General features: G+C 37.4%; 7 protein-coding genes across 8 annotated transcripts; 4 read left to right on the forward strand and 3 right to left on the reverse strand.

Annotated features, from left to right (window-relative positions):
• Window positions 1–8,846: 8,846 nt before the first annotated feature.
• Window positions 8,847–11,823, forward strand: LOC117631729 (E3 ubiquitin-protein ligase WAVH1-like). Its single transcript, XM_034365018.1, has 2 exons — window positions 8,847–9,709; window positions 9,884–11,823. Exons 1-2 carry the CDS (start codon window positions 9,254–9,256, stop codon window positions 11,672–11,674), a joined length of 2,247 nt encoding a protein of 748 aa, XP_034220909.1. The 5' UTR covers window positions 8,847–9,253; the 3' UTR covers window positions 11,675–11,823.
• A 3,909-nt stretch (window positions 11,824–15,732) lies between these two features.
• Window positions 15,733–19,747, reverse strand: LOC117630056 (protein RMD5 homolog). The gene is made up of 2 exons (XM_034362782.1): window positions 19,577–19,747; window positions 15,733–17,502 (listed from the first exon to the last, which is right to left on the reverse strand). The coding sequence occupies exon 2, from the start codon at window positions 17,442–17,444 to the stop codon at window positions 16,284–16,286; it is 1,161 nt and encodes a 386-aa protein (XP_034218673.1). The 5' UTR covers window positions 17,445–17,502; window positions 19,577–19,747; the 3' UTR covers window positions 15,733–16,283.
• A 608-nt stretch (window positions 19,748–20,355) lies between these two features.
• Window positions 20,356–24,153, reverse strand: LOC117630055 (RNA polymerase I termination factor-like). The gene is made up of 2 exons (XM_034362781.1): window positions 24,040–24,153; window positions 20,356–22,578 (listed from the first exon to the last, which is right to left on the reverse strand). The coding sequence occupies exon 2, from the start codon at window positions 22,560–22,562 to the stop codon at window positions 20,727–20,729; it is 1,836 nt and encodes a 611-aa protein (XP_034218672.1). The 5' UTR covers window positions 22,563–22,578; window positions 24,040–24,153; the 3' UTR covers window positions 20,356–20,726.
• Window positions 24,154–41,396: 17,243 nt separating this feature from the next.
• LOC117630836 (phosphoenolpyruvate carboxykinase (ATP)-like) lies at window positions 41,397–46,944 on the forward strand. 2 transcript variants are annotated; one of them, XM_034363642.1, is made up of 13 exons: window positions 41,397–41,537; window positions 41,751–42,057; window positions 42,691–42,875; window positions 43,220–43,373; window positions 43,667–43,751; window positions 44,519–44,619; window positions 44,852–45,150; window positions 45,318–45,491; window positions 45,596–45,661; window positions 45,761–45,939; window positions 46,100–46,269; window positions 46,358–46,526; window positions 46,616–46,944. In XM_034363642.1, exons 2-13 carry the CDS (start codon window positions 41,759–41,761, stop codon window positions 46,757–46,759), a joined length of 2,025 nt encoding a protein of 674 aa, XP_034219533.1. In that variant the 5' UTR covers window positions 41,397–41,537; window positions 41,751–41,758; the 3' UTR covers window positions 46,760–46,944. The 2 variants fall into 2 exon arrangements, with proteins under 2 accessions (XP_034219533.1, XP_034219532.1); XM_034363641.1 differs by having other exon boundaries at window positions 41,404–42,057.
• A 7,080-nt stretch (window positions 46,945–54,024) lies between these two features.
• LOC117630837 (phosphoenolpyruvate carboxykinase (ATP)-like) lies at window positions 54,025–57,318 on the forward strand. Its single transcript, XM_034363643.1, has 12 exons — window positions 54,025–54,206; window positions 54,285–54,408; window positions 54,617–54,770; window positions 54,874–54,958; window positions 55,048–55,148; window positions 55,247–55,545; window positions 55,648–55,821; window positions 55,926–55,991; window positions 56,096–56,274; window positions 56,482–56,651; window positions 56,766–56,934; window positions 57,036–57,318. Exons 1-12 carry the CDS (start codon window positions 54,159–54,161, stop codon window positions 57,177–57,179), a joined length of 1,713 nt encoding a protein of 570 aa, XP_034219534.1. The 5' UTR covers window positions 54,025–54,158; the 3' UTR covers window positions 57,180–57,318.
• Window positions 57,319–57,391: 73 nt separating this feature from the next.
• On the reverse strand, window positions 57,392–60,382 carry LOC117630838. The gene is made up of 7 exons (XM_034363644.1): window positions 60,211–60,382; window positions 60,008–60,075; window positions 59,791–59,931; window positions 59,286–59,327; window positions 58,919–59,046; window positions 57,750–57,851; window positions 57,392–57,664 (listed from the first exon to the last, which is right to left on the reverse strand). The coding sequence occupies exons 1-7, from the start codon at window positions 60,372–60,374 to the stop codon at window positions 57,533–57,535; spliced, it is 777 nt and encodes a 258-aa protein (XP_034219535.1). The 5' UTR covers window positions 60,375–60,382; the 3' UTR covers window positions 57,392–57,532.
• Window positions 60,383–61,329: 947 nt separating this feature from the next.
• On the forward strand, window positions 61,330–65,467 carry LOC117632921 (protein SPT2 homolog). Its single transcript, XM_034366559.1, has 10 exons — window positions 61,330–61,646; window positions 61,904–61,961; window positions 62,094–62,341; window positions 63,069–63,186; window positions 63,330–63,407; window positions 63,502–63,625; window positions 63,729–64,315; window positions 64,407–64,552; window positions 64,856–64,942; window positions 65,122–65,467. The coding sequence occupies exons 2-10, from the start codon at window positions 61,941–61,943 to the stop codon at window positions 65,240–65,242; spliced, it is 1,530 nt and encodes a 509-aa protein (XP_034222450.1). The 5' UTR covers window positions 61,330–61,646; window positions 61,904–61,940; the 3' UTR covers window positions 65,243–65,467.
• The last annotated feature ends 4,852 nt before the right edge of the window (window positions 65,468–70,319 follow it).

Below are 70,319 nucleotides of genomic sequence, written 5' to 3' on the forward strand. Positions count from 1 at the left end.
TTAAGTATGTTTGCATTTAAGTTCCAGCAGCTTCCAAAACATTGCTGCTGGTTCTGCGGAATGAAATCTGGGAACGTGCATGGCTAATATTTTCATTACATGTAGAGAGAGAGAGAGAGAGATTGATAAGGATGGTTTAATTAGGAGTATTTATGGCATGTTTTACACTCATATCGAATTTACTCTAAATTAATCTAATTTAGGAGAGGGAAATTCAAATTTAGGTGCAAAGGGAGGGGCGAGCTCACTGCCCTAGCCTAATCCACGTATGCCCATCTAGAATATTCTTGATTTCTCTTTCTGTTCTTCCTTTTGACTAAAAACAAATAGAAACTTAATAAGATCTGAGATTGGAAGGTGAGAGTCAAAATCAGGCCTTAAATGCCTCTTCTGAAAACGTATGCTTTTTTCAGCTTAAGGCCTAAATTTATAAATAGGATCATTGTAGAGGTAACAAAATCTCCACGTTATACCTCATAACTTAGGGGTGGCACCCTTTATCCCCTCGCATAGGCATGAGATGAGTTTCTCTAGGGAGAAGCATGTTTAAGTGATTTTATGCGATTTTCGGGAGAAGCACATGGGAGGTGAATCTCTATATATTCACTTAAAACATTATAAAAGGGATTATTGGTCTATCTAGAATCACTTCGAAACGAGCCCTTAAATAACTAAATATATAATTTTTTTTGCCTTGCTCACAAACCTCTTATATTGGATTGCCTAATGCCCAAATGTTAGGAGACCAATATGAACGAATTGGACGCATCTTCTGATCTTGTTGCAGGAAGACTCTAATATATAATTAACATTTTCTTTTTCGATGCAATTATTATGATGGGTTGACAGAGATAGTAGCAGTTTATATTCATGGCATGTGCCCCAATAATGAGAGCCTATCGCAACTACCAACAACCAGAGTGGAAAATCTTACAAATTTCATAACATTGTATGATTATTAATCCTATTTATTATTAATTATTTGCTTGGAAACTGATTATATTATATGCTTAACCATGTGACTTTACCTCCCCAAGTTATAATGGCACTAGAATGTGTATGAGAGTAAATCATGTACTAATTCATTTACCATGTTGTTTACTTGAAGAAAATGATCAAAAGGTGAACATAATTAATTACCTTTCATCATAGCTCAATTGTATATTTCTGTCACACCTTGGAATTTTCTATCTTCGTTAAATTAGGGTATATATTTTATATTTTATGCTGAATTAATTTAGACATATATATATGTTTGGATGCATGCATATATATATATATATATATATAGATATGTATGTAAAAACAAACTTTGATTTAAAAAAATAAAAGATAGTTATAATTATGTCAGTGAATGCATTCCTTGGTTGTGGACATGTAGGGCGAGTAATTTAGTTAGCCCATCATTGGTTTCTGTCCTTTGGGATGAACTTCATACTTTCTGCAAGCATCCACACCCGATATGGTGGAAGGGATGATTTATTTTAACCTTTTTCTTTAACATCATCAAACGCTTAGGAGCCCCCCAGCTGTTTAAGAACCTGACAAATGCTTTAAAAAGTTGTCATTGATTATTGCTGTTTATGATCGTTGATTATTGCTATCCTAGTTCTTTTCCAACATTAATCCTTATCCACCCTACAACCTTAATTATGCAAAAGTTGCTTTCTGAAAATATAATGTTTAACCTAAGATTTATATACAATCGGTTATACTTGAGATATTTTCGTGTGATGGTAGAAAAACTTTCCTATATCATCTGTTTATAATGTCTATTTCTCTCGTCATGTAGAGATAAACATATGATTACATACAACTAATGACTTTTAAAATTTTCTCGTGAGAATGGTATTCATAAAAAAGGAGAAGGATCCAATAAGAGATGTTGATGGGTGCCTCAATCTCTCCATAATGTAACTTTGTAGGATTAAAGCCTCAACCAAGATCTGAGGTAGATATGATTATGTTGCCCTAAACTTTGTTAAAGTTTGGTTTCACAAGATCTTATTTAAAGTGTTTCTGGATGGATCTATCATGTGGGGGGTGTCCAAATTTCATGTGCAAGGTGATATATATATTAAAACTTTTAAAGAGGGGCAATAATATGGGTGCCCAATAACATTAAATGTCCAAAATACCCTCCTCAAGCTCCTTTGATACATAGACTTTTGTATGGTAAAAAACACAACCATCCCTTGAGGATATGAAGGACAACTCACATGCCCTTTGCCTTAGCTCAAGTCAGGTGCATTGGGAATCTCTTGCAAGATTTATCATAATATTATGAGAAAAAAAAAAAGATTTTATTATATTAATTTATTTAATTTATAAAGTCAAAAGAGAAATATGGGGTAGCTTTGAAAATCCTTATTATTATTAATAAAAATTAATCTCACCAAAGGCATGATAATTTTAATGTGCAAATCTTTACTTAAATCCGTTGATGGAGTGTGGTCAAAGGCAGATGTCCCCTTTAAATTAATTAATGTACTAGTTTATGAGTAAAGGGTTCTCTCATATATCTTATTGGCAGCATTTGGCTTGGCAGATATGGTGCTCAACCAACGGCCTCTTACCATGTGGATTTTCTGTGTATGGGCGTGGGGGCACACTATAATAAAATCATTTGAACAGTGGATAAAAATTATTGAAGGGAAAATGATTAGGCTGGGGCCACTGCCAAAGCAACTTGTGTTGTGTGGCCAATCCTCTCATCCCATGTCCTCACAAAATGCCCAAAGCACTAGAGCTTGATATTTGCCATATGCATCATAAGGTCAAATTTAGGGTTAATATTGAAACTTCAAAAACAAAAACAAAAATCTAAAGTTTGATGGGGATCAATATGTTTGAGTGAGATTTTTCTGCGCATGTATTAAACATATCGTAACATTTATGTGACCGTAATTTTTTGAATCTACATATGAAATCGAAATGAGAATGAATCACGTAACATGTGAAATAAACTTACAATTATGTTAGTCAAAGAACGAATTGGCCGCATCTTCTGATCTTATTCCACCGACAATTTTAACTACATGACCAAAAATGGTATATATGAAACCTTACAAACGTGCTAGTGGCTATCAAAGATTTAATATTTGAGAAATAGCAAAGATACTATATTGATTGATATTTAATAGCATGCAGGTCTAATTCCATCTCACCTCAACCAAATGATCATCTACATACCTACTAACATAGAGAGAGATTAGATTCCATCGGAGTTGGAGTCAACTTTTATTTTGGGTCACATTTCAAATTAACATCAAAATAATTTGTGTTGTGTTTGATTAGCTTCTTCTAAGTTCTACCTTGAGAATTGAGACGAGAATTGTGAGTCACCCTGACAGCCACACCAAGGCCTAGGCTTGTTCCTAGGAGGTATCACGTGCCACATGGGACATAAATGGCTTCTTGCCCCCCAAAAATATCCAAATTATAACTTACTCAACCAAAGCAGACGGTGGCCGGTTTAAAAAAAAACAGTGTGAACCGTGAGGAGAAAGTGACTTTTGGGTTTGGATCCAATTAACGAGGAGGTTAAGCCTTAATTATTAGACGCTAATTACATCATCCAGCAAGGCACACATTTTTTACCGTGACGTTAATGATGACTCTGCAGGCGGACCCAGTTCCGAGGTAAATAAACAAATAAAGACCAAATGTGGGATTCGTGACTTGTCATGGGGAGTTGACTAACGCCGTCCCACTGGCCTCAGTTTCCCAAACAAGAGCTGTTTAGGGCGGACCTAACAGCGTTAGTGCCGAGGAGGGCACGTGAGTGTCAGTCTGTCATGGTTTACGTTCAAACACTGTCAACAGTCAAATCAATGCCTCCCTCCCCACTCTTTTTCAGAAGGTACTTCTCTTGTCCTTTCAGCTGAAAACCGTTTCAACTTTGAATTTTCTTATTGAAATTGAATTTGTAAGTTTTATTTTTTGTGATTATTTTCCGAACAGTCTTCAATAATGGAGTTGGCCAGATGAGTTTCAAAATGCAGGAGGAGAAAAATTGCATGAGCTACGGTTCATAAAAAAATAGTCAGTGTACTATTTTGCTTATGTAAAGGCTTAATTTCTCATTTGCACTATAAACTTGTACTTAGCTTTCGATTCACTCTTATCTCTCTTTTAAAAAGAAAATTAAGGATATGAACTTATTTTTTTCGCCAATTTCTCTACTGCCGTCTAAATCCTCAACATTTCATTCAATTTGCCATTAAATATGAGAGAAAATTAATCATTTTCATGTTATAAAATAAAAATTTTTGAAATTTTGAAATAATAATTATAAAAAATCTCTCTATATCTCTCCAAGCCCTTCTTCCCCGAATCCCAGCCTCCCATGTCCTCCTCACAAATCACACCACAACCCATTCTCTCTCCCTTGACTTCTCTCTTTGCCCTCACTACACCTAAAGATCGAACATATCCCATACAATAACCACCATATATTTGAAAAAAAATAAAAAATAAAATAAAAAACCCCAGATGCGCATGTTTGAACACACACAAAAATCAAATCTATTTGAGCAAAAACCGCACCAGGGGCGGGGGGGTTGTGGCGAGGTGGGTAACTATGTAGGTGTCAAGGCCAGTCCTGGGGTTTGGGGGAACAGAGAGAGAGAGAGATAGAGAGTGATGGTTATGGGATGGTGGCTGTGGGAGGGTGGGGTAGTGAAAGGGGAGGCAGTGATGGTGGGGATGGGGAATGGGTTGCAAATCAGTCTTGGGGTAAGTTGCAGGTGGGGATGGGGGTGATCAGGTTGGGGGAGAAAAAAAGATAGGGGAGGGGATAGGTTTCTTTTTTTTCTTTAATTTATTCCACAAAATAAATTTATTTTTAATAATTTAATAGAAAATTGGATGAAATGTTGATGATTTAGACGTCAAAGGGGAAATTGAAGAAAAAAAGAAGTTCATATTCTTAATTTTTTTAATAAAAAAGAATAAAGGGTAAATCGAAAGTTATGTACAAATTCAAGAGATAAATTACTAGTTAAGCCTTACGTAAATATGGGAGCAAATAATTGCATGCCACTAATTAAGCATCACATGTAACCCGAAGCTACCATATGGACCAAATTACCCCTAGTGGAAGGGTACGAAAGCCAGAAGCACATTCATCGCTCATTAATGAAGGGATGAGTGACGTTATTGTCTCGAATTGGCTCAGGACGTTTCCGAAGAACCACGTAGGCTTAAAATAAAGCTTACCTAGGCATGCAGAACACCCCAAAGCAGGGCCGATCCTTGGGCAACACAGCTACAAAATTAATCAACATTGATCCCCGAAGATCTTCCTAATTACTGCTGTAATCTAGGAGATTATGGCCATACATTTTGAGCAAATATCTCATACATTCCACATTAATGTCCCTAACTAACGCAAATACACAACCTCTTGTAACGACAAGCAGTGGCGGATCCAGGATTCTCGAGCCAAGGGGTCACTGCGTAAAAACTTCGAAATTTTTTTAGAAGAAAATAACATTAGAAAAACAGAAAAATAGTTTCCATCCAAATTTCAGTTGTACACGATGAGTTCTTTATTAAAAACTTTGCATTATAGTTTCATAAATCATTTATTTTTTAATAATTTTAGGCACTTTTGTTTATGTCGAACTCTCTGTCAGTGACTTTCTTCCAGTGACTATTTTGCTCCTCTGGTTTGCAACACAAATTCCTTTTGATCTGCTCTACCTTGTCTTTCTTTTTCTTTCTCTCTCTATCCAAAATTAAAACTCACACACCTGGTCCCATCAACCAACCTCTCTCTCTGTCTTTGAGGACTTTCATCGAGCACGTTCAGTGCATCCAAGGGGTCAACAAGCTGCTGGCCAAGAGGTCTGCAACTGTTCTCCTGCGATCTCCACAGCAAACGCCGGCATGCCAAGGGGTCAATTGACCTCTCTTGTCCCTTGTTGCATCCGCCCCTGGCGACAAGTGAGCCACCAATGGGCCATATAAAACCCAACATCTACCGCGATGAGGAGGTAACGTTCCATCAGCCTAAGAAACCCTATTTCTTCTAATCTTGGAATTGACTTTGGCATCGAAGGCTCTTTGGCTCACATCACATTAGTGTGTTCAAAGACTCATGATCCTTCATTCTCTCTTAAATGGCAAGGGCAATGAAGTCTTCTTCAGAAGCAGATGAAACCATTCCCCACAGTAAAAGTATTGAAATTAATTGATCCTTGATTTGTAGGGATTGATACCCTTTTGAAGAAGAGCAAATTCTGACTTCGTGTTAAGTTCAATTATTTTTCAGATTGAATTGAGATAATTTACACTTAACTTCCTAGTACCGTATTTTAATACTATCTGCATTGCACAATTTGAGATGACCGCTAATCACACACCTAGTAATGGAGGATCAGCATGGGCTTAGGCTCATAGCAATTTTTTTCTTCTTCAATTTCACTTAAAGTTAGTTTAGCCCATAGCTCATCCATTTCCAACCTATAATTCATCTCTTTAAATCTGTACACACCAACAATTTGATCTTGTACTTCATATTGAACATTTTGGAGATCATTAATAAATAAAAATTAAGTATGCGACATCGTATTTCCTTAGCCAACTATATAATTTTTAGTTCGATTAAATAAATGTGTTGACCTTTGTATTTTAAGGCCATTCCAAGAATCTATCCATCATATGATAGGTGATTCAAAGAAAGCTGCATATATTTTTATTGCTTTAGAACCTTTATTGCATTAATGGTCTGCCTAAATTTTTAACCAAGTCAGTCCCTAGGTGCTAATGCTAAAGATTTAATAGATTCCGTTAAATTTTTTTATATTTAAAAATTCTATGATTGCATTCATAATTTAGTTAAAAAAGCCACTAGCCACAAAAGGGCCAATATAAACTAGCCACAAAAGGACCATTACAATAACGGAGCGGTCTAATATCAAAATTAAGAAAATCAGGTAGTCTCCACCAACGATCAGGCAAGATCGAAGAAACTCTGGCATAGGCATCCCAACTAAGATTGCAAACTTAAAATAATAAAAGAGATAAACCTTGAAAAAACCAAGTCATAACAATACAAATAAAACTCTCACCAAGGAGAGATGAAAAGCTCTCACAAATGAGAGATGAAAAACTCTCACAAAAGGAGAGGTGAAAACTACATAGAGAACCCAAAAAGTCTCTGCAACTTATTCCAAACATAAAGAAATTGCAAAAAAGATGGTGGTGGAGATCCGACGTCGAAATGCAGGTGAAGATCCGACGATGAGTCGCAGCCGCCAATAATGGTTGGATGAAAATCATCACAAAATTAAGACAAATAGAGAAAACCCTTTGTCTTTGAAAATGGGGGAAGAGGTGAAAGGAGAAAGAGAGGAAGAGAAGAGGGGAGAGGGGGGAAGAACAATGGCTTCTTCCCCCCTCAAAGTGGAAAAGGCTTTAAGAGTGTTTTTTGGGAGAAAGGGGGCTAGGGTTTCCCAAGAAAGGTTCAATGTTGTAGCTGGATTAGGATTCCGTTAAATTTTCCAATTGGTAATTCTTTTGGGCAAAGTAGGCACCTAAGTATGCATGTAATGTCAAATGTGAGTAAGAATTCAATTTTCAAATGCAAACATGCCCTTAACTCAAGTTGGTTAGAGCAGATGTGCTCATCACCCTGCACCCGAGTTTGAATTCTCATCTCCATTGTTTGGATTATATTAAAGTAAAATATCGCTTATATTAAAAGAAAAATATGAATGTCAAATTAGGTTTACATACACATACATGTTCAGTTAAACTAAAGTCTTTATATAATTTTTAATCATTTCCAAAAATTTTGATTTTTAAACAATTTGCAAATTGAGTTTGATTTCATAGTCAACGAAATAGTTCTCCAAGACTTTTTTTTTCTTGGTCTGAAATAGTGCTCCAAGACTTTAGGCAACTTCGTTGTCTCATCTTTGGTCCTAATTAATAGCGAAGGGCAAGTTGAAACCTAGAAGAAACTTGGCACCAAAGAAAAAGAATGACCTAAACAAAATAAATAAATAAATAACATTTAATTCAAGGGGCCGGGGATGCTTGATCCTCCTCTGTAGCATTCTCTGCTCCATCCCAGCGCTGGTTTCTAGATTTCTAGGGATCGATGTAATAATAATAAACAATCACAATCAGTGCCAAAATGACCATTCAACCCTCTTATCAACGAAATGGACCCCACAACTGGGACGGATAGGTCCAGAGGGATCAAAGTTTGGGTCAGCTACTCTGATTCTGAGCTTTCATCCCTGCACTGCACACCAACCCATTTTCAGCACTTGCAATAAATCAATTTCATGCAAATAACTACTCATTTTTTCTATTATAAAAAATACATACAAAAAGGGAAATTTATATTTTGATTTGTGAAGAAAAGGTAAAGATGGCAAAGAGTAAGGCTAAAGTCTGGGTGAAGAATATCCATTCAATTTTTTATTTTTTGTCACAAGCCATGTTGGGGAATGGAGAATTCCTATACGCAACTGCTTCTAATTACTTGAATTACAAATTTCTTATTTGATACATGAACAATTGGGTGATTTTTTGCCTACCAAGGATAAAAAAAAGAAAAAAAGAGAGGTGAGATTTGTGTGCAGCCAGGTCGGTGAGCATAACATGGAAATGGGGCCCGTTGACTTGTTACTGTGGGTAAATAACCTCCACTTGCCAGTCACTAATTAAGAAAATGTTAATCCCTATGGGATCCCTCTCGGTCCTTTTTTTGAATTTAAAAATAAATAATAACATTAATTTAAAGTATAAATTATTGTTGTTAATAATGGAGAGGCATCGGGTAGTAGTCTGTGTAAATTGTATTACTAATATTGCATATATGATATATCTACCATCCTATAGGTAGAGGCCCAGAGAGAGAAGCACAGAGAGAGGGAGAGAGTGTTGAATTTGGCAAGAGCAGCGAGGCCTTTTCAATTGCTGTGTTCTCTTTTTGGGGGGTTTCGAAAGAAAGAGAAAACACTGAAACAGAGCAATTGATGCAAATAAGAAGAAGCAGAAGCAGAGGCAGAGTTTAAATAAGGGAAATGGAAACATGGGAAAGTCCAAGATGAGAAGGGCATCTGCTTCTTCCAAATCCTAATCCACTCTTTTTTGTCTCTTTAAAACAACATCTCTTCTTCTCCATTTCATGCTTTGTTCTGCTGCCATTTCATTTTCATCATCCCCTAAATTACCAAATCCAAATCAAACCCCTTTTTCTCCACTGATTCAAAAAGCTTGAGAGACTAAAAAAATGGTGACTGGGTGGCGAAGGGCCTTCTGCACATCAATCCCAAAAGATAGAGACACCAAAGTGATTATAGAAAAGCAGCAGCAGCAGCAGCAGCAACAACAACAACATTGCAACAACCACAGCAATCAACAGAGCCCCAAAATCAGCTCCAAATTTGGGTTCTTCTCTAACCCATCAACGCCTCGGTTGCAATCTCAATCTCAACCAGTCTCCTCAAGCCCCGGCCTCCGCTGTCGAACCACCGCCCCCTCCACCACCATCTCCACCACAAACACACCTACTTCCTCACTACCCAACAGCCCAAAACTCCAATGCAACATCTCAGCCACCACAAACCCCAAGAAAATCAGCAGCTACAGCCCAAGACTACTTTTCCAGTTCCAACGCTCAAACCCATCATCACCAAAATCACCGTCCAGCTTCTCCCTCCTCAAGTCCACCTTACGCCTCTCCAAAGTAAGCATCTTTTTCCCGTTTTTTTTTTCTTTTGATAATTGATAAATTGATAATACACAACACAACACAATACCATCATCTCACTTTTTGTAAATAAAAGAAAGAAAAAAAACTTGACTTTTAGTTTTAGTACCATGCCTTTTTAGTGACGATTTTTTTTCTTCCTTTTTGCAGAGTAGATGTGGAATCTGCTTACAGAGTGTGAAAAGTGGTCAAGGCACAGCCATTTTCACAGCTGAGTGCTCGCATTCCTTTCATTTTGGCTGCATAGCCACCCATGTCAAGAAGAACCAGCTCCTCCTGTGCCCTGTCTGCAACACCACCTGGAAGGAGCTGCCTCTAATCTCTGTCCATAATAATACCAATAATAAGCAACAAACCCAACAGCAGGTGCCAATATCATCACCCAAGAAGCCCAGAGATGTCAAGACCAAGCCCTTGAGGGTTTACAACGACGACGAGCCCCTCTCGTCCCCAACTTCCGGTTCTCGCTTCAACCCAATCCCTGAAGAAAACGACGACGAAAACGACGCCGTCGAGTTCCAAGGCTTCTTCGTCAACGCGAGTTCCAAACCTCCCTCCACTCGGAGTTCAACTGACCGGAATGTGAAGAACGTGGAGGTCAGTCTGTTGCCGGAATCGGCCGTTGTGGCCGTCGGAAGGAGCTACGAGACGTACGCGGTGGTTCTCAAAATCAAATCTCCGCAACCTATTGCGTCCGAAACGGCGTCGTTGCAGCGCCGAGCTCCCATCGACTTGGTGACTGTGGTGGACGTGAGCGCGGGCGCGAGCAACGCGAAGATTCAGATGATGAAACGCGCTATGCGACTCATCGTTTCGTCGCTCCGCGATACCGACCGTCTCTCCATCGTCGCCTTCTCTTCAACCTCGAAACGGCTGTTGCCGCTCCGGCGAATGACCTCCGCAGGCCGAAGGTCGGCGCGTCGGATCGTAGACGCGCTCTGTGGCGTCGGCAATGGAATGTGCGTAAACGACGCGCTTAAGAAAGCCGCGAAGGTGCTCCAGGATCGCCGCGAGCGAAATGCCGTCGCGAGCATCATGCTCCTATCGGAGGGCTCTCAGGACGCCAATCAGAAGCGCTCGTCTTCCCCCGTCGTGTCCTCCACGCGCTTCCCTCACCTCGACATCCCCGTCCACACTGTCGGCCTCGGCGACGGCGGTGACGACTCGCTGGCGAAATGCTTGGGGGGATTGCTGAGCGTCGTCGTTCAGGATCTCAGTCTCCAACTCGGCGTCGTTTCGGGTTCCGCTCCGGCGGAGATTGCAGCCGTTTATTCTCTCACGGGTCGCCCGGCGGCACTCGGATCCGGGTCGATCCGACTTGGAGACCTCTACGCCGGAGAGGAGAGAGAGTTGTTAGTCGAATTGAAAGCGTCGGCATCAACCAGCACCGCCACTGGTGGGCCCCACTCTCCCCACAACGTGATGTCCGTACGCTCCACACACAGAGACCCGTCGTCCAATGAGCTTGTGTGTTCCAAAGAGCGGGTCCTCCTCGTACCTCGATCTCAGACCGTTCGATCAGCATCATCCAATCCTAACATCGAACGATTGAGGAACCTCCACGTGGCTGCCCGAGCCGTGGCGGAGTCTCGGAGATTTGTGGAGCGGAGCAGCGACTTCTCGGGGGCGTATCACCTGCTGTCGTCGGCGCGGTCCTTGCTCCTCCAGACGAGCTCGGCTTCGGCTGAGGAGTTCTTGCGCGGTTTGGAAGGCGAGATGGCTGAGCTTCAGAGGCGCAGGCAGGTTCAGCTTCAAGCTGAGGTTGAGGCAAAGCAGAGCAAGAGAGGAGGAGCCAATAATGGACAATTGGAGGAGAAGCAGGAGCCGCTTACGCCAACATCAGCTTGGCGAGCCGCTGAAAGATTGGCCAAGGTGGCTACGATCAGAAAGTCCTTGAACAGAGTCAGCGACTTACACGGCTTCGAAAATGCCAGATTTTAGTTTTTTTTCTTCTTTAAAATAGATTTTTTATTTTATAATTTTATATATTTTGTAATTGTAATACAAAAAGGAATATATTAATATTGAATGATGAAAAGAAAATAAATTTGAGTAAAATGGGCCCGGGTCCTGGGCCCAGGCCCATAATAGCGACAAGCAGTAAAGGACGGCTTGGCCCTTTTGGAAATGAGTGGATAGTGAGAGTGGCAGTGAAGAGAAAAAGGGCAAACATTGAACCAAAACCCCACATGAAAAAAAATATGAAGCCTTTTGTTGTTTGCAGTGCTCAGTCAGTGTGGGGTGTGTTTCTCTTTTGATTTTGTCTCTATCAATTAGCATTCCCAGCCAAAAACCCAAAACCCGAATAATGTGTATTTAAATATACCTATATCCTAAGTCGTTTTCGCGTGCTTGGGCGATTTCTGACTATTATTCTAAGTGTGCATAGTTCAAACAGTTATTTCATATTGAACTGACAATATATCAATAGTCAGATATATAGAGCCGACAATGCATTAACGGTTAGATTTCATCCACTCCTTGCTGACTGTGGGTAGCAAAGTTCTTAGATATATCTAAAGAGACCGAAGGGAATGGGTAGTGAATTGCTTAAATAATGATGGCTGTTTTGGTTTGTATATGGTGGTTGGGTCTAATCAATAATGAGCTGCAGGTGATGTATGGGTTTTGGTTTTTTGTAAGTTTGTGTGAGCTGTAATATTGTTTGTTGGCTCCCTCCTCAGTGGTTTTTGGTGGGTTTAAGAGAAATTGACAAAAGCTTTCACTTCCAAATGACTGACTGCATGACAAAGAATCATGCCTTTGAAGATGAAGCAGAAGATGATGCCAACGCCAAAATGGTTTTTTATATATCACTATATTTTGTAAGAATTTTGGAGTGGAGGGTTTTAAATTAGGCTTAACGATTGCCAAATGCTTATGAACAAATTGGATTTTCATGCGCACCAAGTGCTTGATTTAGTAAAAGGGAATTTGGCACTAGATACGGTACAATGTAGAGCTGGGTAGGGGTGGGCACTCAAACCGGCAAATCGAAAATCTAAATCGAACCGCACCGAACCAAACCAGAAAAAAACCAAATTGACCAAAAAGTCAACAACCGGTCAAAAAACAGAACTGGACCGGTTTGGACCGGTTTTGGATCTGGTTCTATGTCTTCAAAGCCAAACCGAACCGGTCAAATTAAAAAATGTATAATTTCAATATATATTTATATTTAATGCTATATTTTTAATTTCACCAAAAAAAAAAAACTAATAATTAACTAAGTTCAATTTCAAAATATCTCTCTTTTCTAACTTTAATATTTATTTTTATATGAAATTGAATAATTTGTTAATTTTCAAGCAAAAATAATAATATTTCAGTTGAGAATTGTATTAAAAATTAATTTTAAAGAATTAATTTTTATAATCCGGTTCAAAACCAAACCGGATAAAAACTGGACCAAAATCGGTTCAAACCGAACTAGATAGTTTTTGAATTTTTTTTTATTAAAATCGAACAGAACCAAACCGGATGAATAGTACCAGATCGGTTCTAATTTGAGGCAAAAATTGATCCAACCCGAACCGTGCCCACCCATAGAGCTAGGCATATGGGACCGAAAATAGGGCAGACCGGTTGAACCAAACCAGTCTGTTCGGTTTTGTGTGGTTTTTTCCTTCTCTTTTTGGTCAACGGTGCATGAACCGGACCGAATCGATGGTCATGGTTCGGCACCCGATTACTAATTTCAAAAATCATCGGTTAACCGAACCAAACCGGGTATGTTAAATTATATGTAATTAAATAATTATAATACACATGAATGGTGAATGATGCATATGATTTACTTTGAAACTTTGGATGGATGTGAATGATGAATGATGCATATGTTTTTGTTTAAAAGGATTGATTGAATGAATGAATTTGAATATGTTGTGATGTGAATGGTGAATGAATTTCAAGCAGGTTTTGAATGAATGTTTGAGTTTGAATGAATTTAGAGTCTAAATGTTTTCAAGCAAGTTTTCACCAAACCAAACCAAACCAAATTGAAGTAACCGGTTAACCGAGATGATCAGTTTCCCACCTCATTGGTAGGCGCACAGTTTGAATTTTCTCCAAACCGGTGTTCATAATTCAGCACATAGTTTAAACTCAAAACCGAACCCAACCAAACCGAGCTCACCTCTATGTATGTGTTCAAATTTGACCACTTTCTTCTCATGTGTGGCGCACTTGTCATATTCATCCACCCTTTAGTGGTACCCAAACAAAGAAAACATTGTTTTTTGGGTGAAACTAAAAAACACATTGTAATTGTCAATTGAGGAATACTACCATCAATTGTCCATGCTTTTGTGGATAACTATGAGCTACTAATACGTTAGACCGATGCTAACATAATTTTTATTAATTATGTGTGAGTGGGAGAGGATACATTGCACATGTCCCATTATCTTTCATCATTCTAGTTGAGGGGGGCCATTTCCAATCAATGGGAATCCCACGACTGTCACAATGAAATGGGGGTGATAATAACTTGGTTGGATAGGATGCATGCACGTTTGTTTAATATAAATATTCCACATAATTTCCATACAGTTTGCTTGAATTGCGCTTGACCAGACTTGTCCAGATTGAGAAACTCCCAAAACATGAAAAGAAAAGAAAAACAGAGCCAACACATTCCGCAGACATACCTATCGAATTAGTTAGGATGTAAGAGGCTTAAGAAAGGATCCTGTAGTTGTATCGACACCACATTTAGGTTTATGAGTTGATGTGGGATCTTTTCTAACATCAATAGCTGAATATACAAGCAGAAATATTAGGGATTCTCAACCGTTGATGCATTGTGATGTCGCAATGCATCAATAATTAGAAGTCAATCACGTGTGCTCGTGGTAACCAGTAAGTTATGACATGCTTAATGTTAGAAGACCTATAATTATGAAATCATCTTCACAGTATCCTCATGGAATTGCTTAAGCTCAGATCTCCAGCCTGTGATAAATACTTTCTTACTCCCGTTGCAGCATCATCCTCTGTCTCTTTAAATTACATGGGGAGAGAGAGAGAGATGGAGGGGGGACAATGTGATGGGTATGGGAAAGTCCCTCTCCCACTTCACCCTCCATACTAGTAACTAATCACATGCTCATATTTATGGACCACTTCATCTCCATCACATTAGCTGAGAGCCCTCTTAATTTTGTACATAATATTACATTAGCATGACTTTAGTTGCACGTTAGTAAAAAGATAAAGGTGAAAACAAAAGGTCTTAAAAACACTTTTACAAACCTAAATCTGCGTGAAAACTGAAAAGAGAAGAAAGGGAGTGACAGTAACTTAAGCTTGAAAAAGGTTTTCGTTTTCTCTGAGACACTCCTTCTATTGTTCTGGCCAGGAGCTCTTTATTGCACTTTTGGGGCTACACTGATGATTTCCTTAAATTGCGCACACTTTTGAAGCCTTTTTAGTGGGTTTGCATGAGTGCCTACCTTTTTTATTGCTGCACTTCTCTTTTCTCAAATGTGCGTCTCAAAGCAGCACCAACTTGTATAAAATTTACATCCCAAAAGGCACATCATCCATAACACTTTTCTATACCTCTGCATAAATATTTCACCACCAAGATATGATTACATGTGTGTTGGGGTAGCCTAGTTCCCATAATGTGTGACAAAATCCAGGATTCTAAAGTCAGTCACTAATAGTGCTTGCTAAATTTATACCGTTCATTATTTCATATATGATTACGAGTCAAAAAAAACAAATTACTTTTTCTTGGTGGGTGTGATCCATTTGGACATAAATCCAATTTTTCAATTTTTAGCAACAAAGAGATAATATGTTTCTCTCACCAGTGCAAATATCACGAGTTACCCAAATGAAAAGATAAAAAAGATGGGAGAAATTCAAGATGATTCAGACTTTTCTTAAATCAAGGAAGAAATATAAAAAGAGGACACAGAGAGTGTGATTCCACTAACTACCCTGAATAACAAACAAGATAAGAATCCAATGGTCATCCAAAATTTGTTTGCTAGGCCAAGAAGTTAAGGAAACAACTTAATTAAATTACTAAAAGTACAAATATTATAATGTCTTGTGTTGGTGAGAAAGATACAGATACTAAAAAGTGAGAACTTATCCGGGGAGGCTCCTCATTCTTCTGAAGGCAGGTCATTAGGGTCTGTTTAGACGAAAAAGACTCTTACCACTGCCTCAAACATGGCTTTGTAGACTGACCTGATTTGAGATCCTGAAAATCAGAATAGATAATTAAGCCCAAAGCCTGAGGAGCCCATTACAATTTACATCACCCAGCAGGAGAAGCAGAACTCATTCGGAAGGATGAGCCAGTATGTCCTTGTTTGCCCAGATCATGCATTCAAATTATTCTCAGGGGAAGTGGACTGCCTGTACTGCTAGCCAGTAAAAAGAATATCTATTTACAACAAACGCAACACACCAGACGAACTGGCTTTGCCACCATAACCACACATCCTATAGCTACATAACACAACATGACTAATTTCTACAAGCTTAATCCAGTTTGGGAGAGTGTGTTGCAACTAGTTCATTTGCAGATTCATCAGAAAATGAGCGGCCTACACTGCGCTGAATTGACATCGGAAGGACAGTATGGACACTTGAACGATTTTGTGCCGTTCTTTGACATCTTCGTAATAGACTGCTTGCAAAGCACATGTCCACATGACATCAACATAGGCGGATTTTCTTCAGTGGATTGTTCCTTAGACACTGGACACACAAATATAGAATGGAATTGAAACTCACGGTCTAACTCCACTGGCACAGGTAACTGCTTCATAGACTGCCATTCCTGTCTCTTTCCTGCCATTACGTTCATAAATTTGAGAAGAGGTGGCAACCCCTGAATCCCTGCAGCTATAGTTACACTCAATGGGCTCTCGTAAGACTGCCCCAGAAGATTGCAGAACTGCCTGGTTAACTCCCCAGTCACTTTGTCCCAATTGGCTGGAGATAATAAGTGAGAGTATGGGGAGCGATCAAGCCTTGCGGTCCACAGAAGACACACCATCAGCTTTTGAATTTCAGCCATATGGTCAGAAGCAAAAGGAGCAAGATAAGTTCTGGCATACTGGAGAGCTCCATCTCTGTTTCCCTTTTGCAGTATTTCCACAAATTGCAGACTGTGAAGTTTCAGTAATAGGTCCGATCCATTTGGTTTGAGTTTATCAGAGTTAGTCACGGCCCAGTTCAGTGCTGGCTCTAGGTTCCGATGTTTCATTGCTTCAACTATCTGAAACATTTCCTGAAACTGAGATTTCACAGCAGCTTCAGATTCTGGTTCCTTAGCCTCAGTTCTAAAACAGTCGCCAATTTCGAATAGGCCTTGCCGATAGAAATGGCTGCCAATTATCTCGTTAACTGTGTGTGTATCAAAGTCAATGTTTCTATAAGCCTTGGATATATCAGGATTGAAGAATTTCTCAAGATGCTTTGGATACTTGCTAAGTGCTCCGTTCAGTTCCTTCTGCGTGCTTTCCAACTGACTGAGTGGAGCAATATCTTTTAGCTTCACTTTAAGTTCAGCAAGGGCAGACTTATAATCAACCTGAGACTCGCAATCATTAGATGATTGGATCTTTTGTAATGTCTTCTGGATTTCTTGGTCAATCTGATCGATCACTTCTCGAGCTTTAGAGCTTGACAGTTTTTGTTTCTTTGCAACACGATCAAATGCATCTTTAATGGTGGTCAGCTCCATTTATATTTTCACTAAAGTGTATCAGTAGCTTGTGATGAGAAATGAAGATGATAGATATCTGCAAAAAGTGAAACAATTCTAATAAGCATAAAAATGTTATAACATACATCTGTATCTTAAGAAAACCTAATCATCGGAAAATCAAAAGGCCCAATTGGCAACTGTCAAGTATGTTCTTATAAACAAACATTTAAAAATAACAAGACCACAAAAACAAGGTTTACAAGGTTAGTTTAGATTTATGCTTCACATGAAATAATTTATTCTCAAAACATGAAAAAGATTTACCCCCAAATTAAAACATGGGAGGATAAAGACTCCGAAAAATCATAAGCAATGGTTTAATTAAACAGGAAAAATTTTAAAAGGAAAAGCTTCAATTAACTCACTCAGCCTTCAGGTGCCACAAATTTATCAGATAAGTAAAAGAGTCCCTTAATTCATCTGAGGAGGTTTGCATGAAGATAACTGTGGGCTGTTAGGTGTTGTTGCAGGAAAAACAAACTCATTGCATGTACATATGTGTGTGCGTGTGTAAAAACACGTGCAGCCTGAGAAATTTTGAAACATCCTTTTAAACCACATAGCATCTGCAAACAATCCCTACTCTCCTAAAGAATAAGGTCCTTACATGAGAAAATATCTTGCTTTAATTTCTTGGACGATTTTGATATTACCTATAATGTTTTTATTTTCCAACCAAACATGTGATTGGTGAGTATCATGTTGAAATTTCATTAGTCTCATGCTTTGGAACTTCTATTGTTTTTGTTAAGTTTGTGAACCAAATAATATTGGAAATCGGATTGATCGTTGTTTTGGATAACATGTGTGTTGCATGTGGCTCTTAGTCTCGCTATGCTTTGTTCACTACCAACGGGGGATATATATTGGAAATTTGAGTCCGGAACAAGTTTGTCATTTGACCCATGCTGCAAGGGTTTTATGTGGCATACGTCATCCCTAAAACTAAAAAGAATATTGCACGTGTATTTCCAGCTTCTTGCCACATGTCTCTCTTGCCCAAAAACACACCCTTGTTTGGTGTATTGAAGAAATAGTGTACCGTAATGAAAGTAAGATGACTACATCTAAATACATTTCTGAATGAAAAACGTATGACCAACAAAGGGCTCGTTTGGGAGTGATTCTGGATAGGCCAGAATCATTCTGGGGAGAACCACCTCCCATGTGCTTCTCCAAATAATCACTTTTAAGTGATTTTGAGTGATTATGGGCAGAAGCACCTCCAAATATGCTTCTCCATAAAATCACTTAAAACTACTTAAAGTGATTATTTGGAGAAGTGATTCTCCATAGAAGTGCTTTTTGGCTTATTCAAAATCACTCCTAAACGAGCCCAAACAGTGATATGCAGCATCAGAAAGTGAAAGAAATACACCTATTGTCCAAAGATAATCAGAGAGAGAGAGAGAATGCCCTAAACCAATCACCTTTGATGTTAGCAAGGGAAAAATGAGAGAGCTTAAAAAGGGTGAAAAATCTAAGTCATTTAAAAGACTAGAGACATTCCCTTACACTTATTTAAGCCTCTTCACTGGTTCTTACAAGGTTTTTGTAAATCTTTACAGGCTCATGGCTAGGGCATAGGCTGACACGATGCGGGCTGAAGTGCCTCACTCAATTAAAGCAGTGAATGACGCTACAAATAACAGGGACCGTTTCTTAATACTCTATGAGCATGTTATTCCGTCTAAATTACTGCACAGTTCAGGGGTCAATCATTTTGAAACCAGCAATATGGCATGGCAAGGGAAAGCCTTGACACATAACAATAAAAGAACCTAAATTTGCCATGTTGGGTCAATCATATTGAGGGTGGTCGGCATAAGACAAAGTGTAAATTACAGTAATTGAATACCCTCAATGCTAAAACAAGAATTCAAATACAAATTTGAAGTTTCTGCTTTTTTGAGATATCAAGTGACCGGTTTTTTATTTTGTTTGAGATTTTCAAGTGATGCAGATGTATTATCTTGATCAACGCAAACTAAATCTCCATTGAAAATTTACAGCAGCTAATATATGAATTTTTTTCTCAATTTCGCTCAATTGAATCTTCATTTATGTCCCGTGTGTGTGCGTGAGGGAGAGAGAGACAGAGAGAGTACCTTGATAGGTTCGATGTTCCAAGAGTAGCGAAGGCTTTCGGCACATCGGCCGGAGAGACGGGAGAAGCGGCAAAAGAGAGTTGCAGATCAGCGATATAGATGGTGGATTTGTGGTTTAGGTTTTGTCGGTTAAAATTTCTTACAGGTCGATTTTGTAAAAACAATGATTAGCAAAGGGTAAAATGGTATGAAAATATTGTCTTTTAGAAATAAATAAGTAAAGTAAATAAAAAGCAATTGGTTTTTAATTTAATGGAAAAATTGTTGGGTTTCTTTAGAGATGGGCAAATTGTGCGGTTTTCTTTCTGAAATTTTCAAAATTTTGTAGTATAATTAAACCAGACCAGTCAAACCTATCGAAGATGGAGAGGTAGAGAAGCAGCGATGAAGAAGAAGATGATGGAGTTTTTTTTTTTACCGGAAGGGTGTCCAAAAGCTCTTAAACCACTCTAGGATATGCCATTTTTTCAATATGAGATTTGAGTCCTAAGACAAGTAGAGAGATGAGAGATGAGCAACGCCTATGATGGAGTTGAGGAGCGATCGATGAAGGAGAAGATGGAGAGGGAGAGAGGGGCAAAAATGTGGTGTAAGGAGGACTATAGTAAGTTTTAATCATCAACCTCATATGAATAGGAGAGAAGTTCTAGTCCCCTTAATCCATCAAGTTAGAAGACAACATCCATATTCTTCTTTGATTGTACATGAAATGTAGTTATTTAGCTAATCTAGGCAAGTCCAGTCTAATCCTCCATAGCAAACGTGTAAAAAGAACTGAGTTTGAAGTAAACGCAAAGCAATCTACAAAGAATACATTCATCAAAATGAAACACGGAATAATAGTCTCTTACGGATAATTTATGGATCTAGTAAGGCAACAACATGCAAATTCAAACATTTTGATTACAGCTGAGGAATGCGGATACTAAAACTAAACATTGATCAAGTTTCATGAGCTGAATACAACTCTGAAAAAGCATATTGCAATCACATGCAAATTCAGTTGGAACCTTTCAAGGCTATCAGCATATGACTAATTTTTGATAACCGGACGATGTCAAATGATCTCCTTTTCAACACAATCTTCGTCTTTGACACAAAACCAACGAAACAAGAAAAGGCAGCCACTTTGATACCAAACAAATTTCAGTCAACTACAGGCAGGCTTACTATCAAAGACTTCTCTTGCTTCAAGCGCATCGGCACAATAACGCTTCGACAAAATTTCAACTTGTTCAGCAAAGGATTTAGTCCCATGCCGACCAATGTGCTTGACCATTTGATTCCATCGATTTCGACATACATCTCCAGACCTATGCTCAAGCAAATCATCCCAATTAACATCTTCCATGCAACAAGCATCCAAGCTATCAAGAGCATAAAGTAGGCGATAATCATCAGTATCAGACCACAGACCTTCGGTTACTAAAGGTGATGTTAATTGGTAATACCACTTCTGGCAGCAAACAGGATTGGTTCTGCTGCCCAAAGTCTCACTAATTGACTCCCACTTAATATTATCTCGCAGCATGCCATGCTTGGATTTTTTTTCTTCCAACACCCTCATCTGCAGATCCTTGTTCACTAAATCAAATAAAGTCTGGTACTCCTCTTGCGACCACTGTCCTTTCTTCATGTTTGGCAGTTTTATTCTACGCCATGCATCCTTGACATGAATTCTGTGTTTGCCAAGTTCATTACCCACCTTTCTCCAATTGGGTTTGGGTTCACCTTTAGCCTTAGCTTCCATAGCGGCAAGTCTTACCATTTCATACTCTTCAGGGGTCCAATTACGTTCCTCAGCTCGTTCAAATAAAATATGGGCTCGATAATATATGCTCTTATAAGGCCTCCAGGGTAAGAATCCCCCAATATCCTTCCAACAATTTCTTATTTCAGGGTTGGACCCACAATTGAGTATCTTGTCAATGCCTTCCTCACCTAAGCCATGTTCCTCTATGTATGTTAAAACAGCCTCTTTTACAAGCTTGTCTTCTTCTTTTGAAAACCGCTTACCTCGTACTAAGCCCTTTTCCTCATCTTTTGGGCCATCAGATGGTGAAAAGACCTCCACATCATCAGCAAAACTTACTCTTTTTGTGGCTTTCTTTGGTGTAGAATTTTCAGAAAGATCAGGACCCCTAACACTTTTTTGGGTTCTTAGGCTTCCTTTATCCGACTTAGCTTTTTTCATATGTTTCTCAGACTTGGCCCTCTTCTTCCCTTTATTACCATCTTCTACATTCACATCATCTATGTTTCTATTGCTTATCTCATCTCCAGTTGCACGTACATTACCGTCATTCTCTAAGAAACTATTTTCTTGAATTCTACTGCTTTCTGTGCCCAGTTTCTCAACCACAGTTTCCTGCATTTCACTTCTTGTATTCTTTGTATGCTTTCTTTTCTCTTTCTTCGTGATTCCATCATTCTCCATGATTTTCCCATCTGAATGCTCACTTTCTACTTCAGTCTCCTTTCCATCAGTTGTGATGTTCTGTACCAATTGACCACCCACCTTTTCTCTCCTCTCTTTCTTCCTTTTTTTCTTTTTATCCACTTCTACTTTGTTCAATTCGGCAACGTCTCTGTCTTTAGAGCAGTTAAACCTCTTAGCTGACTCATCCATTTTGTCATCCTCAAAGAGTTTCTTTCTCTTCTTTTCCTTATCAGCAAAGTCAACTTCTTCCATGACTTTCCCACTGGATTTGTCACAATCTTTTATGAGCACCTGTTCAGTAGTCAGGTTTGACTTTAATTCACTATCAGCCACCTTCATTTCCCTCTTTCTTTTCTTCTTCTTTTTGACCCCTTCTCCACCATTCTTGTCAAATTTCTGCACCTGAACTAACTCGCCCATTTTGTCCTTAGAGACTTCAATCGAAGAGGAATTTCCATCAGCTTCATCCTTCTTCCTTTTTTCCTTCAACTTTTTCTTGTCTTTCCTTGCTTCAAACTCCAAATCTGTTGTCTTCTCCCTTCCCATGTTGGTTTCTTTTGATCTTGAACAGAAATAAATAAATAAATAATCAGGGACCAATAACTTCAGTAGTTTGTGATGATAAATGATGGAAAGAATTATAATAAGCTTAAAATGTAATAGCATAGATAGCATACAACTGTATCTTATGAAAATGCTAATCATGAGAAAATCCAAAGGCCCAATTGGCAACTGCCAAATATGTTCTTCTACATAGACATTAAGAAATAACAATGATCACAGAAACAAGGTTAGTTTAGAGTTATGCTTCACATGAAATAATTCATTCTCAAAACATGAATAGAGAACTACCAGAAAAAGAAAGCATAGGAGGATAAAGGCCTCAAAAATTCATAACCAATGGTTTAATTCAACAGGAAATTCTTAATGGAAAAGCTTCGGCTAAAACAGCCACTCAGGTGCCACAAATTTCTCAAATAAGTGGCTCTTAGTCTCACTATGCTTTGTTTCCTGCCAACATGGGATATATACAGATAGTTTGGTTTTGGACACATGCTGCAGGGTTATTTGTGGCACAAGTCATCTACAAACCTAAAGAAGAACATTGTCTATGTATAACCAACTTCTTGCCACATTTTTCTATTGCCCAAAAAACATATATCCTCTCTTGCTTAGTGTGAAAAATAGTATTGCGCAACGAAAGTAAAATGGATACCTCAAAATAAATTTCGCAGTGAAAAACGTGTGACCAACCAACAAACAATGTAAATGCAGTGTGCAGAAGTGAAAGGACACATATTGTCTAAAAAATAATAAGAGAGGCAATGTCCTAAACTAATCACCTTTGATGTTAGCAAGGGAAAAATGAGGGACCTCAAAAGGGTGAAAATCTAAGTCATTTAAAAGACTAGAGACATTCCCTTACACTTATTTAAGCCTCTTCACTCGTTCTTACAAGGTTTTTGTAAATCTTTACAGGCTCATGGCTAGGGAATAGGATGACAAGATGCGGTAGTGAAGTGCCTCACTCAATTAAAGCAGTGAATGACGCTACTAATAACAGGGACCGTTTCTTAATACTCTATGAGCATGTTATTCCCTCTAAATTACTGCACAGTTCAGGGGTCAATCATTTTGAAATCGGCAATATGGCATGGCAAGGGAAAGCCTTGACACATAACAATAAAATAACCTAAATTTTCCATGTTGGGTCAATCATATTGAGGGTGGTTGGCATAAGCCAAAGTGAAAATTACAGTCATTGAATACCTTCGATGTTAGAACAAGAATTCAAATACAAATTTGAAGTTTTTATTTTTTGAGATATCAAGTTACCGGTTTTTTATTTTGTTTGAGATTTTCAAGTGATGCAGATGAATTATATTGATCAACGCAAACTAAATCTCCATTGAAAAATTACAGCAGCTAATACATGATTTTTTTTCTCAATTTCGCTCAATTGAATCTTCATTTATGTCCCCTGTGTGTGTGAGAGAGAGAAAGAGAGAGACAGATAGAGTACCTTGAGAAGTTCGATGTTCCAAGTGTAACGAAGGCTTTCAGCACATCAGCCGGAGAGACGGGAGAAGCGGCAAAAGAGAGTTGCAGATCAGCGGGAGAGATGGTGGATTTGTGGTTTAGGTTTTGTCGGGTTAAAATTTCTTATAGGTCGATTTTGTCAAACCAATGAATAGCAAAGGGTAAAATGGTACAAAAATATTGTCTTTTAGAAATAAAAAGCAGTTGGTTTTTAATTTAATGGAAAAATTGTTGCGGTTTTCTTTCTGAAATTTTCAAAATTTTGTAGTATAATTAAACACTAGCCTCTAGCGAGAGGCTTTTTTTATAAAGAATTTTAAATTTATTTTAGAATTAAAAGATATAATGAGTGGTTGTGTACCATAAAATATGATCAATTATCTAATTTTGATTTTTTTAAATATAAAAATGTGTGAATTTACTATATTATTCTCATTTAATTAATAATTTTAATTCTTAATGTTTGTATTAACCAAGAACATTTTTTGGTATTTTGAATGTTTTACCATTCTCTCCACCGAGGCTCTTGGTTCGACGTGTGGTTTTGGCTCAATATCAAACCAAACCAAACTGAGCCCACCCTTGTGTAAAATATTGGATCGGAATCACATGGGATGGCACCACAGTTGAAAAGTGGGCCAACTTGAGGGGGTGTGTTTGTGTGTGTGTGTGTGTGTGTGTGTGTGTGTGTGTGTGTGTGGTGGGGGGGGAGGGGGGTAAGGAGTAGGGAGTGTAGGGTAAGGGGAGAGTTTGACCCACTTTTTCACTGTGGTGTCACCATGTGCATAACCATATTATGTTTATGTAAGTGTTGAGGCCCAAATGAATTCCCGGCCCAGCGCAATACCTTACTTGGAGCACATAAAGGTTCGTCATGCACGAGTCACACTCCACGTGCCATGCCAAATAAATAATCTGTCATGCTAGGAATCGAGATTAAGATTATAAAATGCATTAGCTCAGCAAATCCATGCTAATTATGTCGTCAAACATAATAATTAAAAGCATGCCAAGCGATATGCCATGCCAAGCAGAAAATCATTATTACACACCCAACCACGCTACAAGCCTAAGTGGGCCCAAGCCACTCAAATGTCCGGGGCTTACTTGAGTGGGTTGTGGTATGGATGGTAATAGGTTGTCATGAGGCCCATTGATGGGCCAATAAATTGAGGTTCCGGGTCGCTTGGGAGCCTCGGAACCCAAGTCCATTTCTTAGGCCCAAACATGTGGGTGAGCACAAAAGGGAAAATTGTAATAACCCAAAACAAAATATCTAAAAATTAGGATTAATTTATTCTAGCAAAAAGACGATTTTGCCCTGGCATTATTTAATAGGAAAAAAGTTGACTTTTTGACCGAGAAGGATTTTGGCACTTTCACTTACGCCGTTGCGTAGAGCACGGTGAAACGAGTCCGTAGACACGGAGTAGACTCGAATCGGAGTTGTAACGAAGAAAATACGGTCAAAATACCGCGAAGGGCAAAACGGTAATTTAGAAAAAGTCAGATTTTTATCCCTTTTCTCCTCTCTCTCTCTCTCTCTCTCTCTCTCTCTCTCCTCAGTTCTCTCTCCTCTCTCTCTCTCCCGCACGACCAACAGCCCCCTCCCCTTCCTGTCGCCGCATCGGCCACCACAGGCCGTCCCGATCTCCGGCACAAGTACCAACGAAACCACCTCAGCCCCGCCGTCCTTCCCCGACCCGTCGCCGCCCTTGGGCCGCCCGGAGTTCGCCGGAATCTCTAGAAAACCAACCTGTTTTCACCCGAACTTCTCTCCTTTCGTTCTCCCTCAATTCTCAACCAAATCGTTCGAGTAAGGTATGGATTCTCACCTATTTTTCGTGCTCTAACTGATGGCTGGCTGGGTTTTGATCGATTTGAGATGTAGAACACTCGATTTTTGAATTGAAAATCGGCCGAACCGCTGTGATCGGCCATTTTCGGCCACTTTTTGGGGTATGTCCAAAAACAAAAGTGACTCCAAATGGGGTGTTTTACCTAGGATAGAAGTTTGGAGTCTCGGTTTTGAGTTTTTCCGGTGACCCGTTATCGCTTTGGACACCCAAACTGCCGGCGCGTGTGGCAGCACGTGGGTGAGGGTAGTGAAGTGACTCTGTGTAGTTTTGCGATCCTCGTGTTGTCACGAGCGCGTAGGATTTCACGGATCTCGATTTGGAGTCCGTTTGAGCCCCGAACGGATTTTCCATATTGCTCGATCCCTGGGTGCAGTGTCGTCGAGCCGTTGGATCGCACCCAAATTCAGATATGTCGTTCTACATGATTTCAGGATCGTGTAGGATTCGACGGATTGCGAATCGGAGTCCCGGATACTCCGAAATCGCGAACCCTGGGGCTAGGGTTTGGATTTCAAGCGATAACGCGATTTTGGCTAATCCGACTTTCCATTTCAGACCAAACTTGCAGGACATGGGTCTTTCTCTGTGAGGAACCTTTAGAGAATCCCAGATTGGCCATCAATGATCGTGGACCCCACGGGGTTCCGGATCGACCGGTCTGACAGTTTATCGCTTAGTACAGCTTCGGATCTTTTAAGCCATTCTAATTGTCTGAAAAGCTAAAGTGGGCATATGAGCGACTTTAAATTGAGTGCACGCATTTCTAGGAGTCGGGGGGTCAGGGTGTTTAATTTAATGTTTTATTTGAGCAGTTTTATTAATTGATTCTTGGTTAATCAGGCACCAGAGGCCAAACTGAGCCACAGGAGGGACCTTCAAAAGGTCCAGTTAGCTCGGACCAGCTGTGAGTGAACTTTTCTTTTCTAAACAATTTTTATAATTAAATTTCATATTTGATCTTGAATAAGTACTATTACGTGTTTTTCGAGCATGTTTTATACTGTTAAATACTTCGATTTATATATTGCTTAGTTATTGTTGCTCAAGTGATATAAAAGACAGAGTTTCAGAAGTTACCAGAGAAAATAGCAGTTTACTTTCAAATTTACTGAAAGGTAGCTAATTAGCAGGCTTTTCTACGATGTGATATTTTAAAACCACCTTGTACCCGATTTCGGTGATTACCCTCAGTGGGACCGATGTCTACGGACATCCAGTCTATTTACAGTTCTGTCAGTGCACTTGACATTGCCTCACGAGTTTCGAGGACGCTCGGACTATGAGTGCCAGGATTTGCAGCTCGGCAGACTTGGTGTCCCGAGATCTGCCAGGATTTGCGGCTCGGCTGACTTCGTGTCCCCGAGACCTGCCAGGATTGCGGATTAGGCTGACTACGGTCCCCTGAATCCTGCCAGAGCAGCTCGAGTCGACTTGGTGTCATCGAGACCTGCCAGCAGATCAGGCTGACTATAGTCCCCTGAATCCTGCCAGTTTGCGGCTCGGATAGACTGTGTGTCGCCGAGACCTGCCAGGGAATTTGACGGACTTTATAGGGGTACATATAGGTGGCACTTTTAAAGAAATTTCAGTGCTTTTATAAAATTATTGTTTTCAGTCATCTTATACCAGTTTTCTTGATATTCGTGCATGTACTATATCTGTATCGATACGTAGACATATCTATGTTATATATAAAGGCCTTGTTTTTTATTACCGTCGAATTATGGATTTACTTACCTATTTATTCGTTAATGGGGGTTACTATGTTATAAATTGTTTTTAAGGACATTATTTTTGTCCACTCACACTTTCAAACTTGTTTTTCGCCCACAGGCCGTAGAAGTGCGAAGGAATCCACCACGGGCCACTCCTAGCTTCTGCATCACCCACCAAACGTAGGATTTTGTTGTAAAGTTCTTGAAGTTTTGTAAATATTTAGTTTTTGCTCTGATATCTTGTTGGAACTGAGAACCAGAGTTGAGAAACGTTTATTTGAGTTATTCTGGCAGTTTGTGTGGAATTATTTGCTTGTTTAACAGGTAAAAAGTTTTGGGTTTGGACAAATTACAGGGGAGACTCTGCCGAATTTTCGGCAGGAGTCTAAGGAAAGTTTTAATTGTAATTGTAACGAGAAGGGTAAAAAGGTCATTTGTGCCCGACATTCACCAGGTGTCGGACACGCACAGGACTTGGCTCAAATTCCAAAGTGGAATTGGGATCGGGTCCTGTCAAAAATAACCCAACCAAAATAGCCCAACCAAAATGGTTCGCTAAAATTAACCAATATAGCCCAGAACTTGGTGAGGTCAGCCATTGGTTTGGTAGGTTGACTTGCCATCTTAGAAAGCCCATACAAATTAGAAAGTAAAGGGCAGCAAAGGCTCCAGCATTTGGCTAAAAGACAAAAGCCATGGAAGGAGCTTGGAAGACCACGTGGGCTGCTGGGAGGGAAGGAACAAGTTTTCTAGCAAAATATCCAAAGAACCAAAAGATATTAGTGTGCAAGGAGCCACCCTTCAAACCAGCATGTATACCAAGCTCTTTCCTTCATCAAATATGACCATGAAGGAGGAAAAGAAAGGAAGAAAAGGAGATATATGAAAATAGGAATTCTTCAACTAGGGCAGCTGCGGGAAAGGGACCTTGAGCTCCCAAAATTCCTGATTTTGTGCGAAAGAGCATAATAGATTTCACCAATATAGGATGACTGAAGGGATGAGGGGAGAAAGGAAGGGAAAAATTTGGCAAAATGGGATAGAAGCCATTAGGGTTTCTTGGAAAAAGATGGCTTCCAGCGGCTATAAATAGGGTCTCTTCTACCCAACAAGAATCATCCACATCCAGAGAGCAAGCTTCCTCTCTTACTTGCAAAACCCAGCAATTTCATACACTATTCACCCTTCTTACCCATTTCCCTATTTTGGTAGATTGCTCTAACATTTAACAAAGTCTCTGTCAAGCTACCGGAAAAAACACCCAAGCCACCCTTTCCTTTCTCTCCCTTCTTTCTTAGCCAAATCTTCTTGCAAACCTTTCCTTTCTTACCTTGACACCCTTTCTTCCTTCCAAGAACACATAATTTTCCCTTCAGTGCTAAACTCATGCCAATTTTGCTTCCATACTACGATCTCCTCATGCCAAGCTAAAATTCATCTATAAGCACTAAGCATCTATCTGTAAGCAGCCTTCATTTTTGTTGGTGAAGATAACCAAGGTGTTTCCTAAGGCTTTACTACCCTTTCGAAATATTTTGGGGTCTGATCTTTGAACTCAGACACAGGGGATATTTTCTTCAGTTTGCTCATTACGGCAGCTCAGCCCATCTATAGCTACCAAAAAAAAAAAGGCCCCTATAGTGAGCAGAGAAAATAAACTACCGACGGTGTCTAGCTCTAATGAAAAAGGATTTTGACTTGCAAATCAATGGTCTCAAGTTTGAATCGTCATGATACCTTGGTAGTGTGTGTGAAACCTGTAAGAACCCAAAACAAAATATCAAAAAAAGAAAGAAATATCTAGAAAGGTAAGGAAAATATCTTTTAGCAAAATGACTAAATTGCCCTCGCATATTTTAATGGGGGAAAATTTGACTTTTTGATCGAGAAATAATTTGGAAATTTCGCTTGCGCCATTGCGTAGAGCGCGGCGAAAGGAGTTCGTAGACACGGAGTAGACCCGAATCGGAGTTGTAACGAAAAAGTTATGGCCACAAGAGTCTCAGTGGCATAACCGTAAATATTTCGAAGTTGCATCTATATAAACCCAGAACCTGCGCGAAACGGGCCGCCGACTTCCAGAGGGTGCTGGCGCCACCTCCGAGCTCCAATAGCCACGGGACCGATGGCGTTGGAACCGCCATCGAGTCCCCCACCTTTTCCAACCGGTCTCAACCCCGGGGCCGCCATGAGCTGGCCGGAAAAATCGTGTTTTCCGACGGAGGTTTGTCCGAAGCTACCCGAACTTCCAGCTCAGATTTCTCCTCCGTTTCTCCACCAAATCGATCGAGTAAGGCACCAGGAGCCCGACACGATTTTAAAAGGAGACCTTTGAGGGATCGAAGTAGCTTGGACCATCAGTGAGTGGACCTTCTTTCATAAGTCAGATTTCATGAATGACTTGATGTGCTTTTATATGAATTGATGTGCTTTTATATAAAATAGATTTTATAAATGATTTTATCTACGTGAGTTTTATAAATGAGTTTATTTGAGTAAGTTTCTTCATTCAGTCTTTGAGTAAGTTTTAATACGATTTTGAATATGAGCAGTACAGTAATAATGCTATAAGTCGGTGCTGCTTATTTACCAGTTACAGAAACAGAGTTTGAGTTTTGAGTCAGTTAAGACCGCAGCACGACTTGAGTTTTACAGTTATTATTCAGATATTTCTTTTTAAAAGGACATTATTTTAAAACCACCTCGTACCCGTTTTTCTTTATGGTGATTACCCAGTGTCGGACCGATGTCTACGGACATCCAGTCTGATTATAGTTCAGTCAGTGCACTTGACTTGCCTCACGAGTTCCGGGGACGCTCGGACCGTGAGTGCCAGGATTTGCGGCTCGGCAGACTTGGTGTCCCGAGACCTGCCAGGATTGCGGCTCGGCTGACTCTGTGTCCCCGAGACCTGCCAGGATTGCGGATCAGGCTGACTACGGTCCCCTGCATCCTGCCAGAGCGACTCGAGCTGACTTGGTGTCACCGAGGAATCTGCCGGCGGGACAGGCTGATCATAGTCCCCTGATTTGGCCAGTTTGCGGCTCGGGTAGCCTGTGTGACGCCCGAGACTTGCCAGGGAATTGACGGAAATGACAGGGGGACGAACTGGTAGTATTTTCAAAAGGTTTTGAGTTTCTTTTACTTAATTATGATTTTCAGTTATTTTTAAATCAGCTTTTCTGATTTTTCAAGCATAGATGCCTTTATCTTTGCTCAGTTATGCAAAGCTTGAGTATAGAGTTTTTTATACGCATTTGATTTCAGTACTTTTATGAAAGCTTTGAATTCAGTGGTTTGTATGAAACGTTCAAGCTTGAATATGACTGATATACAATGCCTTGAATTGACTATACAAAGCCGTAGAAGTACGCGGGATCCACCACCGGGCCAATCATAGTCTCTGCGCCAAGGTAAAGTTTTGCAGAAAATCCTTGCAACCTTGAAAACCCTAGAAAATGCTCTGATATCATGTTGATCATAAGGAATTGAGGTTGGAATCTGTTTGTTGACTTAGTCTGGCTGTTGGTAGGGTTTCTGAGATTATTTGACAGGTGAAAATTTTGGGATTGGTCAAAATACAGGGGAGACTCTGCCGAATTTTCGGCAGAAGTCTAAGGGAATTTTAAGAGAAAAAGTTAAAGTAAGGAGGGTAAAAAGGTCATCTGTGCCCGACATTCGCCAAGTGTCGGACACGCACAGGACTTGGCTCGAGTTCCAAAGTGGAAATTGGGTCGGGTCCTGTCAAAACCCCATTGCCCCTTCTCCTTATAGTTTAGACAATCGTTTGTATTTTTTATTTTTTAAAAAAAAAAAGGGGAGAAAATAAATTAACTAATGCTAGAGCCCAACCAAAAACTAAGGCCAGAGAAAAGTCCATAAACAAGCTAGATCAAACAACCTAGTCACAAAAGAAGATCATAACCTGGGCCCAAATGTAAAATTTTAAACTAAACCCACGAAAGAACACAACAAAGATCATACCAGCCCAAGACCTGAGGAACGTCCAAGTTCTTGATGTTGCTTTATTTTATTTTATTTTTTAGACAACGAATAAAAGAAAGGGCTTCTTAGATCTAGGTCCAAAACGATTAGCTGTCATTGGATTTAGTTCACACGTTTTTAGTTTTATATGTAGGTCATTTAACATTAATTATTTTTTTGTGGTGTCGATTTTACCCTTAGAGGTAAATAAGGAAAATACATTGAAAATCTAAATTTAATGCATTATTTCCTTGTAATTGATTTAAGGGATGGGGATGGGGGTGTGTGAGGGGGTAGGGAGTAGGGGGTGTGGGGGAAGGGGAGAGTTTGACCCACTTTTTCACTGTGGTGTCACCATGTGCATAACCATATATGTTTATGTGAGCAGAGAAAATAAATTGCCGACAGTGTCTAGCTCTAATGGAAAAGAGTCTTGACTTGCAAATTAGTGGTCTTAAGTTTAAACTGTCATTATACCTTGGTAGTGTGTGTGAAACCCTCTTGCTCCTCCTCCTTATAGTTTAGACAATCGTTTGTATTTTTTGTTTTTTTTTAAAAAAAAGTGGAGAAAATAAATTAACTAATGCTAGAGCCCAACCAAAAACTAAGGCCAAAGAAAAGTCCATAAACAAGCTATACCAAACAACCTGGTCACAAAAGAAGATTATAACCTAGGCCCGAATGTAAAATTTTAAACTAAAACCCACGAAAGAACACAACAAAGATCAGACTAGCCCAAGACCTGAGGAATGTTCAAGTTCTTGATGTTGCTTTATTTTATTTTATTTTTTAGACAACGAATAAAAGGAAGGACTTCTTAGATCTAGGTCCAAAACGATTAGCTGTCATTGGATTTAGTTCACACGTTTTTCGTTTTAGATGTAGGTCATTTAACATTAATTACTTTTTTGTGGTGTCGATTTTACCCTTAGAGGTAAATAAGGAAAATACATTGAAAATCTAAATTTAATGCATTATTTCCTTGTAATTGATTTTTAGAGTTTAAATTTTGAATTCTTTCCTTCATAATATTCCTAATATATGGATAAAATATAATTTAATCAACGAAAAGTAAAGACCCACATAATATACCAATTGATCAGACAAACACCCATATGAAATTATGTACATGACATCAAGGTAAATAGTGTTATTATTAGCAACAACAAAACTTAGTGATAAATCGTGTTACCTATGAGTTAGGAAAATAAATTAGAAGACTGCCTATAAGTCAGATATAAAAATAGACAAATAAAATTGTATGTTACCTACAAAAAATGGCTAATTATTATAATATAAATAACTATTTCTTGATTCAAGTCATAAGGGGCAACATTGGAACTAAAAGTGATTTTAAAAATTTTTTAAAAAAAAAAGATTAGGTAAGAAAATATTAAAAAGGAATGTAATCCTATGTGGCATAAAAGTCAAAAGACTTTGATCAAAGTTACTAAATTCAATTCCTTAATGAAAATTTGGATCTATATCAACTTTTCTATAATAAAAAATTAGCTGTGGCCGGCCTGAGTTTTTGACACATTATAGGAGAGTGGTTTGCATGTCTGTGTCACTATACGTTATAAGCAATCAAAGATGTAATAAAAGAAGTTTGTGGCTAAATGCATGTCGAAAAGGGCAGAGGATCCCTCTCACATCATATGTGATGTGAGATTACGCAATAATTGGATTGGATAGCTTCTCAACAGAAGGAGTTTTGCAAATTTGTAGTGGTCATCTCCCATCCCAGCCAAATCTTGCAATCAAAGCAAGGAAATTTCCATTTCAACACAAACAAAAAATCTCAAATTACTGTGTGCGGGCATGTTTTCATTGTTTTTAAAAGCGCTAAAATCGGTTTTAGCTGACCATAGTTATTTTTTATAGGGTTTGACACAAATAGTTATCGTTGAACAATGGACCCAACTTTTTATGAGAAAGAACGTGCCTTTTTTTTTTTTTTTGGGACGAAAGAACATGCTTCCTCATGTTGCATTTTCAAGTGTTGAATTTAACAAAAAAAATTATGTACTTCTAATAAAAGCAATTGTTATTATAGCAAAAGTGCTAATTCGCACTTCTAGCATTTATCCTAGCAAAACTATTTACTAGTTCAAACTTTGGAGACGTAAAACAAAATAAATAAAAATTGTAAAGACACTTAAGATATGGATACCAAATAATTATAGATGTATAATTCATATTGCAACATCACACGCCATGACACTTGAACAACCTGAAAATGAGATTGAGAATGCACGAGCACAATAAGGTCCACTTATCAAGAAGCTTCGTACCAAAACCACAAACCACATACTCCAATGCCTTCTCAAACTCAAAGGGATTTAAAGACATGTAAATCACTTTCAATTGCAGAAAGTCCAAGAATTAACATTAAAATTCACTTACAACACACGATTTGCAGGTAATTGGATGTATTCATAATTCACTTAAAAATTCTATTTCTGATATAAAATAATTGGAGGTACTTTTTTTCGTTGTCCAAAAACCAAAAAGAAAGGAAAGAAAAAACTTCAAATTTTTTTCTTCTGAAGGGCAAAAGTTTAGGAGAAAATTGATTATTCTCACCACCATATCCACAACCTCTAATTGGAAGGACTTACGTGTGGTACTCAATTGTCAATTGCCATATGTATGAATTTATGTAGAAAATTACATATTGTCCACTAGTGAAGACTGCTAACAGCGATACTCAAACACTGATAGAACTACAAACAATACAGAATCCTTACCAACTGGATCTTAGCGGAAAAAACTTTAATTTGTTAACAACCACAAGTAGACAAAACACAAGACGAAAAATGTCCATTCCCACCAGAAAAAGAAAAAAAAAAAGTGATTAATATTGTAAAGTATGGGGCCACAGAATGAGAAAGTTCAGTGAACAAGAGTCATTCTCCTCCAAGCTTGGAACTTGCCCACAATCTTTCTGTTTTATTTATTTTTTCAAGAAATAGTAGCCACCTCCCCCCAAACCAGACAAAAGCAGGCCATGCCATTGCCACTCATACATCCAAATTTCCATTCATCTCATTTGACCCATCAATGTCACAATTATAAATTAAAAATGGCGCTGTCACAATTATATAGTCCCTCCCCTGGTTCCTCCTACAAAAGCCATTTACCTGTACCAACCGAACCTTTTGAATTCTCGACACAGTCATTGAAAGTTTCACGCGTGATGTTTAGTTTATGGGTTTTCATGGTGCTTCATGTGAATGGGTTCACGAACATAGTTGAAGTCTAGGCCATTAAAATTCATTCAAGAGCTTGTGCACAAATGCAAGGAATTGGAGCGTAGAAATCTCGTCACATGAGCTTCATTCATTCGTCAATTGCTACAGATTTTCATGTGACGATTGCTACGGCTACTCTTCATATGACAATATTGAAGGTAGTGGCAGAGTTGGAAATTTATCATATAGGGGGATAAATAAGTTTATAAAAATGAACATAGATGAGTATTCATCGGCCTTTTAAGAGGCATTTCATCAAACACCTTTCCTTGAAAGAAAAACTAAAAATTACTAAAGTCAAATTTCATTTTCACTAAAGATTAACCGAAAAAAAAAAAAAAGTTGTTTTAAAGGTCCATGTTATTCCCGTTAAAAGATGAAATGCGATTGATTGTAGAGAGTCAGTATTTACCTTTACAGTCAGTTTTATTCTCAACAAATATTATAATATAGATTCCTTTGTAATCTATTATGCTATTTCAAATGTGAATTCGACCATGAACATCAACTTTACGTATTGGCATAAAATGGAGTGAATTAAGGGTAAGATTCATAGGTTCATTTTTCAACAAAAGGATGTAAATTTCCTCCCTTCTAGATTACAAGAAACCCTAAGCCCAACTGCACCTAAAATTTCGAACCCAAAAGCATATATCCTCAAAATCTGTCAAATTATCGGAAATTTTTTATTCCCTATGGGTATGATTAATTTTAGGATATTGGGGGACAAGAGATCTAGAAATCGTTGGGTCTACGCTTGACCAACCATGTACTTGTGCTCTTGTGCTTGGAGCACTCCGCCGAGTCTTGGCCTCAAAAAGAGGTGCGGTAAGTTATATCTGGGTTTGAAAACTTCACGTTCGTCACCGGTGTCCGCTAGCTCATAACAATTTTACAAATTCAATAAAAACGGACACCAACTTTTTCTTGTACCAGATAAACATCGAACCCATTTATATATTAATGGATTCTGAGATGGCGCCATGTCCGCATGTTTTTCTTTTTTGAGTAAAATGGACGAGGAAGGTGGGTTTCTTCTTTTCTTATGTTTGAGTCAGTCTAATACAATAATTCATGTATGGAGAAAAACTAGCTGGGCGAATTGAACTCGTCTAGAGATTAGTGGTTCATATCCGGGAAGAAAAACGTCTCATCGGATTCTTTTGCGAGATAGGTCAGCTATCTTGTACTTATATTTTTGGATCATATTGGTTAATCACATGATTTAGACAGAACAAAATTTGAACGCATGATGTGCATCATCTTTTTATCATGACTAACTTTTTATTTTTATCAAGCGACTTAATTATATCATGTAACAAAAGAAACAAACACATAATTATATGCAACTGGTTTTAGGGAAGTATTACTGCTCATGATAGCTAAATGTCAATAATTTATGACACCATATCATCACAAATTTCTTTTGAAGAATAACCTGTCAAATGCCACTGCTTTCTGCTTATTCCCAAAGTCGTAACAAATTTCTTTCCATTGTTAAAAGGAATGGACTCAATTCGAAAGATAGAATATCAATGGTCGAAGCAGGTTGATGCTGATCTTCTGCTAGTTCTTCTCAATCCCAACCCCTCCCTTTATTAATGGTTCCCTTGGGACTTGATTACTACTGGCACCCGGGGTACAACTAGCACAGTTTAATGGTATATCACAGTGAAGTCATGGTGGAATAAATAAATAAATGGCCTGCATGCATGGACCACACAACTAAGCAATAAAAATTAAAAATTAAATTTTTTTTAAAAAGAAAAAAAGAAATGGGATTGTCGGTCGATCTTGGTGGGTGGGGTGGGACTGTGGGGACGTTTAAACGTCGGATAATTTTGAGTAGAGAACATATGATGAGGTGATGTGGTGCTTCGTTTGGTGCGGGTACTTTTTTAAACAAATCGAACGATAAGCTGCTGACAAGGACGTTTCCTGTTTTTTCTTTTCTGAAGACGGACGTTCCTTACTTGATAGGGACGTAATGATGTGTAATAATACTATTAATTAATAGTATATGTTAAATAAAAGCCCTTTGTTATAAGTTGTTTCGCATATAAATCCCGACATCTGATTAAAAATCCTTTTCATCTTAAAGACATATTTACTTATTAAGGATGGGAGAAGTCATGAATCGGCAAGTTAGAAATATGAGAAATAATAATGGGAATTAGGTCAACTATTTTCTTAATTAATTTAATTTATAATTTTCAGATATTAGATTACGGATTTTAATGTTTAAACCACATATCGCTTATGTGTTAGTAAACACATGTAAAGCCAAAAATTGGGATAATTTCAATACTTATTGGTAAACACATGAAAAACAAAAATTATAATAATTTTAGCATCCATTCATGATAAGTAAACACGTCATTATTTTATATTTATCTTTAAGTTTTAAATTTAGCCATATTATTTTATGTGGCAAATGCATTGCATAATTTAGTAAGAAAAGCAAAATACATGCATCTTGTATACAGTGGCAATCCACAAAGTTGAAAGCTAGCATATGAATATATGACACTTACGAATAATAAAGAGGGAATATCTAATTATATATGAAATCCAGAAAAAATCTTGTCATGTTGTGTCAAAATCAACTGTTTCTCTATGGTTCTTGTCTATCTATGTACCATGCATGACGCTGAGTTGGAAAATTAGATGTGGAAAATGCTGCAGAGTGCAAGAAATCCAGCTCATATGGTTTCACAAGTTCAATCAGAAAATTATGCAACTTTTATATGGAATGGAACGTGATGATGTGACAGCAACGTCTCATATTTAACCAAATTATTATTTTGGTTGCAATTTGTAACCAGTATAGTGTCTATTGTCATCCTCCAATTTCTTTTTTAAACCTCTTTGTTTTTATTAAATTATCAAAGCATAAAGAGCCCCAATGGATTGTTTTTTAATCGAGCTCGTGTAGCCATGTTGAAAAGAAAATTAAATTAGAAGATATTTCAAATTTTAATTTTTTTATTCATTAAGAACTTGCATATGGCCCGGCACATCTTTCATTCGAAGTTGAAGTTTTCTAATCAAAATTTGAAGAATTGAAAAAAATCTAAGGATCTGTTTGGTATTCAATTTGATTTCAATTTTTTAAACTTAAAAATAGAATTTGAGTCCAAAATAAAAAAAAATCTATTTGCTAGCCATATTTTTAATAACTCAAACTCAAGAACAACTAAAAAACACCCCAATTATTAAAAACAAAAAATATATGTTTTTCAGTTTTTTTCTTACAACCCACAAGTTCTCAAATGTTTAAGATTTGAAAACAGTTTTCAAGTTACATACCAAACAAGTTTTTGGATCTTAAAAATAGATTTAAGAACTCCTTGTTTTTAAGAAAAATAAAGGTTTTTGAGTTCTCTATTTAAATATAATACCAAACGCCCATTAATTGTTTCATAACAATTTTTTTTTTTCCAAATTCAACCAAACCAAACCCGCAAAGGACCCATTAGTGTAGTGGTTTGGAGTATTTACTCCCTCAGGCAAGGTCATGGGTTCGAGTCCTAGCATCTGTGTAATGTGTGTGAGTTTAGTATGCTATCGCCCCTCTCAATAGGAAATGTCCTAAATAAATAAATAAAAAATCAAACCAAACCAAATCAAACCCAAATGATTTTTCTTAGAGCATCCATAATAGGCTCCTTAAGTGACTCCTTATAATTAAATGCTACGATATTTAATTATAATTTTAAATATTTATTTAATGATGTCTTTAATTTTATCTTTAATTTTTAATTTTTAATTTTTATTATTATTATTCTTTTTTATTTGCATTTTATTTAATGATAATCAACATTCAACGGATAGCATGGCCAATCAATCTATAAACGAAGAGTTATAAACTCAATTAACCAACAAAAAAAAGCAACGATCTCGCAACTTCACAACGAAAGAAGACAATCTCCTTATATCAGCTTGGATGCGGTACAAGGAAATTAGAAAAAAAAGTGGAACATATTGGAAGAGAATTTGGGAATACTTCCATGAATACAAAAGATTTGTGAGTGATCCGACTGCCAATTCTTTAATGCACCGTTGGTCAACAATTCAACTTGATGTGAATAAGTTTTGTGGATGGTATGCTCAAATTGAACAAAGACCCTGGTATGCTCAAATTGAACAAAGACAAGGGGTCTCAATGAACAAGATAAGGTAACATTATATGTGACATTTTATAATTCAATTACTTTTTTATTTATTTATACTTTTGCAAATCTTACAAGCCAAGGAAATGTATGAGAAAATAGTTGGTCAATCATTCACATTTCTGCATTGTTGGCATGAATTAAAGCACCATCCTAAAATGGTTGGTAGATTATTCCAAGAGAAAGCCAAACAGTTCGAAGAGAAAGTTAAAAAGTGCTGCAACAACTTCTCCATCCACTCCAATATTAGTAGAAGAAGACAATTTGACTTCAACCTTTGTCGATTTGGAGAGGCCTTTAAGTAGAAAGGCTGAAAAGGAACGACTGAAAAAGAAAAAGGGCAAAGACCAAATTTATGACAATATGACTACGCATACTTCAGTGCTCTTAAAAAAAATACATAGAAGAAAAAAAAAAAAAAATGGAGCGCAAGAGAATGGAATTTCAAGAACGGATTATTATTTAAGAGCAAGAAAAGATTATCTTTGAGCAAGCTAAAATTCAACAAAGAGGCAAATGATCCACTATTGTAGTGGTTTGAAGTATTTACTCCTTCAGACAAGGTCCTGTGTTCGAGTTCTAGCATCTGTGTAGTATGTGTGAGTTTAGTATGCTATCGTCTCTCTCAATAAGAAAAGTCCTAAAAAAAAAAGAAAAAAGAAAAAAACAAATCGACAGAGAGATGAGCAAGAGGAAGAAAGGATAATGTCACAAGATACAACTGGGATACCTCTAATGCTATAAAATTATTATAAGGGACGCCAAATGGAAATCCTTGCTAAACAAATGGGGGGTTAAATTTAAATTATTTTTGTAGTTTATTATTTGGTAATATTCAGTATTTAAATATCAGCATTTTATTGCAAATTAAGAATTAAATTTAAAAAGAAGGTAAGCATTTATGACAAAAAGAAGTAAAGCATTTATGACTCTCTAAATTAGGAAGTATGGTTGGAATTGAAATTTTTCAGAGAACTCCTAAAATATATTTGTGTGTGTGTATTTTTAACTAAATTTTAGCTGAAAAATAGAGAGTATAATTGTAAATGCTCTTAGAGCATCCACAATGGGCTCCTTAAAACACCTCATTCGACAAATTTTAGGGAGGAATTGTAAAAATGTAACTCTAACCATTCTCCCTATCCACCTCCTAAAATAGGGAGTCCTCTAGGAGCTCTTAAATCTGATGAGAGAGAAAGAACTCCTAATAGCTCCCTATAATTTAATACTGTTTTATTTAATGAGTATTTCAAACCTTTATTTAATGCTAATTATTTTTATTTTATTTTTTAATAGAGATTGACCAATCAAAAAAGAGTTATAGCATTTATGACTCTCTAAATTATGGAGTATTGTTGGAATTGAAGTTTTTTAGAGAACTCCTAAAATAGATTTATTTTATTTTTAACTAAATTTTAGCTAAAAAATAGAGAGCATCATTGTGAATGCTTTTACATCTTACCAGTCAACAAATTACTAATATGAATTTTGGATAAAATTAAAGACCAGCACTAATTTAATTACCAAACTTTACCGGTGTCTCTTAACTACACTGCTTCTCGCGAACACCAACGAGAATAGAGCTGCTGCCCATCATCCAATGGGTGAGAGTCTGAGACGCAATGGACGGCTGATATCCAATCAAGTAATGGGCCCCACATCTGCAATCGCTGTGCTTGCGGCAACCCGACGCGGAGAAGCTTTTTTTTTTCTTTCCCGCTATCAATGCACAAATCTATAGAATCTGCTACATACTTGTGCTGGCTGGATAGAGTACAGTAAAGAGGTAAAAACTCGGCACGTAAGAATCTCGGAGTTTCGCGAGAAACTGACGGTAAATGCGGACTTGAAATCCAACTTCAATTTGATTTACTATTTTTAGGGGGAAGGCGCAGCACAAATACAACGTACGCAAACAATATGCAGTTGGGAAATGGAATTGGGGATAATATTTCCAACCCCCCGAATTTCCCTTGTACACGTGTGGAAGGGATACGTCGTTTGCTGTTTGCGTGTCGTTGGGTACGCATTGGGAGATATGTTCCCCTGCATGCATCTCCACTGAGATCATCTGTTCTCAACCACTCAGATCAAGATTACTCGAAAAGTGGCAACCGTGTAAAACGTCGGACTAGATGAGCGAGAACAGGTAGGATGGTGAGCGGAGCAGAGGATTGGTAATTATTATCCTCGTTGTGCATCTCGTTCAATTGGTTTTTGGACTTTTTCACTTGAGTGAACCAAGAGGGATAGGGTTTAACCATGGTTAATTTTTGACCGGAGTTTTGTGAAACCCTGGTTAACAAGGGGGCCACTCAACCCTTTATAAAGGACACCCCTCCCATCTCATTTCCCTCACCACTTATTCCCCTTTGTGTTAACGACATTACACTCATATTCATGCTCTCTCTCACTCCATTATTTTCTTCCATCCCCGTTTCCCATTAGCCTCAATTTAATTTCCTTCCTTCATTTCTTCTCCAGCTCTCAATCTCTGGTGCACCCTCTTTCTATCTTATCTTTTGTTTCAATCATAGCCTAAGGAAGAAAAAAAATTAAAACCGATCGCTTTTCTATACTTACCGCTATGATAACTTGAGTGTAAAACATGTGACGCGATAAGAGAGACGGACATAAAAATGACATAAAACCTAATCATAATTATTTTCTTTACTATGTGCTATGTTTATGTTTGTTTTTTTGTTTGTAGAGGAGAAAATGGCGTCGAACGGGAACGGAGAGTTCACCTTTGCGAATGGAAACGGGACTGCAGCGGTGGCAAATGGCAACGGAACGGCGAGAAACGGGCTGGCGAAGATCCAGACGCAGAAGAAGGGCAATGGGATGTGTCACGACGACAGCACGCCACCTGTGAAGGCGCAGACGATCGACGAGCTCCACTCGCTGCAGAAGAAGAAGTCGGCGCCCACCACCCCGATCAAGGGCACTCAAGGTGGTGCTTTTGCCATCACGCTTTCTGAAGTGGAGCGACAGAAGCAGCAGCTCCAGTCCATCAGGTATACACGTGGCACGCAGCCCACGTAACTCTTTCGATATACTAGTTAATTAATACTTAAAACAGATTAAAGCGCGAGAAAAAAATAAAAAAATAGCAAAAACCCACCCAAGAAAAAAAAAAAAAATAAAAACAGCTTGGAACGGCGGATTTGTGATACAAGGGGCCAGGGTGGACGACAGGCCGAACCCACCGTTGTAACAGTAGATCCTACCGCTGATGAGGGTCCCCCATAAATGTTGCGCTTTGTCCAATCTGTGGATGCCACGTGGATGATGCGGTATCGTGTGAGCCCTTTTTAGGAGAAAATATTTTTCATCATTATTCTAACTTAGGATGTATGCTTACCAATTTTTTTAGTACTTGACACGTGTTAGGTAAGCCAGGTTTTGAATTAAAGTGGTGAGAATTTTGTTGGGGCTAAATATTGGTTTTTTATTTTAATTTTAATTATAGGACTCAAATATCTCTACAAGGTGGGCCAGGCCTATAATTTCCTGCTTGGTTTTATATTGATAAAACACCAAATTTTCTCGGAAATAACTTTCTAGGAAAATGGATGTGACTTGACAACTTCACAGTTTGGTTTTCTGATTTGGTGGGTTTTGCTCGGTGTCTTGTTTTTATCTGGCAGTGCATCTTTGGCTTCGCTGACGAGAGAGACTGGGCCGAAGGTGGTGAGAGGTGACCCGGCTAAGCAGTCTGAGACGCCCAAGGTTTCGTCGCACGTGTCGCACCATCACCATTTCACTCCCACCATCAGCGTCAGTGACAGTGCCTTGAAGTTCACGCACGTCCTCTACAACCTCTCTCCAGCTGGTGAGCTTTACCAAATTTTCATTTTTTCGCATCTTGATCCATTTTTATTTCGCCACTAAAAATAATTTCTGCAAATTTGGATCTGGTCATATCTTGGACAATTAAGGAAGGCTGTTGCTATTTGTCATCTTACCATAAAATTAATATCCTGCTCTTCGCCCATACTCATTATAAAACTCATATGCAGCTTGTGTTTGAAAGAAATTCCATATCGCATTGTTTCATACCCCTTTTTCTTTATCTCTCGTGACTGATGCGAAAAATAGATAAAAATGTGTATGAAATATGAGATATGTAAGTTTTTCTTTTTTCTTTTATTGATGTGTGGGTTGTATCTGGTGCAGAGTTATATGAGCAGGCCATAAAGTATGAGAAGGGGTCGTTCATTACGTCAACAGGCGCATTAGCAACTCTTTCTGGAGCCAAGACTGGTCGGTCTCCAAGAGATAAGCGCGTTGTCAAAGATGACACCACTGAGGATGAGCTTTGGTGGGGAAGGTAATAATAATAATAATAATAATTAGTACCCATTTTCACTTTTTGACTACTGTGTATAATGTAATTAATAACAGTACTACCGAAAAAAAGGCATTGACTTGCAAATCATTGTCTCAGGTTTGAACTCCATTGCACCGTAGTAGCATGTGTGAAAATCTCCTTTCCTATAATTTAGATTATTACTTGTACTTAAAAAATAATAATTTAATACCATATACTTACTTTTATTTTATTTTATCTGAAATAAATAAATTACTGGCAGTTGAGAAATATTTGGTATTTTTCACCTGTAGGGGCTCACCCAACATTGAAATGGATGAGCACACCTTCATGGTCAACAGAGAAAGAGCTGTGGATTACTTGAATTCTTTGGACAAGGTCATTTTTCCTTCCTTCATTTTTATGCCTCACATAAAAGCTTGCTTTCTTTTCCAAAAATGGATTTTAGGCCAAGTTTGAATATTTACATCTTTAAAAAAATTGGTGTTGAAAAATGCTTAGAATATATTGCTTTTAGGAGATAGTGATGTTAGTGATATGGGTGATGGTATCTTTATTGTCTTGTTTCTCCAACTTGGCCTAAAACCCTATTGGGAGGAGCAACTTTGTTGTTTTCTGCATAATTTGCCCAAATTCTGCCCCACACGTTTTAGCGGTGCTCTGTATTTATCTTGCTCGTGTTGTGTTCAACCTTACCAGTTTAGCAGCCAAGAGCCTACAACTCTGGGGAAGGATAGATACAACAAGACCATAATTAATATTTGGTCAGACTTATATTGATAACTATTAATTGGTTCTGTAACTTTGAACATACTCCAAACTGTTATGATTTTTGTTAACATGTAAATTAAAAGAGCTTAGTGCCAACGGGTATGCTCAGTGGTAAGAGCATTTGTTTGCACATCAACGGTCCAATGGCACCTCCCCCTTCCAAACTATGACAAAAAAATAAAATAAAATAAAAGAGCCTAGTAAACTAAGAAGTAGCAGAATTGATGTCTTGCTAAACTAGATGTATTTGCTGAAAGTTTGTCACTATGTTGCATATACACACACACACACACACACACACACACATATATATATATATATAATGTTAAATTTCATTTCTGGGACAGAATTGGTATTGAACTTTTGATTTACAGGTCTTTGTGAACGATCAATTCTTGAACTGGGATCCAGAAAACAGAATCAAAGTGAGGATCGTCTCTGCCAGGGCTTATCACTCACTGTTCATGCACAACATGTAAGTAAAACATAAGAATTTATGAACGATGGTTGAATTCATTGCTTTTTCAGCAGTGTATGTTTCTGTATGCCTTCCATGGGGTAAGGCCGCCAGATAAGTCCTCTTAACGTTGACATAATCTTTTTTCTGAGTATTGTCATCCCTAAGTGTAGAAATCAGTCCAGGAAAATAGGAGGTGCAAACATGTGTATTAGCTTAGTGTACAATTGGATAACTGGGTGGGTTGCAGGTGCATCCGACCCACTCCTGAAGAGCTGGAGAATTTCGGTACTCCGGACTTCACTATATACAATGCTGGCCAGTTCCCGTGTAATCGTTACACACACTACATGACATCCTCCACTAGCATAGATCTTAATCTTGCTAGGAGGGAAATGGTCATCCTCGGCACCATGTACGCCGGGGAAATGAAGAAAGGTCTTTTCAGTGTTATGCATTATCTCATGCCTAAGCGACAAATCCTCTCCCTACATTCTGGCTGCAATATGGGGAAAGATGGAGATGTTGCTCTCTTCTTTGGATTGTCAGGTATAGTATCATCGGATCGTGGTAATGGTGTCGCTCTAGCAGCCATATGATATGTGCTCTCTTGCTCTCTCTCCCTCCCCATCCTTGGTGTCTTGTTTGAAATGTGCTAAAGATCAGCCATGACATTTCAATAATGAATGCTAATTTTCTTTTGTTTTAATAATTAGGTACTGGAAAGACGACTCTATCTACAGATCACAACAGGTACTTGATCGGAGATGATGAACACTGTTGGACTGAGAATGGTGTGTCAAATATTGAAGGCGGTTGCTATGCCAAGTGCATAGACCTCTCAAGAGAGAAAGAGCCTGACATTTGGAATGCCATCAAGTTTGGTGCTGGTAATATATCATTTCAATTTCTTTTATATTATGGAAGAAGTAAAAGTGCTCTGTTTTATCTTGTGAATTCAACTTGAAATGATTGAATTTATCTTCACTGGCAGTGTTGGAAAATATCGTGTTTGATGAGCATACACGAGAGGTGGACTACAGTGATAAATCTGTTACAGGTAAATATCACTTGTTTAGTGATCTATTATACTTATACATGCTTCTGTTTCTGTGATACAGCTTACAAATTTGTTGAGCTATTTTTCTTCTGGTTGCAGAGAATACTCGTGCCGCCTACCCCATCGAGTACATTCCCAACGCAAAGATACCATGCGTCGGTCCACATCCAAAGAATGTCATCCTTTTGGCATGTGATGCATTTGGTGTGCTCCCACCTGTGAGCAAGTTAAACCTGGCACAGACCATGTACCACTTCATCAGTGGCTACACTGCCCTTGTAAGTTCAGCTATTCCAGTTTATCTTGTGAATTATAAGTTGGGGGCATAATGAGGCTCTCTGCAGAAGAGCAAAGGTGCTCTATGTGGTCTCAAGAGAAAATCAATATATTGGGCTTCTTAACACATTTTTCACTGAACCAATTATTGAAAATTCTTAGGTTGCTGGAACCGAAGATGGTATAAAGGAGCCGACGGCAACATTCTCAGCTTGTTTTGGTGCAGCATTTATAATGTTACATCCTACCAAGTATGCAGCAATGCTGGCTGATAAGATGCTGAAGCATGGTGCAACAGGATGGTTGGTCAACACTGGGTGGTCAGGTGGAAGGTATGCACCTTTGATAATATCATCATGACATTAGAATCATTTTGGCAATAGAATCTGGACCAAATAAATATATATTTCTCTTCTGCAGCTATGGATCAGGAAAGCGCATTAAGCTACCCTACACCCGGAAAATCATTGATGCCATCCACGATGGCAGCCTCTTAAACGCGAAGTACAAGAAGACTGAAGTGTTTGGACTTGAGATCCCCACCGAGGTTGAGGGAGTGCCTTCGGAAATACTGGATCCAGTGAACACCGTAAGTTGGCTTTCTCTTGCAACCATTCCTTTGTTTAGTCTTGGTCTGCCCTTGTAGATGATATCCAACTTTTTTGTTTGGAGTTGCAGTGGTCAGACAAGAATGCACACAATGAAACACTGCTGAAGCTGGCTGGCCTCTTCAAGAGGAACTTTGAGACCTTCACAAACTACAAGATTGGAAAGGACAACAAGCTGACTGAAGAGATACTTGCGGCTGGTCCAAATTTCTGAAACCTTGGCAGAACAAGAAAAACTGGAAACTAGTTCTAGGGAAGTTGGAGGGTCAATGCAATGAAATAAGAATTGGATAGATTTGAGTTGCAGTCATTGTTCTTAGATTTGCAAAATGGTTCTTGTACTTTTAAGTCCTATTCTAATATAATCAAGGAGGTGGATGCTCCATTTATTCCCTCTCATCTTGGCGTGTTTCCAGATTTGAAGTTCATTTGAACATAAATCCAATGCAAAACAAAGAAAATAGAAAGGCATTTTCAAGCCACCAACTACGGCACACTCCTTCGGTGGAGCAAACCTTTCCTTGACTTGAAGAGTTAACGTCTCTTCAACCTCATTTTAGCCGAGTCGTTCTATGGTGAGGGTGCCGAGGGTGCCATATATGAATTATAGATGTGCATCTTCATATTAGGGTGAGTGTCGTGTGGGCTTTAAAAGTCAACCTTGGGTCGAAAGCTCTCTCCTTCTTCTGTTGTCACTATCTTTAAAGGCCCATATTTCCCAGACCCATGAGCAAACAAATTTAGGTCCAAACAGGGCTACAATAAGTGATTTGATTTTAAAAAAATGTAATTTTTAGTTCACAAAGTATACCGAATCAATTCAAAGATGACACAACTATTAAGTGCCCGTTTGGTATTGCTTATTTGGGGTAATAAGTGATTTTTTAAAAAATTTTGAGAAGCCCAACCCGTTTGGTAAACTGTGAGAAAATCACTTATTGTTAAAAATTGCTATGAGAGAAAGCTATAAAGGAAAGCAGCTAATGAGGTGCTTTCATTTTCTGATTATGTAGGAATCAGTTTTGAAGAGGCGCTGGGTTTAATGATTATGCGGCAATCATTTTCTGATTATGCATAAAATCAATACTAACAACACTTTTAACAAAAATTTTACCAAACGCCAAACTGCTTTCTCTCACAGCTGATTTCTCTCACAGCAAATCTGACAGCGATTATTTTCATAGCACAGCAATGCCAAACTGGCCCTTACTCGTTTGACAATTGCTTATTTGGGGCTATAAGTGATTATTTTGAAATTTTTGAAAGCCCAACCTGTTTGGTAAAAGATAATAAAATCACTTATTTTGAATAATTGTTGTGAGAGAAAGCAATTAGGGAAAACAGGTGATGAGTTGCTTTCATTTTTTGATTATGCAGGAATCAGTTTTGAAAAGGCGCTAGGTTTAATGAAGCTTTCAAAATACCAAAAATAACCCCGTGTTTTTTTTACCAACTGCACTTGTAACAAAAAGTTTACGAAACGCCAAACTGTTTTATTTTACAGCTGATTTCTCTAATAGCAAATCTAACAGTGATTATTTTTACAGAACATCAATGCCAAACTAACCTTAAGTTAGGTTTAGTTCAATGATATATATTTTTATTTCTAATGTTGAAAATGTCCAAAATTCGAATCTCCTTTCCTTACTAACAAAAAATTTAAAAGAAATCCGGGGGGAAAATTGTTACCCTACTTATATTGTTGTTTTATTGAGACTGGTTGAACAAGAAGTGGAACATTGTCATCTTAGGCCTACAATAATCCAGGATTGTGTCAATTTTTATTCAAGGCAAGATGCAGAGAGTAGTATTCAATGGCCCGATTAGTTAGCTACCTGTCCTTCAGCTTGGGTTGATATGTGAACTTATATCCTTTCTCAGCATGTTGCCAGGCCTAGACTGCTTGAAATGGTCATTCATTCCCTTTTTCTAAGAATTCTTCTTTTTGTTGTATTGGAAGATACTGAAACAAAGTCTATTCTAATTCCAACTCATTTTCCCACTTTCATTAGCAGATATAATTAGTGAATAAATGGCTATCTTGAGAATGGTACGTAATTTTGTCTTAACGAAACATGACTTGAGATTCACAAGTTTTCACCAAAATAGCAAAAACTTATCCTTTTTCTTTTTAGGAAAAAAAAGAAAAAAAAGTAATTTATATATATACTCAATTTTAGAATTTTTATTAAAGAAATAGTCTAGCCGAGCGGCTATACTCCGAGTTTTCAATTTTTTTAAAAAAGAAATAGTACAGCCACGCGGCTATACTCCATTTTTCCAATTTTTTTTAATACACCTACTTTTTACAAATCTTCAATAATATACACAAAATTCACGTATTATCTATATATATATATATATATATACAGAGAGCTTCCATTAAGGAATCCCTCAAATAAGCTTATTTGAGGGACACCCCTTGTAGGCCCCACTCCGGATTGTATTTCACTAATCCAAACCGTCTATTTTGTAGATACTCATTCAAAGATCATCTCTACAAAAAATTACTTGAATCCGATATCATTTGATCACTCAATTAAGTTATTGAAATTTTAGCATTTTCTTGAAGCACCGTGTTCATTGATTTTGTAAGACACAATTGGATGTCGAAACGGTTTCCGAATTGTCTAATTTTTTGTAAGGATGATCTATGAATGAAGACCTAAAAAATATATGGTTTGGATCATTGGGAAAAAAATTGTAGGGTACCCTAAAGGGCGTCCCTCAAATAAAATTATTTGAGGGATCCCTCAATAGAAGGGGATATATATATATATATAAAGTAAAAGGCAGAGAATGGTGAAACATTCAAAATACTAAAAAAATGCTTTTGTTTAATTCAAACATTAAGAATTGAAATTATTAATTAAATGAGGATAATATGGTAAATTCATATTTTTTTAATATTAAAAAAATTAAAATTAAAAACAAAATCAAATAATAGGTTATACTTTTATAGAACATAACTATCTATGTTACATTTTCTTAATTCTAAAAATAAAATAAAAAACAAAAAATAAAACCAAATGGCACATGCTTGTGCATGTGCCAAGGGGCTAGTATATATAAAGCAAAAGGCAAAGAATGGTGAAACATTCAAAATACCGAAAAATGCCATTGGTTAATTCAAAAATTAAGAATTAAAATTATTAATGAAATGAGGATAATATGGTAAATTCACACTTTTTCATATTAAAAAAATTAAAATTAAAAGAAAAATGAGATAATGGATCATATTTTTATGGAACACAACTACCCATTATCTTTTTTAATTCTAAAAAATAAATAAAAAATAAAAAGAAAAACCAATTGACACATGCGTGAGCATGTGCTAAGGGGCTAGTATCTATAAAGTATAAACTAATAAAACTAGGAGAGTCATTTTTTTATATATATTTTTATTAAATAGTATAGGCGTGCGGCTATGCTAAAGTGCCGCCAGCACACCCCCCCTCTGATCACTCTGATGCAGTCCCTGCATCCCTCGTGATGTGTTTTTCTTGGAGGCTTTCGGGGTCCTGCATAATTTGGTTTGGGTCTTTACAAGGGTATTTTGGTATTTTTATACATGGATTATATGGATTTATCTAGGGGTGGGCATATGAATCGAAAAATCGGAAAACCGAACCGGATCGGAAGAAAAAAAATCGGAAAAAACCGAGTTGACTAAAAAGTCAACAAAACCGGACCGAACTGGACCGGACCGATTCAAACCGATTTCGGTTCTGGTTTTACACAAGACAGCACCGGACCGGTCCAGTATTAAATATATATATTTTAATATATTATATATAATATACAATATAAAAAAATATTATTTTATTAGGCCAGTTCTATTTTGGTTTGTAATTTAACTATCAATTTTTACATTGGGTCGTATAATTCTTAAGATTGTATGTTTGGATTGGATAACCAATTTTGTATGTTTGGATTGGATAACCATGTTTTGTATGTTTGGATTGGATGACCACATTTTGTATTTGGAAGTTAAAATGCACATACTTGGGATGTAGAAATTATTTAAGTTTATGCCAAATTTGTATAGGAATCTGAAACAGAGGCTTATATCTACTAAAGCCCAACACAAACAGACCTTTAAAAAAAAAAAAAAAAAAAAGAAGGCCAAAACCGGAAAACCGGACCGGACCGAATTTTTATATACTTTTTAAAAAAAAGATATAGTATAGCCGATCGGCTATAGTTAGGTCTTCAATTTTTTTGTATACATACATATATATATATATATATATATGTACATACGTACGTACGTATTTTTCAATAATGCATTCGTGTTCTATACACGTCTCACGTTTTTAAAAAAGCAAATAGTCGTGTTGTACTTGTACGTACGTATTTGTAATGTTTTATACACGTATTATTTTCAAATAATTCTCACATATTATTGAATAAGAATAACATATGTTATAAAAATTACATTAAAATATCACATAGTGGAAGATTAATATCTACTTTGGATATGTTGAAACTAACAAATTAAAATTTATAAGGGACAAACTAGGAGGGCCCTTTTTTATTTTATTAATTTTTGTATTAAATGGAATAGCCCCTTTGTATTTAAAAAGTATAGCCGGGCGGCTATACTGCGAAATTTTTAATTAAAAAAAGTATAGCCGGGTGGCTGTACTTATTTTATGACACGTGGCGCATTAGAGAAAGATGGTCGTCCTTTTTTTAATTTTTAAAAAATAGTACACCCGAACGGCTGTACTCCGTGTTTTTAATTTATTTAAAAAATATAACTGTGTTGACACGTGGCGACAAGTACATGGGGTTTCATTTTTTTTTAATATTAAAAATTATATAGCCGGCCGGCTATACTCATTTTTTAAAATTCTTTTTAACTGCTCTGTTTTATTCTTCAGTAAATAGTATAGCCGCGCGGCTATATTCGATTTTTGTCTAATTTCTTTTGAAACTAGTATAGCCGGGCGGTTTTACTTTAAAAAAAAAAAATTGTCTGTAATAAATAGTATAGACGAGCGGCTATAGTCTTTGACATATATATATACACACACACACACACACACATATATATATATATATACATATGTACGTATTTTTCAATATTGCATTCGTGTTGTATACACGTCTCAGGTTTTTAAAAAAGCAAACATACAATAGTCGTGTTGTACTTGTACGTAAGTATTTGTAATATTTTATACACGTATTATTTTCAAATAACTCTCACATATTATTGAATAAGAATAAGATATGTTATAAAAATTACATTAAAATATCATATAGTGGAAGATTAATATCTACTTTGGATATGTTGAAACTAACAAATTAAAATTTATAAGGGACAAACTAGGAGGGCCCTTTTTTATTTTTATTAATTTTTGTATTAAATGGAATAGCCCCTTTTAAACAAAATGTATTTAAAAAGTATAGCCGGGCGCTATACTACGAATTTTTTTATTAAAAACCGTATAGTCGGGCGGCTGTACTTATTTTGTGACAAGTGGCGCATTAGAGAAAGAAGGTCGTCCTTTTTTTAATTGTAAAAAAATAGTACAGCCGCGCAGCTGTACTCCGTGTTTTAAATTTATTTAAAAAATAAAACTGTGTTGACAAGTGGCGACAAATAGGTGGGGTTTCCTTTTTTTTAATATTAAAAATAGTATAGCCGCCTATAGTAGGAAGACAAGATCGCAAGGGAATCACTAGTTCCATGCCTTCTACTTAGGCAACCCGAATCTGTGTAACATCAACCTAGGTTTGCTTGAACTTCGGGGCAGAGAAAACTTGCCCGCCCCATAAGGCTATACTCATTTTTTAAAATTCTTTTTAACTGCTCTGTTTTATTCTTTAGTAAATAGTATAGCCGCGTGGCTATACTCGGTTTTTGTCTAATTTCTTTTAAAACTAGTATAGCCGGGCGGTTTTACTGTTTTTTTTCTTTGAAAAAAAAAAATTGTCTTTAATAAATAGTATAGACGAGCGGCTATAGTCTTTGACATAGATACACACACATATATATATATGTGTGTATATGTACGTCACATATATATATATGTGTGTGTGTGTGTGTGTGTGTGTGTGTGTGTGTGTGTGTGTGTGTGTGTATGTACGTACGTATTTTTCAATAATGCATTCGTGTTCTATACACGTCTCACGTTTTTTAAAAAGCAAACAGACAATAGTCTTGTTGTACTTGTATGTACGTATTTGTAATGTTTTATACACGTATTATTTTCAAATAATTCTCACATATTATTGAATAAGAATAACATATGTTATAAAAATTACATTAAAGTATCATATAGTGGAAGATTAATATCTACTTTGGATATGTTGAAACTAGCAAATTAAAATTTATAAGGGACAAACTAGGAGGGCCCTTTTTTATTTTATTTATTTTTGTATTAAATGGAATAGCCCCTTTTGAACAAAATGTATTTAAAAAGTATAGCCGGGCGTAGTATAACCTCACGGCAATAGGTGATTTTTTCAACTTTTTAAAAAGAAATAGTATAGCCGACAGGCTATACACGAATTTTTTCAATTTTTAAAACGAAAGAGTATAATCGACCGGCTATGCACGAAATTTTACAATTTTTCAAACGAAATAGTATAGCCGATCGGCTATACACGGTTTTTTAGAATTTGGCCATACGTGGTTTTTTTTTTTTTCCAATTTGTTTAAAAAAGAAATAGCATAGCCGCGCGACAATACCCGATTTTTCCAATTTTTTTACTACACCTATTTTTTACAAATTCTTCCATAATACACATAATTATCACATATTATTGAATACAAATAATATATATTAAAAATTTTGAATGAATTATATTAAAATATTATATAATGGCCAAACTTTTAAGTTTTAATTAGACAAAATTTTGCCGAATAAAGCATGTACATATTTTATTAGTATAGCTACGCGACTATACCAAATTAATATCTATAAAGTATAAACTAATACAACTAGGAGAGTCCTTTTTTATAATTATTTTTATTAAGTAGTATAGGCACGAGGCTATACTAAAGTTTTTTTTTATAAAAAAAATGGTATAGCCAGTTGGCTATACGAGTTTTTTCTAATTTTTTTTATTATAAAAAATAGTATAGGCGTGCGGCTATATACGATTTTTTCCAATTCTTTTTAAAAAAAATAGTATAGCGGGTGGCTATACTCGGTTTTTAAAATTTTTTATATAAAGAAATAGTATAGCTGCGACGCCAAGAACAAATCAAAGAAGAATTTTAGGATGAAGAAGATGAGAGCAATTATCTGGCATTGAGTTTAATCTTAGGCTATTATTAGAAAACTAAATTTGGGGTGCCATGATCCAAAAGCAATGGAACTCTCTTTACGTGTCATTCAAGACACCATGCAATTCACCTTCTCCACATATTTTATCCATTTTATTTTTTACCTCAATTTAATCTTTGACCATAATTTGGCATGCATGAGCCACTATAAAAGGTGAAAGACAATACACACAAATTTCCCAGCTTAATTAATCGTACGTTCAATCTCTCGAATAAAAAAAATGGAAATAAAAGGAGATTGAACGCCCTGTCAAACCAAAAACTATCTTTTGCTGCTCTTTGTGCTCTTCATTTTAAGATACCCACCAAGAAAATGGCTTTCGGTGAGACTAAGACCCAACCACAGACACAGACACCCGAGGTTGGTTCATTTTTATTTATTTTTATACATATTAGTTTTGGCTTCAAATACTGACTAGAGAAAATGGATCAAATGAAGGTCGTTCCGGCTAAGAAGTATGACCAGAACGATGTTGATAAAGTGTCACATTTCACCCCCACTATTTGCGTCAGTGACAGCGCCTTAAAGTTCACCAACGTCCTCTACAACCTTACTCCTGCTGGTAAAACCTATTCTTCTGTCTGTAGTAATACTAAGAGCTAGTAATCATGGACACATATTCGATCAATGATTTGCACGTAGACCACTGACCTTAGCAAAACCCGTAATACTAAACATTTTGCATCATTGTTTGTTGGAACTTTGGATATGTTTTTTGGCAAAAAATAAAAAGCGTGGGGGAATTGAAGTATGGATTGTATGTGGCGCAGAGCTGTATGAGCATGCTGTCAAGTACGAGAAGGGGTCGTTCATCACGTCCACCGGTGCATTAGCAACTCGATCGGGAGCCAAGACTGGTCGGTCTCCAAGAGATAAGCGTGTTGTCAAGGACGCTACTACTCAGGATGATCTTTGGTGGGGAAAGTAAGTGCCTCATTTTCAATTTTTTTTTTTACTTATATATTTTTTCTGAAATAAATGATGTCAATATTTGATTATTGACGTTGGTATTGTCTTTCACCTGTAGGGGTTCCCCCAACATCGAAATGGACGAGCACACGTTCATGATTAACAGGGAAAGAGCTGTAGATTACTTAAATTGTTTAGACAAGGTAATTTTTTTTCATCTCATTTCATTAAATTTCCATATATCGTTATGGCTATAGAATAATAATAATGGTCTTGAATGTTTGATTTACAGGTCTTTGTGAATGACCAATTTCTGAACTGGGATTCAGAAAACAAAATCAAAGTGAGGATTGTCTCTGCTAGGGCTTACCACTCACTGTTCATGCACAACATGTAAGTACAACATAATTAAGAACTGGGCTGAATTATCCTCCGATTTGCATTTTCGTCCTTGAATTCCAATAAGACTACAAACGTCGATGTTCACTCAGGTGCATCCGACCCACTAAAGAAGAGCTGGAGAATTTCAGCACTCCGGACTTCACTATCTACAATGCTGGCAAGTTCCCCTGCAATCGTTACACACACTACATGACATCCTCTACTAGCATTGATCTCCATATTGCTAGGAAGGAGATGGTCATTCTTGGAACCATGTATGCCGGTGAAATGAAGAAGGGCCTCTTCAGTGTCATGCATTATCTCATGCCCAAGCGCCAAATCCTCTCCCTCCACTCTGGCTGCAATATGGGGAAGAGTGGAGATGTTGCCCTCTTCTTTGGTTTGTCAGGTAAATACTATCGACTCATCATCATAGAGCGCGCCCGCGTGCTGAGAGGCCAGTTAGGTTCTGATCAAATGCTCATTCGCGTTTTTCCATTTTTATGATTAGGTACCGGTAAGACAACCCTTTCCACTGATCACAACAGGTACTTGATCGGAGATGATGAGCACTGCTGGAGCGACAAAGGTGTGTCGAACATCGAAGGTGGTTGCTATGCCAAGTGCATTGACCTTTCCAGGGAGAAGGAGCCCGACATTTGGAACGCCATCAAGTTTGGCGCTGGTAATATATCATTTCCATTTCTTGTGATTTTTCAATCAATTTTTTTCCAACCAATGCCACGCCACCATAAAAATGATTGAATTTGATTTGATCCTTATTGCCAGTGCTGGAAAATGTTGTGTTCGATGATTATACCCGACTGGTGAACTATGCAGACAAATCTGTTACAGGTAAATATCAGAGGGAAGAAGAAAACAGAGAAAAGATGAACTTATAAACTTGTATATATGCTAACATCACTCAAGCAAAATATTATTTTTGGTTGTGGTTGCAGAGAACACTCGTGCAGCCTACCCCATCGAATTCATCCCCAACGCACTGATCCCATGTGTTGGCCCCCACCCTAAGAATGTCATTCTTCTGGCATGTGATGCATTTGGTGTGCTCCCACCTGTGAGCAAGCTGAACCTGGCACAGACCATGTACCACTTCATCAGTGGCTACACTGCCCTGGTAAATATTCAACTATTAGGTCCCGTTTGGATCCCATAAAGGATTAGATGGGAAAGTAAGGATTTGAAACGAAATCATTTTCCATATCTTTTCACACGGTATGAGAAATAGAAGAGTACTTTCCCATCTGCTTATGAATTGGTTAGCAAATCAAAATATTGAGCTTGTCTTACATCTTTGACTGAACCCACCATTGAAAATGTTCAGGTTGCTGGAACTGAAGATGGTATCAAGGAGCCAACAGCAACATTCTCAGCCTGCTTTGGTGCAGCATTTCTAATGCTGCATCCTACCAAGTATGCCGCAATGTTGGCTGAGAAGATGCAGACGCATGGTGCAACTGGATGGCTGGTGAACACTGGCTGGTCTGGTGGAAGGTATGAAAAATTGAAAACATCATCATAAGTTCATAACATTAGAACCCTAAAAACGTTTATCCATTTTTTTATTTTGCAAGAAAATCTGAACCAAATTATGTTTCTCTCTTGCAGCTATGGATCCGGAAGCCGCATCAAGCTAGCCTACACAAGGAAAATCATTGATGCCATCCACTCCGGCAGCCTCTTGAAGACAGAGTATAAGAAGACCAAAGTGTTTGGACTTGAGATTCCTAGTGAGGTTGAGGAAGTGCCCTCAGAAATACTTGATCCTGTGAACACTGTAAGTCGGGCTTTCTCTGTACTATATCTATCTGCTTAGTTTTTCTTTTTCTCAGCCTTTCTAATGTGATTTGGTATTTTATTTTAATTTTGGTGTTGCAGTGGTCAGACAAGAATGCATACAATGAGACACTGATGAAGCTGGCTGGCCTGTTCAAAAACAACTTTGAGACCTTCACAAATTACCAGATTGGCGAGGACAACAAGCTGACTGAGGAGATACTTGCAGCTGGTCCCCACTGCTGAGACTGGACAGAGATTTAAGAATATCATCCAATTTTGTCAAATGGGTTTCGGGATATATGGTTGATGGGTTGTACTTTACGTTGACCTTGTAAATAATTATTCTAATTATTCCATCTAATAGAAGTTGAGTTTATTTATATATAAAAAAAAAAAAAAAATTTGTGTCAAATTTCATAGATGTCAATTACCACTGCTGATAATCAATCGTGACATGGTTTTTCGAAAATAAATAAATCATAAGATGGACTAAAATACTCAGACAAACAACCAACAATTATGTCGTCAAATGAATTGTCTTATGACCATTAGTTTAATTTAAATTACCAATCTAACAGGAAACAAACATTGACACTTCAGGGAATAAGTTTCCAAGCATGATCCATAACTTCGCTATTTATGAAGGGACGCAAAGACCACATCAGGCAGTAGCTCTCTAACTCTCCTGAAGATGACTTATTAGCATTCAGAGCAGAAACAACCCTTTCCTGCAACACGTTTTGACATAGGATTTTCTAAAGTTTACACCAAAGTGTTCAAAATGATAGGAAAGGAGACAGAAAGCTTTAATACCTGCATCATGTAGTCTTGCTTGACCATACTGTAAATGATCCCCATACACTCAGCATAATCGGTAACTTCATTTCTTTTGGGAAGGGATGAAGCAATTTCCTCCTATGAAGAAGTTAGGTGTCAGTAGTCTGGGGTTTTAAATATTATCATCAACCACAAGAAATCAGAATTAAGAATTGGTGTAAGAATTTTTCGGAGAAATATACAATTTTGAACTAGTTTTGAACTAAGTTCAGCCAAACATCTTAGAACTGAAAATATATAACTCCCTCTATCCCAAATAATTTTGCCCCTTTCTTAATCATCAACATTTTAAGGAGACAGAAATATTGCATTCACAACTTCTAATCTAATCTCTTTTTCCTATTTTACAAACACTTCAAACTTGATCAGAAAATGAAAGGACATTGGGATAGGAAAGCGTTTCAAGAAAAACTATAAAGAAAGGAAGACAATTATTCTGGATGCAAAGTATATGATAAATGGACATAAAGTACAAATAATTTTTGTAGTTATTGAAGACGTTTGAATGATGGCTGACCAAACTTCGGCCAAAATTCTGCTGATTATATCAGGGCAAGGAGATTTTCAACAGGCAGGCTCGTCATGCAGCCAAGCAGCTTGTAGGGATGTACATACACTCTGAGGTTACCAATATAATGCACCATATAAAGAGATATGATGCCAAACTGGACATATATTGGGGTGGAACCATGCATGTTTCAACTTTTTTTATGGGGAACAAAACTTTCACTAATTAGAAAAAAAAAAGTTCAAAATTAGTGAATAAGGAGTCCACTTCTATAACAAAACTATAGAAGAAACCTAAAAAATAATCTCTAGACTACGAGAGATACCACATAACAGCTGCTCAATAGCAGTAAAGATTGCCGAAAATTTAAAACAACCACTTTCCAATCTGATAAAATAATAAACAAAAAAAGGACAACTCCCTACACTCTGAAGCTACAGAGAGGCATTCATGTTTCAACTAAACTTTAATCAAATCCAAGCATTTTATCCGATTAACTTATATTCCAATTAGTGCTAATCATAGATACAAGTGTGATTGTGTCTGTACTTATATGGGTACAATAACTACCGAACTCAGGGGGTGTGAGGGGGGAAGGACCAAACAAAAATGAAGAAAAAAGAGGAAAGAAGACTACCTTGTCATCAGTACTTGCTTCTTCATTCAGCCTGTCAGCAAAACTGTCATCCTGGAAAGGGGACAAATTTTCCATTGCACCATTTACATCCTCCACGAGGCATTCAAGTTCATTAAGTATGCTTTTGCCTGCAACACTCATTACATGTTTAAATTAAATCTCAGAAGCACAAGAAGTGTTACATAAACAAAGTATCAGCATTGCAACAACTATCAAACACACCAGATAAGAAATAACTAATAATACAAACAGATTAATTAGCTTATCGAAGTAAAGGCATCACCACTTCACTTGCCATTTTGACAAGATTACTTTGTCATATATGATTGAAGAAACAAATAATTATAACTTTGAAAAGAGATGTTACCTTTGCTTAAATGGTCACGAAGTCCAAGTTGGCATGTATGCACTTCTATACGCAAAATTCCCCATGTATAAAAAAAAACATCACGTTCAGAACAGTAAAATATCAGAAAACAAAGGAAAGGAAAAAAGAGAGGATAATACGTGCAAATTCAGTACCAAGAGCAACAACAACAAGGCAATCATCAGATAGCTATAGGAAACAAGTGCCCCAAAAGAAATCATTACAGAATGACACTACAGTTGGAAAAGGGAGCAAAAGTACAAACGGTGACATGTAACAGATGGCCAAAAAACTCAAGGAAAATGAAGATCAAATGAAGAGAAAGAAAAGATTAAAACTCATTCCAATTATTTCAAGTAAATTTTATAAAGATCATAGCTTTAAAATAGAACTCAGTATAAATTTCAAAAATCATACAACTTAGTTGATAATAAGGGTGATATGGGCCTGAGAGGGCCTAAATTATCTAACCAAGAATCCAAAGACAGAAAGCAATTGCACTTACACTTGTTTGTATTTTGCACGCCATCGTCACTGTTGATGCATCCAGCTTCAATATATGACTTAAGTCTCTGTGTTTCATTAGCTCGGATTATGTTTTTAACCAACTCAGATGTCTTCTCTACCGGGGGCCGCCTAAGAAACTCTAGAAAAGAAGAATGTTACTGAGGAACATGGGAAATAATTGTAACTTAGTGCAGATAACAACCCAGAACACTTACCCAGCCCCTGCTGAAAGCCAGTGAGTAATATGCTTCCCAGATTCACTAAATCATCAAACTTGGCCACCCTGCCACAACGATGAAGTTAAAGAGATTACCCAGATGAAAAAAAAAAAAAGCACAAAACACCACCGTGTTCATAGCAAGTGAATTTATGCTAGTAAAGCTCAAAACACACACACAGAGACAGAGGTAAAGACTACCTGGCCATGAAATCCTTGAACAAGTTGAAAACTTGGTCTTCTATTTCAGAATTCAACATAGCTAAGAACTGGAAAAATAAGAACAAGCGAAGAAGGAAGAAGTAGAGACCTACAGGGACCCGAAGAATAAATTGGAGAACTGAAGAAGCAGAGAAGGAGAACATGAGGTGAGGCTGGGCCGCTGGGGTAAATGGAAAATATGAATTTTTGAAGATTTTTTATTTTTTGCATTTGGGCTCAGTTAGGGCTACCTATAGTTGGGCCTAGATGCTGGTGTGGGTTTCTGAGAAAAATAGATTTTAGTCCTTCATAATTTATTTGATAAGGAATTGTCCGGATATTTTCTTTTTTATTGATCTTATGTTGAATTTGAATCTTGAATTAATAGGAGTTTCATTCCTTTCAATTTGATTAAAAAAGTTCGAGTTTTGAAATTGTATAATTTTAATTCAATGTATGCTAACTTACATGTTAAAATGACATATTGCAAGACCAAGTCAACTATGTAAAGTAAAGAATTTTTAGTTAATGTGGTTAAAAAAGACAACTATACAGTCGTGTCAAAAGCAAAATTCAGATAATGAAGAGTTAGATAATCAAAATGTATTAAAAAGAAGGTAAAAATTATATTGACATTTTAGTAACTTTATTGTATATTAGTCTTTTGGCACGGGCTCACGTGTGTTAATTATCTTATATTATAGTTATGAAAACATTTTTGTTAAAATTAATATATATATATATATATATTTTAATCCTTTTGTGTTTTCTGTTTTAGCTTTATTATTAAACCAAATGAAGAAAAAAGGAAAATAGATGGAGGGGTGAGTTTAATTGCCACTTGGGCTTTGTATTTTATTTATTTTATTTAAATTTTTTGATTTAAATGATTCTTCAAGAGTGTGAATTATGTGTTTGTTTTTCCTTTTCTTTTAATTTGATTCCTGAAGTGTTTTTAACTATATTACAGGCTTGCGAAGGGGAAGAGGGTTGAAAGTGTATTCTCTACAATAGATAAGGAAACAAAGGGGAAAAAAAAGGACAAAATAGTGTAATTGAATAATCTTTTGGAAGGAACCAGATCAATACAGAATTTAAAATTCCAATTTAAAATAAAATAAAATAATTGGAAAGATATATTTACTTATTTATTGATGAAATCATAATTAAATTTTATATTGCAATAATGGAACTCTTCGTTTTACAGTAACCGGTCGAACCCCCAACCCCAAAGCTTTACAATTAGGGCTTGCAGATTCTCTCTCTCGAGAATTCTGATCGCATCGCATCATATCCATTTTCCTCCGTAGAACGTGAATTTCGATTATTAGGGCTTGAAGAGAGAGGATTCGGAATTGTACCATTTGGGGCTTCCCAGCGATTATCTTCACTTTGAGAGGCCTCTGCGATCGGTGTTGCGGTTGCAAGGACTTCTGGTAAGTAGTTTGGTTCTGGTTATCAGCTAAAAGAAATTTGGAATTTTAATTTCATAGTATCTGCATGATATTTGAGCATCCGAACTGTGGATTAGGCATTGAATTGGCCAATGTCAAAATTAGGGTTCAATTACAATGCCAAATCCACGGAACCAAACAGAGACTATAGGGTTTTTGTTTGATTGGACTGAAATTACAGATTTTTTCGCGTTTTATAGTCCAGCATAATAAAGATTTGGGCTTTTTGTGATTTTCAGGTACCCAGTATTCGTAATTGTTCATTTTGAAATAGAAATGCGGGGATACGATAGAGATGTAAGAAAATTTTCAGTCTACTTCTATCTCTGTATTATCGATATGTTAATTATTGACATTGATGCTCTTTTTTCTTTTTTTTTTCCTAGAAAAGAATTAGTTTGACCATTTCTGGTGGTTGTTTTGGTATAGGAATATGGTCAATCAGTCGAAGAATATGATGATTATGAGGACGAAGGCGAGGGATATGAGGAAGAGGAGGATGGCGAAGAGTATGAAGAGGAAGCGGAAGAAGAAGATCCAAAGCCTACCAAGGAAGCATTGGAATACCTTGAGTTGAGACAACGGTTGAAAGAACAATTTCGAAAGCAGATGAAGAAGGAAGGCGGTTCTTCTTTGGCCAACTCCAGTGATAAAAAGAAGAAGCTCCCCTATGATAAGTGAGTGACTACTTTATAACCACCAGTTTTATATGTGAAAGAACGCATACTTCCTTAGAACCACAACGAAGGTGGTTCTGTTCACTGCTAGTACTAGTTTCAATGCTCCTTTAGAGGGTTATAACTCATTGCTGTTTCTTTTGTTGAATGTGTTGTCATTATTGTGAGGACAATGGTGACATTGTTTTAAGGTACCTGTATTGACTGTTTGATGAACAATATTTGGCGTTGTCATCTGAAACTTGAGGGAGGCAAGCAACTGATGCAACCAAATAGTTGCTTAATTTGTTGATTGGCTACATGGTATTACTATGTACTGGGACCTGTTATGATAGAGTGATACACGTTATGTAGTTTCAATTTCTGGGACAGGCTAATTTTTCTCCCAGGGATATCACCACCACCTTGAAAGTAATTGAGTAGACACAATGGGAAAAATATTCCAAAGTGTTTCACTTCCTTCCAATTTCATTTTACTCCTGGAACTGTAACGAGGTTGAGATAGTCATGTGTTTTTAAGTTCATTACCAGCTTGTATCTTCTCATGAAATGTTTTGAGAGCTAACACTTACACCACATTGAGCCATGATTTGTCAGTGCCATGTTTTCTTCTTCAGTAATGGGATTATCTCACAGATGTGATTTATTTCGTATTTTTCGTGTGGACATCAGAGTGGTAAGGTGTAGTTATAAAATTGTTTGAAAATCTGTTTCTCTGCTTCTGCAGTTATGGATCTTTCTTTGGCCCATCTCAACCGATTATATCTGAGAGAGTGATTCAAGAAAGCAAGTCACTATTAGAAACCCAGCATCTGGCATCTAGGGTTTCGAGCTCCCTCCATTCTGTATGTATAATAACTCTCTCTTGTGGTATAGCTTATTACATTACTTTCTCACATTTGATCTTTTTCTCTAGCCATGAACATGCTTCTTCATGGTTTTGGTTTCGGCATAAATTTTATTTTGATGATCTCATTTGTTTCTACAGAACAAGAAGAGCTCTGGATCAACCTCTGCTGGATCGAAACCTGTAGCATATAACCAGAAACCCAGAGTCATTAATGAGGTATTTGGAGCAAATTGTTTTTGTCGGCGCATAAAGTCTGAATTAGTCTCCTAGTTGTCTTATTAACTCTTAATGGCATTTGTGGAATGTGCAGGCTAAAAATAAAGTCCAAAAGCTTAAGGATACACGAGATTACTCCTTTTTATTATCTGACGATGTAGAGCTTCCAGCTTCTTCTAACGATCGTCCTCCTCGAAGTGTCTCTGTTCCAAATTCAGGTGTGTTGCTATCTGCTACTTCTTATCTGGCTCTTTATTTATGGGGCTTTAAACATTCTATTTTCATTGAGGAACTTATACAGGTTTTTTGCTGATTTTAAAGAGGTGCGCTCTAGTCAAATGGCACCGAAAAGCAAACTACCTATGGCAAATAATGGTAGACATTCTCATGGAGGTCGTGATGAAAGAAAACCGGCATCTATGAATGGACATTCTCATGGAGGTCGCGATGAAAGGAGACCGGTATCTATGAATGGACATTCTAATGGAGGTCGGGATGAAAGGAGACCGGTATCTATGAATGGACATGCTCATGGAGGTCGTGATGAAAGGAGACCGGTATCTATGAACGGACAGATGCATTCTAAAGGGGGGCCCAATAAGTTAAGTTCTGCCAGCAGAAGACCTGATTCTACATCAGTGGACTCTAGAAAACAGCTTGGTAGCAACAATGGAAATGGGCCCAGCCGGCCTTTAGGGCCAAAAGGTTCAAAGATGCCCGCTTCTACTGCTGAGAGGAAGGCTTCTGCACCAGGTGTGAAGAATTCCTTGTCTGGTGTGCACAAACCACTCCCGTCAAAGTTGCAGTCATCTATTCCAAAGCAGCACTTGCAACAAAGAAAGGAAGTACGAGAACCTAATGAGCCCAAAGTGTTACCGAGACAGTCAGCAGGATTGACAAAACCTCAGGTTTAAAGCCCATCATGTGCCTACATATATGCTTTACTTTGCATGATCAGTTTTTTGGAGACCTACTTCTCTAATTCATGGATTTTGGCAGATAAACAAGCCTCAAATGCAAAGGCAAATCTCCTCACGTCCTATTTCACAAGAGCATCGTCCCAAAAGAAAGCCTTTGAGACGGCACCCTGATGATGAGTACGATGACGAGGTGGATTATAGGAGTATGATCAGGAATATGTTTAAGTGAGTAATTTTGTTATTATCTTTCTTCCTCTGTTAACTTTGAAATAGTTTCCGAAGTTGATTTCAAAATTCATTTTTGGTGAAATATTTGATAAATCTGCTGAATGCCACACACACACACACACACACTTACACTTGAAGGTATTGTATCTCAGTGACATGTTGGAATTTCTTATGGACTGATTTTGTGAAGATCAATTGGCCATATTGAGAGATTGAAATGTTGTCTTGTGTTGTGGTTAAGGAATTTTACCTTAATGCATTTTGTAAATATTTCTAAACATCTATATGAAATGTCTGCAGATATAATCCAGACAAGTTTGCTGGCGATGATGATTGTAGTGACATGGAGGCCAACTTTGAGGATATTATGAGGGAGGAAAAACGGAGGTAAGCAGTCAGCTTGCCCCACTTAATATCATGTTATTGTATTATTATGCCCAGTGTTTCCCATTTTGGGGTATGACTGAGATTCCATTGAGGTATTTGCTTATTTGAGAAGCACCTTCGTGGGGCTGCATCACATTGTATTCCACTGATCCGAAACGTCTATTTTCGTGATGTTGCAGTGCAAGAATCGCAAGGCAGGAGGACGAAGAGCAGGCTAGATTGATAGACGAAGAAGAAAGGAGGGAACAGATGGCCAAAAGGAATAGATTATTAAAGAAGCGTAAGCTGGGTCATCATTAAGGAAGGGAATTTCGTCTCACCACCCTAGGGATATTTTGTCTCGTGCTAAAGTGGAGTTGATAAAATTACTTCTGAAGCTTTTGGGGATTTGTTTGCTACTTCGCAAAATGTAATTTTAGTGTCAAATTATGTGAAATATAATTTTTGGGCGTTGGAGAGAGAGAGGGGGAGAGAGGGAGAGAGTGGAATGGAGATGCATTTATAGAGGTTTGTTGGCTTTTGCAATTCCCCAGAGTTCCTTCCCAACCCCTTCCCACACCCCACCAAAAAAAAGAAAAAAGAGGAAGAAGAAAACTTGAAATTGCTATATGGCCAATCCCTATCTTCTATATGATTTTGAAACGCACACACTTAAGATGCCGACTAAACATTTCATTTGAAAGGAGTAAAGCAGTAAAATAAAATATATCAAAGGAAAAGCGACAATAACAAAGAAAGATGGCGAAATCATATCTTTAGTTGTTGTAGTTTGACTCATTTTTCACTTTGATGTTCGTCATTTAAATTTTGGCGGTTGTGGTCGTGTAAAAAAAATAAAATAAAATAAAAAATAAAGTCCAAGAAGTTTAGAATTGCTAAGGCAAAATATAAGAATTGATTACCTTTTTTCAGTTGAATGCGACAGTTTTAGAAATAGGAATGCCCTTATATGTGGCAATTGTGGTAATGTACTTTGATGCTTAAGTTAGCTAAGCATGGAGTTTAGGATAATCTTATAAGCAAGCTTTGTATTGGAGCTACGTGTCTTGAAACCGGCACGACATGTGGCGGTTCGAATCCCCTTGTGGTTCCATGAGATTGTAGATTAGTAGGTTGGGCTATTGATCAAGTATGATGTCCGTACAGTCGACGTGGGATTGGTGGCATGTATTCGGAGCACCTTCGGTGCTTTTGTGACTTTGTTAGAGCACTCCATCCCATTGTGCCATAGCAAAGGGTAAGGGCAAATACTATTCACTTGAATAGTGATTGTCTTAGCAATTTTTTAATGCATTTTTAAAGCAACTCCACCCATTTGTCCTTAGCCATGACAAGGGGGGAGCTAGGGCAGCCACTATTCACGTGAATAGTGGTTGCCCTTGCAAATAGTATTTTGTATTTCCACCCATTGCCATGGCTAAGGGCAATTACTATTCATTTTTTTATTTTTTCCCCCTTATTTTTAATGAAAATAATTAATTTGGATAATATTTTCAGATAAGATTTCTGGGTTCCTACTTGTCAAGACTATTCATAATCGGATAAAATTTTCGGATAAGATTTTTGGATTCAAATTTCGGATGAATTTCAAAATTTCAAATTTCGGATGAATTTCAAAATTCAAAATTCAGATAAATTTTTGGGTTCAAATTTCAATGAATTTCAAAATTCAAAATTCAGATAAATTTGGGTTCAAATTTCGGAATTTCAAAATTCAAATTTCATACAAATTAGGGTTCAAATTTCGGATGAATTTCAAATTTCAGATAAGATTTTCATCCAATAAAATCAAGCCACGTGGCATGTCTATCTTGCCAAAATTTTCTATAAAACCAGAGGCTCAGCTCATACCTCTCACACCACATCTTTCTATATTTTCATTTCTCAGAGTTTAGAATTCATACTTCATTCATTCTCAATGGAAGATTTTAGGAGATGCTTGGAGAGGCAAAAGTGAGAAACAAATGAGAGAAACCGTAGAGCAGATGAAATCAATGAGTTGCAGAGACAAGTCGATGAACAAGTTCTCATAGCAGTGGCTTTGCAAGATGAAGAGAACCAAGGTCGCCGCCGTGGTTCACAAGTCGGCCGCCGCCGGAATGTGGAAAGACATAGGCATTCTCGGGGTAAGAATCTTTTGGAAGATTATTTTATCCCAACTTCTTTGTACTCTGATGTTGATTTTCGAAGGCGATTTAGAATGCAACCTCATTTGTTCAATAAAGTCATGCATGATATTTGCAATTATGATGCATACTTTGTTCAAAAGTGTGATGCTACTGGGGTTTTGGGGCTTCTTCCGGAGCAAAAGCTTACAGCTGTTATACGAATGTTGGCGTATGGAGCATCTGCTGATCAGGTGGATGAGATTGCCCGGATGGGGAAGTCCACTACGTTGGAGGCTTTGGTAAGATTTTGTCAAGCAGTTGAAACTCTGTACACTAGGGACTACCTGCGTAGACCTACTCCCAGGGACCTCCAACGGCTTCTACAAAAAGCCGAAGCTCGAGGATTTCCAGGAATGATTGGTAGCATCGACTGCATGCACTGGCAATGGAAGAATTGCCCAACTGCCTGGCAAGGTGATTACGGAAATAGAAAAGGCCAAAAAAGTATCATCCTTGAAGCCGTTGCTGGCTTCGACACATGGGTTTGGCATGCCTTCTTTGGAGTTGCAGGATCCCAAAATGACCTCAACGTGCTGGGTCAATCCCCGGTCTTCAACGATGTATTGAGAGGCCAGGGCCCCAATATCACCTATCAAGTCAACAATACAGTGTACCAGACGGGGTATTATCTAGCTGACGGCATCTACCCGAGGTGGACCACTTTTGTCAAATCCATTCCGAATCCCCGATCCCAGAAGCAAAAATTATTTGCTACCTATCAAGAGGGATACAGGAAAGATGTCGAAAGGTGTTTTGGCATCCTTCAAGCTCGGTGGTTGATTATTCGAGGTGCGGCCCGTATGTTTGATGAGGAGATCCTCAGAAGCATTATGATGACTTGCATCATCCTCCATAATATGATTGTGGAGGATGAGTACGATTATGATGCTTTAGAGGTCTACGAACCGGATCCAATGAACACGGCCTTGACACGGATTTATGAAAGGCCCACGGGGCCAAGTGGAGAACCGTTTGAGCCGGAACCGTTGGTGATGGATGGTCATTTGATGACTGGAATGATAGATCGATATACAAAGATGCAATCTTCGTATATTCATGAAATGCGTCAAGTTCACTTGATGGAGCATCTATGGGCGGTGAAAGGCAATGAAGATGAATGATGGAGCATAGATGCTTTGGTTATGTTTTATTTAGTTATGGTTAGGTTGTGTTGTATTTTTATTTATTATGGTTTGGTTGTGGTTTGTTATTATTATTGTGCCTTGTTTGTAGTTTTTTTTATTTTTATTTTGTTTTGTTTGAAGTATGGAATATGTTGAATAAAAAGGTAATTTATTGAATGCTTTGTTTATTAAATAACGAAATGTAATACAAGTCATTACGAATTACTACTACTAAAATAAAATACATGAATTACAACAACTTTAATAGAAAACATGAAAAATACAAATACATAAAAGGTATGCTAACTAATTTAATGGTTTCCATCATTTAACCAATCCGTGTTGCTAGGCCCATCATCCCGGAAAAGTCTTCTTCTCATAACATCCCTTCGTTCTAGCTTCCAAAATTGTTTTGTTTCAGGGGACATATGACTTGTATCCATCGCCATGGTTTCCCGATCCGTCTTGTCCATATCTTTTTTGCGCAAATACTCCCTTTCTCGTGCATACTCAGCTTGAAGGGCCAACTCGTTATCTTGGCGTTTTTGCTCCATTTCAATTCTTATGCCGTTTTGCCTTGCAATTTCCTCCAAAAATTTTGAATTATTATTGCTTGAATTACCCGCTTTCTTTGCCTTCGCGGCCTTTCAGCCAATGGGCCTCGGCTCCTTTTCGATGGGTGAGTCTTGACTCATAGGAGAATCGAGAGGTGAATCCGATGTCATTGAATCACGGAGTGGCGTCTCGTTTAACACAACGGCGGGACCCGTCGGAATAATTATGAAGCGTTTGCAATATTTCACCACCTCCCAACATTCATGATGGTTGAAACTTTTTTTGCCACCCCCGGTTGCACCGAACCACATTTGTGCTTGAATCATCTATTTAACAAAAAAATGGAAATGCAATAAATATTTAAAATATATTGGATATGCAAGTAACAAAAAAAATAATAATGGAAATGCAATTAACCTTACAAATAAATTAGAAGTGCAAGAAAATTAAGAAACAAGTGGAAATGCAAGAAATATTAACAACATATTGAAAATGCAAGAAATATTAACAAAATATTGAAAATGCAAGAAATATTAACAAAATATTGAAAAAAATATTTAAAATGCAAGAAATATTAACAAAATATTGATAATGCAAGAAATATTAACAAAATATTTAAAATGCAAGAAATATTAACAACATATTGATATTGCAAGAAATATGAACAAAATATTTAAAATGCAAGAAATATTAACAAAATATTGAAAATGCAAGCAATATTAACAAAATATATATATATTAGGAGATTAAACTTAATAAAACAAAAATTATAAAATACTTATCTCGTTAGTACGATTTTCCCCGCTTCTATAGTTGTCCATCGCTTTTGCTATGGCATCTCTCTATTTTCCCAACTCTTTATTGAGAATTTTCCACCTACTGGATAATACCATCTCCGTACGAGTAGACCCCGGAATTTTTTCACAAAATTCGGCATGAATTTTTTTCCATATATGAAAAAATTTCATCTCATTGCCGGACACGAGACAATGACAAATTTGGAGCCAAGCCTCACACAAGGAAGCATCTTCCATGGTGCTCCAAGCCCCTCCAGTTTCGATAGAAGAAGCCATAAAAATATGAAATCAAAATACAAGGTGAAAAAGAGGAAAATGTTGAATAAAGAGTGAATAATAGTAGAAGTATAATGAAATGTATGAGGATTGGTGTTGAAAGTGAAGGGTATTGATAGGTATTTATAAGGAAAAAAAATCTGAATTTTTTAAAAAAATTTCTGAATTTTTTTCATATTTTTATTGCCCAAAAAAGGCTCAGCCGTAGGATTGGATTCGAATATGCTGATCGGAGGGCTGGGGGCTAGACACGTGGCAACTTCCCGTTGGAGCTGGCGTCGCGCTGACATCAGCTCGCGCTGGTTCAAATTTTTTTTACAGTTGGCGCGTGCAATGCACACGCCAACGGTAAAAAAAATTTGAACACGCTCGTTGACGTCAGCGCCGGCGGGCTGAACTCGCCTTCGGGCTGGCCCGAGTTGGTGGGTCCCACAAGCCCCCCGGGCTTGGGCTAGCC

The sequence above is a fragment of the Prunus dulcis genome, chromosome 6 (assembly GCF_902201215.1).
Source record: "Prunus dulcis chromosome 6, ALMONDv2, whole genome shotgun sequence".
NCBI classification, from domain to species: domain Eukaryota; kingdom Viridiplantae; phylum Streptophyta; class Magnoliopsida; order Rosales; family Rosaceae; genus Prunus; species Prunus dulcis.

Bases quoted from the DNA above. Each gene is read 5' to 3' on its own strand.
- LOC117631729 (XM_034365018.1), top strand. From the start codon at position 9,254: ATGGTGACTGGGTGGCGAAGGGCCTTCTGCACATCAATCCCAAAAGAT. The intron at 9,710-9,883 runs GTAAGCATCTTT...TCCTTTTTGCAG, and splicing joins CCACCTTACGCCTCTCCAAA to AGTAGATGTGGAATCTGCTT.
- LOC117630056 (XM_034362782.1), bottom strand. From the start codon at position 17,444: ATGGAGCTGACCACCATTAAAGATGCATTTGATCGTGTTGCAAAGAAA.
- LOC117630055 (XM_034362781.1), bottom strand. From the start codon at position 22,562: ATGGGAAGGGAGAAGACAACAGATTTGGAGTTTGAAGCAAGGAAAGAC.
- LOC117630836 (XM_034363641.1), top strand. From the start codon at position 41,723: ATGTTTATGTTTGTTTTTTTGTTTGTAGAGGAGAAAATGGCGTCGAAC. The intron at 45,151-45,317 runs GTATAGTATCAT...TTTAATAATTAG, and splicing joins TCTCTTCTTTGGATTGTCAG to GTACTGGAAAGACGACTCTA. The intron at 45,662-45,760 runs GTAAATATCACT...TTCTGGTTGCAG, and splicing joins CAGTGATAAATCTGTTACAG to AGAATACTCGTGCCGCCTAC.
- LOC117630837 (XM_034363643.1), top strand. From the start codon at position 54,159: ATGGCTTTCGGTGAGACTAAGACCCAACCACAGACACAGACACCCGAG. The intron at 54,959-55,047 runs GTAATTTTTTTT...TTTGATTTACAG, and splicing joins ACTTAAATTGTTTAGACAAG to GTCTTTGTGAATGACCAATT. The intron at 56,652-56,765 runs GTATGAAAAATT...TCTCTCTTGCAG, and splicing joins ACTGGCTGGTCTGGTGGAAG to CTATGGATCCGGAAGCCGCA.
- LOC117630838 (XM_034363644.1), bottom strand. From the start codon at position 60,374: ATGTTCTCCTTCTCTGCTTCTTCAGTTCTCCAATTTATTCTTCGGGTC. The intron at 60,076-60,210 runs GTAGTCTTTACC...TCGTTGTGGCAG, and splicing joins TTCAAGGATTTCATGGCCAG to GGTGGCCAAGTTTGATGATT. The intron at 59,047-59,285 runs GTAACATCTCTT...TGAGTGTTGCAG, and splicing joins TCGTGACCATTTAAGCAAAG to GCAAAAGCATACTTAATGAA.
- LOC117632921 (XM_034366559.1), top strand. From the start codon at position 61,941: ATGCGGGGATACGATAGAGAT. The intron at 64,553-64,855 runs GTGAGTAATTTT...AAATGTCTGCAG, and splicing joins ATGATCAGGAATATGTTTAA to ATATAATCCAGACAAGTTTG. The intron at 64,943-65,121 runs GTAAGCAGTCAG...GTGATGTTGCAG, and splicing joins ATGAGGGAGGAAAAACGGAG to TGCAAGAATCGCAAGGCAGG.